The 72,089-nt window shown below is 41.5% G+C and overlaps 2 protein-coding genes across 2 annotated transcripts; one reads left to right on the forward strand and one right to left on the reverse strand.

Annotated features, from left to right (window-relative positions):
* Positions 1-1,991: 1,991 nt before the first annotated feature.
* On the reverse strand, positions 1,992-37,159 carry PANK3 (pantothenate kinase 3). The gene is made up of 7 exons (XM_005558478.4): positions 36,606-37,159; positions 23,836-24,188; positions 20,302-20,555; positions 18,153-18,329; positions 15,342-15,465; positions 12,892-13,017; positions 1,992-11,811 (listed from the first exon to the last, which is right to left on the reverse strand). Exons 1-7 carry the CDS (start codon positions 37,108-37,110, stop codon positions 11,761-11,763), a joined length of 1,590 nt encoding a protein of 529 aa, XP_005558535.3. The 5' UTR covers positions 37,111-37,159; the 3' UTR covers positions 1,992-11,760.
* Positions 37,160-39,559: 2,400 nt separating this feature from the next.
* LOC102123560 (large ribosomal subunit protein eL32-like) lies at positions 39,560-40,064 on the forward strand. The gene has a single exon (XM_045394499.2). The coding sequence runs from the start codon at positions 39,616-39,618 to the stop codon at positions 40,021-40,023; it is 408 nt and encodes a 135-aa protein (XP_045250434.2). The 5' UTR covers positions 39,560-39,615; the 3' UTR covers positions 40,024-40,064.
* The last annotated feature ends 32,025 nt before the right edge of the window (positions 40,065-72,089 follow it).

The following is a 72,089-nucleotide window of genomic DNA, read 5'->3' on the forward strand; positions in this document are numbered from 1 at the left end:
ACCTCTGGGTAACATTAAAAACTATCCAAAAGTACCAATTTTCTATGAAAAGGATGTAAAGTTTCGGGAGCTAGTCAGGTTTTCCAGGTTTACTTAGGGAAAAAGTCAAATCCTAAACTCCACCCACCAAAACCAGACGCATATCTTAAAATGGGAACTTATAAAGTATTGCCATAGAAAATGATCAATAGATTCTAGATGCAGAAATAATAAGGTTTGTTCAATACACAACACACTCATTAAGGACTATATCATAGAAAGTGGACATCCTGCTTTCAAAGGTTATTTTTTTTTTTTGAGACAGTCTCGCTGTCGCCCAGGTTGGAGAGCAGTGGTGCGATCTTGGCTCACTGCAACCTCCACCTCTCAGGTTCAAGCAGTTCTCATGCCTCAGCCTCCCGAGTAGCTGGAACTACAGGTGTGCACCACCACACCCAACTAACTTTTGTAATTTTAGTAAATATGAGGTTTTGCCACATTGGCCAGGTTGGTCTCGAATTCCTGGCCTCAAGTGATCCACCTGCCTCGGTTCCCCAAAGTGCTGGAATTATAAGTGTGAGCTACTGCTCCTGGCCACTTTTAAAATTTATATAGCACTGTGTATTGACTTCAGTACAGACTTTTCCCTCCTTGGAAAGTTTATTTAAATTAAAGACTTAAGTGTGTAGCCTTGAATGTTTGCTCTTTAGGAGCTTATTTCTAAGTGCTTGTGGAAGCAGTACTTCTACATTTGAGTAGCTAAACTACATTTCAAATCTCATCCATACTGCATCATATTCTCCTTTAGTCCAGATCTTAGATTTTTTTCATCCTAGTTCTTGCTAGTTTTTTTTAATAAAGGATATGTACTTCACAGGTCACATGGTAGTCATGTTCATGTTTTCAACCATTCCTATACACTCCAAGAAAAGACACTATGATCTGAAAACTATGCCCGGAGCCATGACAATCATACAATTTGAAAACACAGCCATCAAGTTTCCGACTTAGTGCCTCACGTATTAAGATTTTTTTTTTTTTTTTTTTTTTTTTTTTTTTTTGAGACAGAGTCTTGCTCTGTCGCCCAGGCTGGAGTGCAGTGGCGCGATCTCGGCTCACTGCAAGCTCTGCCTCCCGGGTTCACGCCATTCTCCTGCCTCAGCCTCCCGAGTAGCTGGGACTACAGGCGCCCGCCACCTCGCCCGGCTAGTTTTTTTTTTTTTGTATTTTTTAGTAGAGACGGGGTTTCACCGTGTTAGCCAGGATGGTCTTGATCTCCTGACCTCGTGATCCGCCCGTCTCGGCCTCCCAAAGTGCTGGGATTACAGGCTTGAGCCACCGCGCCTGGCCAATGATTTTTTTAAACAAACTTAACAGGCCGGACGGATACCCCATTCTCCATGATGTGCTTATTTCACATGCACACCTGTATCAAAACATCTCACATACTCCACAAAGCCTGAAATCCCAGCACTTTGGGATGCCAAGGTGGTGGATCACGAGAGCCCAGGAGTTTGAGAACAGCCTGGGCAACATGGCGAAACCCCATTTACACACACACACACACACACACACACACACACACACACACCCCACACACAAAACGAAACAAACACCTAACCAACAAACAAAACCCTAGCCAGGCATGGTGGTGCATGCCTGTAGTCTCAGTTAGTTGGGAGGCTGAGGCTGTAGTGAGCTATGACTGCACCACTACACACCAGCTCAGTCAACAAAGAGACTATCTCAAAAAACAAACAAACAAACCCCAAACCAAAAAGCCAACAACATTCCTTTCTGATGCGGGATAACATGGTCTCGTCGGGGGAAAGTTTTCACATCTTAATAAATGCAAGTCTTAAATTTCATCAATGCCTTCTCTGTGCCACTGGGAATCTAGAGGTGAACAAGACTTTACAAAGTTCTTGCTCTCACGGAATTAACCACAACCGTGCATTTAATCGAAGTGAAAATGTGGGAATATGTAAGGTAAATAATAAAGGGACACATAGTAAACAACTTAGATAATTTATTAAGTAGAAAATAAAAAGTATGATTCTAACATCTATTTAGAATATGAACAAAATTAGAAACGGTTAAACTACAAGAAAAAAGGCAGAGATACTGAAGTTGGCTTAATGGTTATCCAACACAAACAAGCAAAACCCAAGTTACCTTCATGCAAATAAGCATTAAGGAAAAGAATACGGGAATGTTTACAGAATGTGCCATGGCAAACATTTTTCAAATTTACATAAGAAACTGTACATGAATGAACAAATAAATTAGGTAATTTACAAGAAATGTTTTACAGATTACAACAGGCTATAACTTAGTTTATTATGAATAAAATTTGTAGCACATCATACATTTTTACATCACAGATTCAGTGTTAAAAGAATTCAGACATGATAAACCTTAGACTTGACAAGAATAATGTAATAGACAGAATAAGGCAATTTACACTGAAATGGCATGTGGAAGTCAAATTAATCCCCAAATTAAAGGATTCCTTAGACTGGGACATAATAACATCTTCTGAGTACGATTTGGTCAATAACTGGGCATTAAGATAAATGCCATTCAATTTTAGTTAAAAAGTCAGCTTTTAGCTGTAGTTTAAATAAAAAGTAAAAGTACAGTGTACAAAAAAATAATAAAAACCATCTTAATATCACTTACATCCTAATACTATTAATTGTATTCGGGACAAGCAGACTAGGATATTGGTGTTACTTCTATAAAGTTACCTTCTATTTCTAAATGCTGTAAACTAAACTAAAACAGGTTCCACAGAAAAAGGTGGCAAATTCCAAAATGGCTTAATACCTGTGACGACTATTGACTGAGCCAGGTATGACATCGATGAAATTCAGACATACAATATAAAGTTGAGATAATCCCAAATTATTTTACATTATTTATATATACTTTACAAATTATGCAAACATGGAAATGTTTTCTTGGAAAGCTATTGGAACTGTAAGCACTGCGATGTATGAAAGAAAGATGTTTAGAGATACAAAATTTAATAATATCCTACAATTGAATTAGTTGCATATTTATACCATTCAAAATCTTGATTTTAACCTCATTCACTCCTTTGAAAAATACATTCCTCTTTTGTTCTTTTAAACGCAAAATGAGTGGCAGTTGCAGCAAAAACACTGAAATTCTACAAGGAAAAAAATTGATTTACCCCAAACGTATCTTTCAGCAGGAACTGTGGTACCTGAAATCCCAGTATCAGCTAATAGTTCGTTTGTTCGTTCATTCATTCATTCATTCATTCATTCATTCATTCATGTTTGAGACAGAGTCTTACTCTGTTGCCCAGGCTGGAGTACAGCGGCATGATCTGCCCTCTGCCTCCCGATTCAAGTGATTCTCCTGCCTCAGCCTCCCGAGTAGCTGGGACTACAGGTGTGTGCCAACAAGCTGGGGTATTTTTTTTATTTTTAGTAGAGACGTGGTTCTTCCCATATCTATCCCCACTCACAATGATCAGAAATAAGAAACAGCTTTTTAAAAAGGGTCACTAAAAAATCCCAAATATATGTAACACAAACAGTCCGACTTAACAATGGTTTGACTTATGGTTTTTCAACTTTATAATGGGGCAAAAGCAATACATATTCAGTAAAAACTGTACTTCAAATTTCATCTTTTGATATTATCCTGGGCTAACGATATGTGGTATCATACTCTTATTTGAGATATTAAATCTTTCATTATAAAATAGGTTTTGTATTAGATGATTTTGCCCAGCTACAGGCCAACATTAAGTGTTCTGAACACATTTAAGGTAGGCTAGGCTAAGCTGGGATATTCAGTAGGTTAGGCGTATTAAATGTATTTTCAACTAACAGTATTTTCAATTTACAATGGGTCTACTGGAACATAACCCTATCATAAGTCAAGGAACATCTGTATTCCAACATTTATGAATAATTTTTTTTTTTGTACAATGAAAAAGTCATAATGCCCATATAATGCTGAAGTTAACATAGTAAAAATTCCAGATCACCTTTACAGATTTAAAAGTACAAACATTTTAATTTACATATAAAACCTTTCATATTACTTTAAGGTATATCTACCTGGCCATTACAGGCAATGACATATTAAGAGAGAACGCCATTCTACTGGTTTGGTGAGAATCCAATACCTAGTACCTATAAAACATATAACAATAAAAATTATGTAATAACTTAAAATTATATAAGCACTAAATATTAACTCCAAAACATGATACCAAATACCTGAAAAAAAATTAATTTAGTTATCCCAAACACGGCCATGAATGAAGCAACTTTCTCAGGACCCTGAAAACTGACTCATTTTCCATCATAACAAACCAAATAATGTTCAAAGAGGCAAGACCAGTGACCAACACTACTTCTAATACAATACCAAATATGACCTCACATTCACTGGATATACAGGACTAATGCAAATAGTAGTGACTGCTTTAAGAAAACATTTGGGCTGTTTGGAAGTGGAAATTAATTATTCAAAATTTAGATACGTCAGAAAAGCTGGGATGATTCATTTTCACACCACCATTATCGTGAAGGGGCTATCCAAATACTCTTAACAGAAGGAAAGAATTACTCACTTTTTTAGGTCTTCAGTGATTATTACTAGGCTCAGTAGAAACCAGAAGACAATTATTCTCTTAAATATTGACAAGAGGCAGTAATATAAGTAAAACATTATTTTCTGAGATTATCTGATGATTGAAACAAAGTTGGCTGAATTCCTTAGGTATCAGAATAAACATAAATCATTGATACTTCATGGCAGATCACTTTAAGTGAGGTCAGAGTATTATTACAAAAAGACAATATATTTCTAATGTTTTGTTTACACACACCACAAAACAGTTAAATTCAAAATAATGTACACTCATTTTCATTATCCTCTATCAGTTTTCACATGGCTTTAAAAAGTGAAAGAATTTCTAAACTACATTCTCAAATGCAATAGACTAAAATGAATAAAGTGCTCAACAGAAAAAGATACAACGAAATATGAAAAAATTTTGCTTATAATATACAGAGTGGTTATAAAGAACATATGGAAATTACTATCCAGTTAAGCTTTTCATCCAAAAACACAACCTTAAAAATCAAGGCAATATGTAATGGACTACTCTTCGAAGGCAAGAATACTGCTGGAATAAGAGGAAACCCTTTTCACTTTGTGCTACATCATTCTGCTTACAGAAACAATCTTTCAGGAACTGGTATTTACATTATAGCAATCACATGTACACTCAAAGGTAAAAAGAAAAAAAAAAAATCTCAGAAGTTTTTATAGAGTCTAATATTTAGCAAATAATCTGAACCACTTGAAGGGCTTTCAATTACCAAGTGTATTACAGGCAATAGCACTGCCTTTACCCAAACTAAGATACCACCTAATTTCCAACTTATTTAGGGTAGTTGAGCAAGGAACTGCCATGTCAAATTACACGGCAAGTTTACTAATAGACTTAGTCTTTGGAAAAGATGAGCGTAGAACTTAAAAAGCACTAGTTTTAAAAGTCTCTAATTAGGCCGGGCGCGGTGGCTCAAGCCTGTAATCCCAGCACTTTGGGAGGCCGAGACGGGAGGATCACGAGGTCAGGAGATCGAGACCATCCTGGCTAACACGGTGAAACCCCGTCTCTACTAAAAAATACAAAAACTAGCCAGGCGAGGTGGCGGCCGCCTGTAGTCCCAGCTACTCGGGAGGCTGAGGCAGGAGAATGGCGTGAACCCGGGAGGCGGAGCTTGCAGTGAGCTGAGATCCGGCCATTGCACTCCAGCCTGGGCAGCAGAGCGAGACTCCGTCTCAAAAAAAAAAAAAAAAGTCTCTGATTAAAAGGCAATCTTCTCGCAGGGGCAGGGTGGTGGTGATGGGAGATTCTATATCCTGTGTTCTTTGCCTAGCCTCACAGCAAACTGACAGTGCTCCTTGCATTTGAAAAAGTTACCAGATTTTTTAAGAAGGAAAATTAAGCCCAAAAGTTACAAAGATTTTCTGGGTACAGAGGTCTACAATGCATTAAAGTTTCTTTTTAATCCTTAGAAATTGGCCCCTGAAAGTCCGATTTTAGAAATGAAGTCAATGGAATCATTAGATCTGCTTCAGTGAAGTATGTATGTTTGGACTGTTGGGAACTGTGCCCAGTGGACTCATACTATCTCAAATGTGATCTACTGGAAAGATTCAGGTCTCCTAAGAGAACTTGGCATAGTACCATGGTCAGATGGTAATAGACATACATAAGCATGCCATGACCCTAAAGCAACAACACACTTAAACTAGATAATAATTGTTCAGGAAGAACAATCCAACTAGAAAATTGGAGGTCCAGTTGGAGCAACCAGCCTTTGCTACTGCAAACTGAAGAGTGTGGCCACAGTATACCAGAGAATGGGGCCTGGTCCAACTCCAGAGAAGGCCACAAAGACCAAGACAGCCCCACTACAAAGTTCATCCCACCATACTCATCCTTTAATAACAAACAATCATGAGGACAGAACAAAACGCCATCCCTCCAAGACCTATCATATGTAAAGTCCTTCCTGCCCTTTCAACCAGAAACAGAGACTACAGTCAAGAAGATACTAACCACTCCTGCACTAATCTCTAGATTGGCTTCTCAACACCTGCAAATCCTTGAAGATTCTCACTGAGAAACAGAAGACAACATTGATTCCAGAGAGCTACTGAGAGAGCTGGAACATGATGGAAAAGACAGTGGGTTGTTGGTAGCTGGGTATTCTAAAGAGCGCCAGTGTGTTGCTTTTCTTGTACCGTCCTAGCACTCTTATCTCCTGGATGTCCTGGGACACATCCTGAGTCCCCTACAATTGCCGAAGGATCTCATTAGTACTCTTGCTTTCTGTTAATGAGCAAAAACTTATGACTTTCAGGGCAAAATGGAAGGGCTACACTTTATAGGACAGCTGGAAGGATGGTAAAGCCCAGTATCACTGGGCATAGCTCTTCAGACCCCAAGATGATCTCCAGACCAAAGATCTGGATCTCCAGAATACCAACAATGATGCCCAGCTGGGTGAGAGCACTAAAGGTACCCCAAAAGGCAGTAGGCGAGATCTCTCCAATGTACATGGGCACAAAACCTGTGCAGAGTCCACATTACAAGCCAGTAACCAAGTGGCCCAGGATCAGCATTTCAACCAACTCAGCTTTGTTTCAGAATCCCGTAAGGCAACCATTGATAGCCAACAAATTGATGATAAGCATTGAATTGCACCTGCCAAAGTGGTTGACAAAGAGTGCAACAGAAAGGAGTCAATCATATCACCATTGGCAAAGATGGCCACAGACAAGGGCCAGGGGGGAACGAGCAACACCTCAGAGGGAGAGTCTTCTAACCTCTCTTTCAAAGTGTAATTGAGAAAGTCCTGTATGATTGTCTCAGGAGCACTGATGACTCCAATGTTGTAGCCAAACTGAATAGAAGAGGTGGGGTGACCTGGGTCCCCATGGCCCTTATCTAATTCTTTTCAAATATTCAAGAAAAGAGTTAGGAGTGGGATTCCAGAGCCATTTCTTCCAGTCAACAAAACCTTCAAAATGTCCTTGGCAGCAAGTTTTCAGGTCCTCAGTAATGCTCTAAAACTCACGCATCATTACAGCATCTCTGTGTTCTTGCCTTACCACATTTATCTCAGACCCAAACTTAGTTATTTCTTTTTATTACATCTGAACCATCAAAGCTAAATATTTTATTCTATTATGAATAACAGCAACAAAACCACGTTTATCCCAAATAAATGTTACAGGAATCTAATAGATGAGCTGTTTTGAAACTTTATGGGAGTCTGAGGCAATACTGCAGAATTACTACAAGGATCAATGTTTAGTAAACAAAAGCATAATAGCTCCAAAATTTGTAAATCCTTTTACCTGGGAATTTATTCTCTCTTTTGTATTTTTGACAGTGATTACAAAGTTTTTCAGATTTTTATATTGGCAAGTTAACACTGGAGGTCCAATAGTTTAGTGAAGTTGTTTGAGTCTCTTGCTAATCAATGGTTTAGGAAGCAGAGATACTTGGGGATAAAACTGACTTCTATACATTACCAGTAAATCTAGATGTACTTTGTTTAAAGAGCTTAAAAAACTGTTTACATTACACAAAGTAAGTATCACTACGGGTTTTTTTTTTTTTTTTTTTTTACAAACCACAGTTTTACTTAACAGAGTTTTCAGTAGACTCAGAGATGCATGATAAAGACATTTCCCCATGTAGTTTTCGAATTTTACACTCAAGTTCTTACATTTGATTATAGGCATGAGCCACTGCACCCAGCCTCAAGTGTTTCAAATTCAGTTTTCTTCACCTAAAGACATGAATGTATGAATTATAAGAGTGGTTATTTAGGAGGAAAAGCATGTAAAGGTAAGTTTTTAGAATTTAGACTGAAACTTTGAATTCATGTCAGTCAGTAGCCATTTTAAAACCCTACAATGACTTCGTATTCTTTGCTTTAATGCTTCCATTGTAGTGACTAAATATTTGAGCCAAAATTCCATTAGTTCAATTTTAAAAGTTTCTGATTTGTGTATCTGTACAGATAAGAATCTTAATTGAATGATAGTAACTACAAGTTTTATACCTGTGGCAAATACTGTATTAGCATCTATAGATTTAGGGCAATCTTGAAGGAAAAATAGAATGGTCAGAGTCTAAGTTATTTCATCACTTTACTTTGGTTAATGTGGAACTATGATTCATATATTTTGTCCTTTCAAACTGAAATTACCTGCTAAAGTGCACGTAAAGTGAGCAACCATCTCACCACTGTGGCTCTTAGCTTTTCCCATATGTAGTCTAGAATTACTGGAATAATAAGAACACAAAATCATAATGAAGGCTGACAAAGATTATAATTTTTTATTAAGATCTCAAGTAACTCCCTGTAAGCTTACTGTGGTAAATAGATTTGGTTCTAATACCACAATGCCTCAAAGCTCTATGTTCTTAACGGTGCTGTCTTAGTAGAAATAAAACGTGAACCATGTGTGATTTTATCTTTTCTAGTAAGCACATTAAAAAAAACTGGAAACAGACGATTCTTTTTTTTTTTTTTTTTTTTTTGAGATAAGAATCTCACTCTGTTGCCCAGGCTGGAGTGCAGTGGCACAATCTCAGCTCACTGCAGCCTCCGCCTCCTGGGTTCAAGCGATTCTTCTGCCTCAGCCTTCCGAGTAGCTGGGACTACAGGTGTACACCACCACGCCTGGCTAATTTTTGTATTTTTAGTAGAAACAGGGTTTTGCCATGCTGGCCAGGCTGGTCTCGAACTCCTGACCTCAGATGACCCACCCATCTTGGCCTCTCAAAGTGCTGGGATTACAGGTGTGAGCCACCACGCCCAGCTAAGATTCATTTTAATTGTATATTTTTCTTTAACCCAACATTTCCAATGTTAACATTTCAACATGTAATCAATACAAAAAATTAGGAGATATTTAACCTTTTATTGTCCCTAGTCTTCAAAAACCAGTGTATATTTTACACTTAAGAGCACATTTCGGCCGGGCGCGGTGGCTCAAGCCTGTAATCCCAGCACTTTGGGAGGCCGAGACGGGTGGATCACGAGGTCAGGAGATCAAGACCATCCTGGCTAACAAGGTGAAACCCCATCTCAACTAAAAAATACAAAAAATAACTAGCCGGGCGAGGTGTCGGGCGCCTGTAGTCCCAGCTACTCGGGAGGCTGAGGCAGGAGAATGGCGTAAACCCGGGAGGCGGAGCTTGCAGTGAGCTGAGATCCGGCCACTGCATCCCAGCCTGGGCGACAGAGCGAGACTCCCTCTCAAAAAAAAAAAAAAAAGCACATTTCAATTCAGACTAACCACATTTCAAATGCTCAACAGCTACATATGGGTAGTAAGCTGCTGTACTGGACAGTGTGGTTCTAGAACTACCTCTTACAAATGAACACTATCAGTGTCCTTGAAAAACTTTCTTATTTGAGCTAGTTTATTTTATACAAACAAACAATTTCTTATTATTCCTGAAAGATCTCATATTGGCATCCTGCCATTTCACTGTAGTGCCTATCATTTTTCCATTGATACTGATAAAGTTGCCCAAGACACATCTTCCCACATAGAGGAAGTAAGAGGAAAAAAACCCTTTTGGATAGAATCTATTAAAACTCATCCCACTATTCCTATGTACATAAGTAACACTGCGTCTGCTGAGTGGAATTCGCATTCGGAACTTCAAAATTCAGACTCATCTACCTTTCCAAGTTAGACAGCTGGGGAAAGAACTTCCTAAATCTTAAGGATGAGGGTAGAGGGCTCAACCCCACTCCAGATTCAGGCAAGGGGAATAGGAAAGAGTGAGATCAGAGCATGGTGGCCTCTTGCGGGGGTTCCTTTGATGGGGGCTGTGGGGGAGTGGAAGGCATTATTTTAAGGGGATAAGAAGCAAATGGAAGACTTGCTCCAACTCTAGAGTTTTCATAGAGTTAGAGGAGGTGAAGGGATTTATTCCTGCCATGGATCATGGGCGCTTCTATAATCAATTCCTGGTTTTGCACTATTTTTATAAATGGAGATTGGACCTTGGTGACAGCCTCTCTTCCCCTTTTCCTATGTTGCTCAATTTCCTTTCCCTCCTAGGTTCTTACTCATTTCAAACCCTTGCCAGTAACAGTATTTTAGTTATCAGTTCTCACCATTCCCTCTGGTGGTTGAGCCTTTGGATAAAAATCCACATGGCTATGGAGTGAGTTTTGTTGGAAAAGGTGACCTTTCTCTAACTGCACCTCTATTTCTGGCTCCTCAAACGGCGAAGGGTGATAATAAGGCATGGTAGAGGTTTTCCCATTTTTCAGTGACTAGATTGTGAATATTTCCAAATGATTTTTCTATTATTAATGTTACTGTGGTTGTTTTAAAATAAAAGCTCCTAATGTACATATGATCAAAACAAACAAACAAAAAAGAGCACAGTGAACTCAAATCATATTCCATTACAATAGTCCCAGGACTTCATTAGACCGACTCCCAGTAATTAAGCTTCCAATCTTAAAATGTTAAACATTTCAACGTGTACTGACTAATTCCTGTAAAATACAGAAAGTGCAACATCACCAAATGTGCATTTCCCAGGATTCATTTTAGAATTCTCATGAAAATTTAATAATAGTATTTCAGTTAATTATGGCATTTGAGAAAAGACACTTATGGGGAAAGATCACATACATGCTTTGGGTGATATGTTAAAAAAAAAAAAAAAAACCTACAATAATTAGTAGTATTGCCTTAACATTTCTAAAATCACATAAAAATGATCATCTTTGATTGCCATTTCAATAATTTTGGATACAGGGTATGTTATTTTCTGCTCACTAGTAATCAAAACATAAAACAGACTTGTAACAAATATTCAGAGTCGATTATTTTCATAAGCTAAACATTTCCGAGACTTTAAGATTTGTGTTTGAGCATACAGTACTGCAATGTTGGCTACATAAAATTTAAAAATCTTTTTAAGAGGAAGCTCAATAATCAGAGGCTGTATTGCATTTAAGGATTTAACACTGGCTATATACAAAAGGGAAAGCATTTCAATGAGAAATACTTCACGTTACCAAGTTCTCTCCTTTAATATGGCAACATTCAGCAGCTTATGCTACTCTTCTATCCTTTGGTTCCCAGTGACAAACAATGCAGTAATAATGCCTCTGGTTTTAGTTCCTCTTGGACGACATTTATTAGCAGAGAGAGAGACCTGATGCTTTAGCTGAAATTTGGCAGCCCAAGAAGTGCACCAACTGCTCCAAAGTATCCCTGTATAATTTAAAAATAACTGTTATGTAGTGCAGCTTTTAAATTAGCATATAATATTAACCACTTGAGAACACACAACTATGCACAATCTATCTGTTTAATAATATTTGGAAACCTACCAATTTCTGCGTTGTTAGCTATTATAAAAAATCTTCTGAATCTGTATTCTTGATATCTACACAGCTTTGAAATATGTATTTTTATTTATTATTATTATTTTTAGAGACATGGTCTCACTATTTTGCACAGGCTGGCCTTGAATTCCTGGGCTCAAGTGGTCCTCCCATCTCAGCCTCTTTAGCTGGGACTATAGGCTCACACTGAAATATGTATTCTAAAAGTGTGGCCTTTAGACACTAAAGCTTCCAGGACTGTAATAGCAATTCTGCACCCTCTCCCCTTTACTTAATAAACAAACTAACTTCCTCTGGCTGTGCCTGACACTCACACGGCACGCCATGTGGAACTGCACAAGGGCACACCATTCTGATTTGTATTGTGTGAGCAGTGACAATGAGACAGGGAAGCTTTTAAGAGCAGAATAATTTGAATCTGTGTTACTAATTTGTAATGATACAGCCATTTGACTTTGATCACAAAATGATTCAAGTTAAGTTAATCCAAAACATTATGTGGACTGATAATTGCTCAGATCAGAATTTAACTGCATGTAGTAAATGAATACTAAAAAATTTGGGGGTGCTTAGCAGATTATTATAATTCTCTTCCCCACAACTGAAACTGAAGTGAAGGAACCAATATTCTACCTAAGGCTGGGCACGGTGGCTCACACCTCCAAAGGATTGCTTGAGGCCAGGAGTTCCAGACCAGCCTGGGCAACAAAGACAGATTCTGTCTCTACAAAAAATATTAATAAAAATAAATTAGCTGGGCATAGTGGTGCATGCCTGTGGTCCCAGCTACTTGGGAGGCTGAGGTGGGAGGATTGCTGAGCCTAGGAGGAAGAGGCTGCAGTAAGCCATCATCGTGCCACTGAACTCAAGCCTAAGTGACAGAGCAAGACCCTGTCTCTTAAAAAACATGCTATTAAAATTCACAAAAAACATTTTCCTACCATACCTCATGTTCTAGAAACAATGCTTTTAGTTGACCTTTTGACCAATAATCCAGTGCATACGCCAGAAGTTTCATTGAGAGGGTATTGACACGTAAAAAGTTTCCAACAAAGACAACTCTGTTTATTTTCTAAAAGAAAAGAACAAAGAAAAAACTTGTAAAAATAATTAACACATTTTACAATATAAAAGGTTTCAAAATATTTATTTAAAGATGTAAACAACAACTACCCTTTATCAGTATAATACCTACTACATTCCTGGCATATAGCTCTATAATCCTGAGTATTTAAAAATTAGTTCTGCACACATCATCCAAAATCCACAAAACGTATAACACCAAGAGAGAACCCTAAACTATGGACTTTGGGTGATGATGATGTGTGCACAGGGTGATTGACTGTAACACATGATCACTCTACTGTGGGATGTTGAGGATGGAGGGCTGTGTGTATATATATGGAAGGTGGTATATGGGAACTCACTGAGCTTTCCACCTAATTTTACGTGAAACTAACACTGATCTAAAAAATAAAGTCTACTTTTAAAAAAAGGTTCTAGAAAGACTCCTAGCAGATGATTTCAGGTAAGACTTGTTTTTGAAAATGGACAATAAATAGCCCCCTTACAAAGTCATTTGGAGACATATTATTGATGTGATTAAAAAAAAAAAAATCAAAACATGGTAAGTACTATGAAATGCATTTATGATAAGTAGCAAATTTGGCCCATATATTGCACATTATTGATGTGATTTAAAAAAAAATCAAAACATGGTAAGTACTATAAAATGCATTTAGAATAAGTAGCAAACTTGGCCCATATATTGCAATGCATGTTGAACAATGACATGCAACTGTGGATTCTATAGAATTGGAGAGTAATACTGACTGGGGCACTGGCACGTGCATTCCTCTAGGATTCTAGCATTCTTTCTCCATCCCCTGCCTGATTAATCAAATCATTCTCTCTCTGCAAAGATTCCACACTAATTTGGTTTCTTAGATATCTCTATTAGGAAATCTTAGGGGAACTGGTGTTTGAATCACCAGAAAACTTATTTCGACTCTCACAATATACTGACTTTTGAGTAGAAATCTTTGTACATAAGTTGGGATACTATAAACCATGGCCTAAATCATTGTTAACTCAATTGGTCAGTGGAAATTTAGACATAAAGGGCTAAGAATAAAGGTTTCAAATTGTTGTCAGCCCCCAACATGGCCTACTAGTAACTCCATCAACCAACTAACACTTAAGTTTCTTAAGTTATTAAAAAACTGATGAGATCAAGTTCTGGATTTAAATATAGAATAATTCAGAGGATTTGCATAGTTGTTCTCTCTGCTGGAAGCTTTCTCCCCAAAATGTCTACGTGTACAGTTTCCCCCTCACCTCCTTCAAATCTCTGCCTAAGAATCACATTTTCAAGAAAGCTTTCCTTTAGCCACTCAATTACTTGGCAATTTGTCCTCTACCACTCTCTGCCCTATTCCCAATCCTCTTTATCCTGTTTGATGGTCTCTTTTTAAAAAAATAGCATTCATCACCTAATACACACTAAACAATTTACTTAATATGTCACTAGAATGAATGCAAGCTCCACAAAGCCAGATCTTTGTTTTCTTCGTTAATATATTCCAAATACCCAGAACAATGTCTGGCATCTGGTAATCAATAAATATTTACTCAATGAATAAATGAATGAATGAATGAACAAATGAAGGCTTCCTTCAAAAAGCATATTTCCCAATCCATTTAAAGTATTTGATATTTATAAAAATTAAATGGGCAAATATATCTATTATTATATAAGGAAGCTAGAATTAAATATATATATTCTTTTCCAAACAAAGAATCCCAACTATATGGTCAATCTAACAGTATATGCTTTTCACATTTTTCTTGGAACAATAAACACCACTCAAATATCATGAAGAACAGGTCTCAATGCCTTCATAGCCCTGTACAATGCTGCTTGATCCATATGCAACAAGGCAGCACTGTAAAGAAGCCGAGGGCAGTAAGAAAACTTCCAAGAATTTCACTAATCAAATGCAACATTAAGCACTGGTGGTATAGTGGTGAGCATAGCTGCCTTCCAAATGCAACGTAAGACTAAAAAAAAAATGCTTTCACAAAATAGTTACCTCAAAATATCTTATGCTTAGAATTTTCTTTTACATCCTCAAGGGATTTAGGTTGTGTTTTTCTGAAAAAAAATTCTGAATAAATTTCTCCTATTTCAATTTGAATTATCTGCTACTTTCTTTAAAGGTAATATAGCAATTGGGTACATAACATATATACCTAATGAGTCTTGGCGTTTAATGGGCTACATCTCAATCCCAGAGGCCTCCTTAGGGAAAGTGAAGAAGCCCTGCTAGGTGTATATAGGACTCCAATTCACATTTTTGATAATTTGAGTTTTGCAGTTTTTTTTTTTTTTTTTACCTCATTAACAGCACACATTCGTGCCACAGAACCAATGTTATTGGTGATAGTAACTAAAGTAGCTCTTGCCAGATCTTCTTTACTAACAGATTCTCGCTTCTCCTTATAAATCATATTCCCAAAACTGCAGAAAAATGAAAAATAAAGTCAAATCTGCTGAAAACAAGCAACATTTTACATATTAACAGATATATCTATAACTTGGATATTTTTTATAAAATTAGGACCAAAAAGTAGAAACACATAGGGATAAGATCAAAACAACCTAACAAAAAAAATCTATGCAAGAGTAAAGTAATACCTTTCAAAGAATTAAGGTTAAAATGACAAAAAAAAAAAAAAGCATAGTTATTGTAAGAAAGCAAAGATTACCAAAATATCTTCATTTTTAAACCTGATTCAAAACAAATTAACAAAGTCAAAATTACAAAATGTTTCCAAAAGTATCTCAGCTTTAACTTCAAATTCTTTTTCATTCAGTCACAAGAAACATTTATGACATACCAAGCTTTGTGCTGGAGACACAGATAGTCCCTCAAACAGAGAATTAGTCTAGTGCAGCACTGTCCAATAGAAATAAAATACGAGTAATATATAATTTCATATATGTTCTATTAGCCACATTAAAAAGGTAAAAATAAACGTGAAATTAATTTTCATTGTACATTTCATTTAAGCCAATATATCCAAATATCGTCATTTCAACATGTGGCACTCAAATGCCAAGTGCCTGATGTGACTAGAGGCTACCATAATGGACAATGCAGGCCTAGATACAAAAGACAGCAAGAGAAGCGCTAACAGTAACAGGAAAAACAACAAACAAAGGCTAACCTCGGAAATACAAAGAAAAAAGTATCTTTTATTAAGTGGTAAGAGAAAAAAGTTAAGAAGGTATGAGGCAGGGCTTTTCAAAGCAAAGGGACCAGAAAAAGCCAGAGAAAAAGAGAAGGAAAATCTTAGGCAGAGGCAACTAAAGGTTAAAGGCACACAGAAATGAGAAATGAAAACATCTATGAAATCACAAGATATTTGGTCAGAGTGAAGCGTCTATGTGAGGGAGAGGCAAGATATATTATTGAAGAGTGAGACAAAGTCCACTATCAAAGGACACTGGATTCCCTGACAAAGAACTTGGGGCGCACAAGCAACAACGGTTAGGAAGCATAATGAGAGACAAGACTGATAAATAACAGAACAGTAAATTTAAAATATTTAGGAATCAATTTAAAAAGCTATGTATGGACATATTTGGAGAGGCCTTTTTAAATGTGTGAAAGGCACAAAAGTAGCCTTAAACAGATAAGCTAAGTTCTTCAACAGCAAGACTCACTATAAAGATATCATCTGTCCAAGTTAATATATAAACTTACTGAGATTCCAAAAAAACTTTTTGTAATAGAGAAAATGCTTGCCAAGTTCATACAGAATATCAAGCAAAGAAGTGAAACTAGCCCTTCTAGAGATTAAAACATACTTTTTATGCCTCTATAAAGCTGAAAGTATAATGCTGGTACATCAACAGAATGAAAAGCCAGCATATGTAAAAAAGCCATCTCAAATCAGTGAAATAAAGATGGATTATTAGACATTAGGGCCTTCTGAAAAAAAAAAAAAAAACCCTGAAATATGAAAGCATGATCTGTAACTTACAAAATACCCTAAGATAAACTGTAAGTAAATCAAAGATTTAAGTATAAAAATACCACCATTAACATATTAGAAGAAAACAAGGGTTTATTCCTTTATGTATTTGGAATGTAGAAGACTTACTTACTATGAATCAATATCCAGAAGCCATAAAAGAAAAGACTGATAAATTCAACTGTATAACAATCGAGCAGAAAAGTAGAACATGAACAACAACTCACAGAAAATAAAATATGCAAGGCTCTTAACCCCAGTGTTGGTAGGAGAAATGTAAATTAAAAGTACATTAAGGGCCAGGCACAGTGGCTCAGGCCTGTAATCCCAGCACTTTGGAAGGCCGGGGCGGGTGGATCACCTGAGGTCAGGAGTTCAAGACCAGCCTGGCCAACATGGTGAAACCCCGTCTCAACTAAAAATACAAAAAAATTAGCTGGGCGTGGGGGCGGGCGCCTGTAATCCCAGCTACTTCGGGAGGCTGAGGCAGGAGAATCACTTGAACCTGGGAGGCAGAGGTTGCAGTGTGCCAAGATGGTGCCATTGCACTCCAGCCTGGGTGACAAGAGTGAAACTCTGCCTAAAATAAAATAAAATAAAATAAAATGAAATAACATTAAGATACCATTTCTCCACCAGATGGAGAAATGCAAAAGTCAGCACTCTACTGGTGAAACAGGCACTTTCATTTACTGCTAGTGAGAGTGAAAAACAGTACCGCTCCTTTGCATAGTTAACAGTATCTCAAAAATGCATTTGCAATCCAACTTTTGGGAATTTATCCTACACATGTGTAACATAAGGACAACAACATGTAAAGATTTCTAGGCTATATGGATACTTTAGAGTATATATACTATGCCATATAATGGTAAATTACCTTTTGTATATGGGGAGAAAAGTAAGAATATGTATTGGTATGTGCATCGAGAAACAATGGAAGGACACTCAAAAATTAAAAAAGAAAAGTTTCCTACAAGGTGCACTCAGGGTAGACTTCTTAAAATGTATACTTAATTTTTAAATGACATCTATGTTCAAAACTTGGAACCTAAAATGGGTAAGAGAAAGCACCCTTACAACTTTCTGTTATACTGCTTTCCAAAAACGTAAGCAACTTTAATTACTTAAGTTCCGTAACTTAAATAACACAAATGTTAAACTTACCTAGATGCTACAGCCCAACCTGGCAAACCAAATCTTTCGTAATCTCCTCCATAAATATCACGGACCAGCTTGTCAGCTTGTGTGCTATCACCTTTGGATGCCATTTCAAGAGCCTCTTCAAAACTTTCACAGCCAGTCAATAAACTGCATAAACCCAGAAAGGTACCCCCTCCAAGGCTAAAGAAAATAAAGAAACTTGCTAAGTTGCATTTATACATTGTATTCTTTCTCTAAAGTAAAAGGGTGGATCATTCATGTATTCAATAAACACACAGAAAAAACCCATGACTAACGCTAAGTGCTGAAATAACATAATGAAGGCAACAAAAATTGTTTAGTAAAACCAAACTTGTTAGATCAAAGAATAAACCAAAGGAAAAAAAAAATCACTTGGTGGAAATAAGAGGAAAGACCTCTTAAATATCTCCCAAAGTCTTCAGCTAATACCTTACACTCTGTAGTTACCAAAAATAAATTTTTGTGTGTGCATTAAAAAGGAATAAATGTTAAAAATCAGTACCATATTAATTACAAAGAGAAAATCTGTAATTTTTCTTTTGAGACAGGGTCTCACTCTGTCCCCTCAGGCTAGAGTGCAGTGACCATGATCATAGCTTACTGCATCCTTGAACTCCTGGGCTCAAGCAATCTTCCTGTTCCAGCCTCCGCAGCGGCTAGACTACAGATGCACACTACCACACTGGACTAATACATATGTATATATTTTTGCAGAGATGGGGGTCTCACTATGTTTCCCAGGCTGGTCTTGAACTCCTGGTCTCAAGCAATCCTCCACTATGGTCTCCCAAACTGTGAGAATGACAGGCATGAACTACCATGCCCAGCTTTGTAATTTTAAATGGTTTCCAAGAAATGATTTTGGGAAAGGCGTATTTACTTGGTCTGACATGGATGAAATCAATTCAATGTGATCCATTAACATTTAACATGACCTACACATAAATACAATGAGTAAATTTATGTCCAGCTGGCCAACACGTCAATTACAGAAATTTATTTGCTTCTATTATTCTTCTGGATATGCTCACAGAATGAAATCATATCTAATTCCTAAACTCTAAACCTTTGCTCCCTAGTCTCACCTAAATTTCCAGCAAGTTCTACCCCTGAATCACTGTTGGATTTAGTTAACAGACTGAACTTCTTTTAGAGTTAACCAAAGAAGGTAATAGTAGTGTATGATTCTTTGGCATAGAGAATTACAACAGATGTGAACTTTTAACCACTATAAAAATAAAGTACTAATTAAATATAAGTATAATTTAAACAGAATTACTACTTTAAAATTAAAATGAGTTTTTCCACAAATCAATCTAAAGTATCCCAAAATCTTTCTTCCTTAAACAGGAATCTTCACCTCTCTGTAAAAGTTGATAAAATACATAAAAGAATCATGAGTTTTAAATCTTATTTCTCATTCGTATTTCAGGTATCACAGAAAAGTATGTGGGCTATTTGGGAACATTAATGTTATCACAAAAAGAAATCACATTAATTCATCCTATAAGAATAAATTACAATGTTCCCCAATACTGCAGTTTAAATGCTCATCTATTCAGCACGTTGCAAGCTAGAGGTTTACATACATTAATATCTATTAAAAAGTGAAAAAATAGGTAAAGAAGAAAAATGCTTTGGAAAAAAGAACAAAATATAAACATAGTAAAGTTTTAAAATCAATAGAACACTGTTGCCTCCAAGTAAATGCTCTTCCGTTAAATTCTAGAAAAAAACATTACCAGACTCATTCTAGATAAAAATTCACTTTTACTATTATGGAAATTTTGATCCCAACTGATGCTGACTAATAAACATTTAATAATTTCAGTTTGAGTCTTGACATACATATCCTATAAAAATACATTATCTGTTGGCTGGGAGCGGTGGCTCATGCCTGTAATGCCAGCACTTTGGGAGGCTGAGACAGGCAGATTGCTTGAGCTCAGAAGTTCGAGACCAGCCCGGGAAACATGGCACCCTCTTTCACACACACACACACACAAATACATGTTCGCTGTTGTGCAAAAACATGCTCTTTTACTGGTGAAAATGGCATTATTATACTGATTTCATAACTTCTGTGTATAAAACAATGTGAACGCAGCAATACAACCAAAAAGGTCACTACCTTGTCCCAGTCACTCGTTTATAGTTGTCTTTGGAATGGACTGCTAAAATACTGACTCCTGAGCCAATGTTCACTACAAGCAGTGGATAGGGATCATCCAGGTTAAAAGGCATCTTTTGGCATCGCTCAGGTTCTGAGGCATTAGCAAAATAATAGCACTCGGCTTGTCCATTGAAACTGACAGAGTCTATATACAGCAAGCCCTTTACAAGGCAGTCAAGTTCATCCAGTTTGTGCAGGTGGAGGTTTCCAATCTGTTAAAAAAACAACAACAAAACAAAAAAGGATGACGTTCAAAAACACTCGCCTCAACTAAATGATTTTCCTGTATTACTTTACAAAAATTAAAAATAATCTATGACCCCACATTTTCATTTTGTTTCATGTCAAAATCTCTTTAGGGATTTCACCTAGTCCACTGGTCCTCAGTGAGGGTGGTATCACCTCACTGCTAGCTTTCTAAATGATGGGGAGGAAGGAAGAACCAAGCTGACATTTAGTGGGCAGGGACTTGTGATGTTAGACATCTTTAATAGGTGGGACATTTCTGCAAACCAAAGAATTATCCCATCTATGCATTATCTTTGAGTGTTCTGCCAGTCGTTTTTATAGTGGCAGTAGGAAAATTATTTATAATTATCTGAGGCTAGAGAAGAACAAAGTTATTTTACCTGTCAGTGTATATAAATACAAAAGTATTTGTCCCATGGATTTATTTATTTATTTATTTATTTATTTATTTATTTATGTGGGGAAAAGAAAGAGATCAGCCTGTTACTGCGTCTATATAGAAAGAAGTAGACATAAGAGACTCCATTTTGTTCTGTATTTGAGATGCTATTAATCTGTGACCCTACCCCCAACCTTGCCCTTGCAAGAGACATGTGCTGTGGTAACTCAAGGTTTAATGGGTTTTGGGCGTGCAGGGTGTGACTTTGTTCCTAGAAAAGCTAGGTATTGTCCAAGGTTTATCCCCATGTGATAGGATGAAACAATGCTGCTAAAAGGTTTCTCTCTAGGCACAGGATTTTCCTTTAAACTAATTCATGTCACAGAGATCCTTGTTCTTATGTCTTACTGCTGATTTCCTCCCTAAAAACGATCCTATTGTCCTGCCACTCCCTTATCTTTAAGATGGTAAAGATAATTATCTATAAATACTAAGGGAACTCAGAGACCGGTGCCGGCGTGGGTCCTCTGTAAGCTGAGTGCCGGTCCCCTGGGCCCCCGCTTTTCTCTATACTTTGTCTCTGTGTCTTATTTCTTTTCTCAAGTCTCTTGTTCCACCTAACGAGAAACACCCACAGGTGTGGAGGGGCAGGCCACCCCTTCATATTTATTTTTGAGATGGAGTCTAGCTCAGTCACTCAGGCTGTAGTACAGTGGCATGATCTCGGCTCACTGCAACCTCCACCTCGCGGGTCCAAGCGATTCTCCACCTCAGCCTCTCGAGTAGCTGGGATTACAGGTGCCTGCCACCATGCCTGGCTAATTTTTGCATTTTTAGTAGAAATGAGGTTTCACCATATTGACCAGGCTGGTCTCCAGCTCCTGATCTCAGGTGATCTGCCCACCTTGGTTTCCCAAAGTGCTGGGATTACAGACGTGAGCCACTGCACCCAACCCACATAGTTTTAAATATATACTATATTTGCTAGGAAACGAACCACCATATAAAGCAAGGGAATATTGTACTTCTTACTGTTTGGAATTTTACCAAGTGTTTGTTTAGCATGCTGGAGGGTCATGTCAACAACAGCAATGCCATTTATGGTATCTGATTTTCCAATAGAACATACTGTATCAATCTGGCATGTGTAGCTTTGGTATTCATGATCAATCTAGGCATAGGTGCAAGCATATAACTACTTCATGATGTCCTCTGGAATGATCATACTGTTTGTTAATCTATCCACTGACAGGTTAACTTCTGATTAATCACTGATACCTTAATCTCCTGTCTTTATATTATAGTTTGAGTACTAGTTTGAAATTATTAAATTCATCATTTCAGGTTAGTAAAAAGTGTATTATAAGACATTTGTTATAAAATATTGCAGCTTAGATATCAGTTCCTCTGGGAACCTCTTCAACTCTCTAGCTGTTGTTACTCCTCTGTGTTCCCAAGGCACCTCTTTTCATACAGTACTATAGATCGTTACCTCAAATTATAAGGGTCTCGCTTCTATGAGCCATTTAAGTTATTTATATTCCTTTTGAGACAGGGTCTCATTGTCACCCAGGCTGGAGTGCAATGGCTCAATCACAGCTCACTGCAGCCTCAATCTCAAGAGCTCAAGCAATCCTCCCACTTCAGCCTCTTGAGTGGCTGGGACTACAAGCACAGGCCACTATGCCAAGCTAATTTTTTTTTTTTTTAGATGGAGTCTCGCTCTGTCGCCCAGGCTGGAGTGCAGTGGCATGATCTTAGTTCACTGCAAGCTCTGCCTCCCGAGTTCATGCCATTCTCCTGCCTCAGCCTCCTGAGTAGCTGGGACTACAGGTGTGCGCCACCACACCTGGCTAATTTTTTGTATTTTTAGTAGAGACAGGGTTTCACTGTGTTAGCCAGGATGGCCTCCATCTCCTGACCTCATGATCCGCCCTCCTCGCCCTCCCAAAGTGCTGGGATTACAGGCATGAGCCACCGCGCCCGGTCCAAGCTAATTTTTTTATTTTTTGTAGAGACAGGGTCCTGCTATGTTGCCCAGGCTGGTCTCAAACTCCTAGCCTCAAGTGATCCTTCCACATCAGCCTTTATATTCCATTAACAGTATTTTCTTACGATTTTGAGAAATTAAATTATTCACATTTACATTTTCAAGAAAAACAAATTTCAGTGGTATTCCTAAATAGAGCCACGCTTTATTCTAATAGAAAAGACTAGAAGCCTGGCAAACCACTCTTTGAACTGTCATTCTAATGGAAAAGACTAGAAGATGGCAAACTGCTAACAGCACATAACTCAAACCAATACTCATAGTTCTCCTGCCATATCCATTCAAATCACCCCATCTGACACAGGAACATGGCAGGATTGACAGTGTAAAAACAGGAAAAAAAAGGGTAACAGATTTTCATTCAGGTGTCTATTATACTAACCAAAAGACACTGGTTTCCAAACTTAGGGTTTGGGAAGGAGATGGCCCTGGAAGATTAATATTATTTGAATAAGCAATATTCCAAAAACCATGTAAATGTAGGACAATAGTGAAAATAATTCAAGTTTCATTTATATCTGGCTTTGTACACTGCCAAATTCATTAAAGTCCCCAAATTCCCTTTTTATTATAGCTTTGTAGTACAGCCCTAAACAAGTTTTACCAAATATTATGTGCAACAACATGGCTAAATCTGGGCAATTTTTAGTTACCCCAAATAAGTGTTTAAAACGCCCTAAGTGAAAGGCAATCACGGATACATATTTCCCACTGCATGTGCAGGGAGAATTAAAGAACATGCTAGATGGAAACCTACTCTCATATTTAAAAACGAACACGTATCAATTTTCAGTTTTGAGTAAAAGATACCTACTGTGCGAAAATCTTTTTCAAACTTGTAAGCACCACCTCCTGTAGCACATAGCACCGTCTGCAATGTTGAGAAGTTTTTATCTCTTCCCATTTGGATAAAAGTAGGCAGGTCCTGGGTTGGAAACCTGATAAAGTGCAAGTTCCCTCTTCGGCCAAAAAGTGTTAAATCCTTCAGTTCAAGGTGTACATCCCGAATGCCGGTGGATCCATATGCTACATTAGAAGTCAAATATTTCCGAATACTTTTTAAACTCTCAACTTCTTCTTGTTCTTCCTCTGCTGTGATATCAATAGGTTCAAAGTATGAGAGCTTTACTAGAGTTCCCCCAATGTCCATGCCAAACCATGGGAAAGCTATGGGAGGAAGAAAAAAAATTTTTTTTATATATATATATATCCATTTTAGAAACACAAATTAGAAACTAGTTAATTAGTCACAAACTTCATTTACTCTGAGTCATGCATTCATGCAATAATACGTATTGGGTAAGACACATGTTCCATGTGGAACTCACCTTTTTCCCTTCAAAGTTTCATTAATATATTTTCTAAAAACATATAGGGTGCTTAGAGTTGACCCAGGATCTTTTCATTCCTGGCCTGGTAGGCACTCCTTTTCAGTTACTATATACTTACCATGTGCTCCAGGGATGAGAAAAAATTCAGATCATTTTTTTTTCCCCCAATAAATAGGTCATCACTAAGGGCATGAAAATCTTTGTTTCTATAAACATTTTAATACAGTAAAACTGGCCTATAATCACTTCAAGTAACCCAGGAGAAAAGCATCTCCTGAAAAAGCAATTCCTGCCAGGTATGGTGCTTATACCTGAAATCCCAATACTTTGGGAGGCTGAGGTGGGGGGCATTGCTTGAGGACAGGAGTTTGAAACCAGCCTTGGCAATATAACAAGATCCTATCTCTGCAAAAAATTTAAACATTAGCTGGGCGTGGCAGCATGCACCTGTAGTCCCAGTAACGGGAGGCTGAGGCTGCAGTGAGCCATGTTTGCACCACACTACAGATTAGGTAACAGAGTGAGATCCTGTCATAAACAAACCCAAAAAGCAATTCCCTTCAGTAAATAATCATTATCTCCTCTACACCAGGAAACAGGAATGCAAATGAATAAGATAAAATACCTGCCCTGAAGGAGTGCTCAATGTAGCAGGGGAATATAAATAAAACACATTAAGAGGCATAGGTCAATACAGTTAAGGAACTAGAAAAAGGGGGAAGTCTGAGGAAACAGAGGACCTTGCACACTTAGCTAAAGAGCTTAGACTTGAACCTCTTAGACAATGGGAACACTACTGATGTTCTAAGTAAGAGAGTGGCACAGTCTACCTTCAAATTAGAAAGCGAACAAACTTTCTACTTTGGCAGTGTACAGGATGATATAAATGAGCTGCTTAAGATGTGCCTGTAAAGTAAGGCCAGCAATAGAGGCCATCTTAAGTAACACCCTCTTGAAAAAAATGGTATAGACCATTTACAAAAACCGTATCATTTAAAAACAGATTCCTGACCTCTTACCTCAGAGGCACTGGACAATAATCTTGAAGAGTGAGATATGGGATGCTGTTAAAAATTATATACTGCATATATTCGGAAGATTATACTATAGTCAGATCTAAATGGCATTTGAAAATCACTGGCTTTGGTCACCTGATTCCTTCAGGCTATGACATTCAGTTTTACAACGTGATTTCCTTATATTTATTGGCCATAATCCTCACACAGATACAAAGGAGTATTTTACAATTGTTCCCAAGGCTGGAAGGAAAGTCAGTATTATAATATTAAGAATTACAAAATTCAAATTTTTAGAATTAGTTTAAAACACAACTGATTCAGTTCTCCATAGAATTACAGCTAACATTTACTGAGTGCTCAGTAGCTGTCAGATACAGGCTCATTTAATCCTCAATACCCCCACTATGAGATTGCTCTATTAAGTGTATCACTTAGACAAGGAGGCAAAGCAATTACAAACTTGCCTGAGGTCAAACTGTTAAGTGACAGTGAAAAGATTCCATCCTAAAAATATATATTTCTATTCTCTGGGATCTTAACTATTATGACAGAGACTCAAAAAGAGTTTAATACTCAAGATACATGGATTAAAATGTCTGGCAACAAAATATATTTAGCAGTTTTTATGTAAAAGTTGTCATAAATTATTTCTAAAATTCTACTTTCTTACTCATTTTACTTGATATGTGTGTGCCATTACAAGACCAGGAACATATAATTCAATGAGAAAGAAGTCTATACATTTCTCCATTTTATAATTTACACATTTACTAAAATTAGCATAAAAGTTTGAATATAAGGAAGGACTAATCCTCATTATCTTCTTTTGGAGAAACAGTTCGTTCATCTTTATATTTGAAACTCAAATTACAGATCTGGAGCTACATCACAGATAATCTTAAGAAACAGTATTCTGTATTCTGGAAAGGTACTTCCCAGTGTAGGAAAAAAAAGTTTTTTAAAAAAGTAAAATGACATTGGACCGTAATTTGGGAAGCCAGGGAAAGTTGAGCCCAAACACAATACTTTCATCATGTCACCTATAAACAGGTATAAATAACTAAGCAACATAAGCAGAAGAAAGTGACTAAATTTTCTCAGTTTTGTCTAGTGACTAGCAAGAAAGGCGGTCTTTTTTTTTTTTGAGATGGAGTCTTGCTCTGTCGCCCAGACTGGAGTGCAGTGGCATGATCTCAGCTCACTGCAGCCTCCACCTCCTGGATTCATGCAATTCTCCCGCCTCAGCCTCCCAAGTAGCTGGGACTACAGGCGTGCACTGCCACACTCAACTAATTTTTTTTTTAGTAGAGAAGGGGTTTCACCATGTTAGCTAGGATGGTCTTGATCTCCTCACCTTATTTTGTGTGTGTTGTGTGACAGAGACAGCAACATGGCTGTTTATTTCACCTGGGTGCAGGAGGGCTGAGTCCAAAAAGTCAGCAAAGGGTGGTGGGATTATCATTAGTTCTTATAGGTTTTGGGATAGGCCATGGAGTTAGGAGCAATGTTCTGCGGGCAGGAGGTGGATCTCACAAAGTAAATTCTCAAGGGTGGGGAGAATTACAAATAACCTACTTAGGGGTAGGGGAGATTACAAACTACGTTGATCAGTTAGGGTAGGGCAGAAACAAATCACAATGGTGGAATGTCATCAGTTAAGGCTACTTTCACTTCTTTTGTGGATCTTCAGTTGCTTCAGGCCATCTGGATGTGCACGTCACAGGGGATATGATGGCTTAGCTTGGGCTCAGAGGCCTGATAGTCCTGTCTTCTTATATTAATAAGAAAAGCAAAACAAAATAGTGAAGTTTTGGAGCGGCGAAAAATTTTGGGGGTGGTATGGAGAGATAATGGGCGCTGTTTCTCAGGGCTGCTTCGAGCAGGATTAGGAGTGGCGTGAGAACCTACAGTGGGAGAGATTCAACTGAAGAAAGATTTTGTGGTAAGGGGTGATATTATGGGGTTGTTAGAAGGAGCATTTGTCCTATAGAATGGTTGGTGATGGCCTGGATACAGTTTCGGATGAATTGAGAAACTAAATGTAAGACACAAGGTCCGAATAAGACAAGGAGAAAAACAGATATTAAAGGACTAAGATTTGGGAGGACCCAGGACATCCAATTAGAGAGTGCCCAAGGGGGTTCAGCGTAATGACTTGCTTGGTTGGCAAGTTTCTGGGCTCTATCCTTCACAGGGTCCTCCTTTTTAAGTTGGAGGCTGAGCTTGGTGAGGAGTGTTTTTAAAAGACCATTAGTCCATTCTACCTTTCCTGAAGATTGAGGATGGTAAGGGGTATGAAGGCTACATTGAATACCAAGAGCCTGAGAAACTTCTTGGGTGATTTGACTAATAAAGGCCGGTCCATTATCAGACTGTATAGAGGTTGAAAGGTCAAACCGAGGAATTATGCCTGACAAAAGGGAAGAAATGACCGCGGTGGCCTTCTCAGAGCCTGTGGGAAAGGCCTCTACCCATCCAGTGAAAGTGTCTACCCAGACCAAGAGGTACTTTAGTTTCCTGACTCGAGGCATATGAGTAAAGTCAATTTGCCAATCCTGGGCAGGGATAAATCCCCGAGTTTGATGTGTAAGGAAGGAAGGGGGCCTGAACAATCGCTGAGGAATAGTAGAATAGCAGAAGGAACCCTGAGAAGTGATTTCCTTAAGGATAGATTTCCACAATGGAAAGGAAATGAGAGGTTCTAAGAGTCGGGCTAGCGACTTGTAACCTACAAGGAAGAGGTTATGAAATGACGATAGAATAGAATGGGCTTGTGAGGCTAGAAGGGGTTGATCTCCTGACCTTGTGATCTCCTGACCTTGGTGTCCCACAGTGCTGGGATTACAGGCGTGAGCCACCATGCCCGGCTAACGAAGGCCATCTTAAGTAACACATGCTTGAAATGAATGGTAGCAGCGATACTAACACAGGGTAAATTCATACAGGTGTTTGCTTAGACAAACACACTGAAATAAAACAATAGGAGCAGGTCTCTTTATCCCATAAACCAGAGATTCCTTCAGAAATATCCCAATCTGGCCGGGCGTGGGGCTCACGCCTGTAATCACAACACTTTGGGAGGCCAAGGTGGGTGGATCACTCGAGTTCAGGAGTTTGAGACCAGCCTGGCCAACATGGTAAAACCCTGTCTCTACTAAAAATACAAAAATTGGCTAGGCTGGTGGTGCACGCCTGTAATTCTAGCTACTTAGGTGGCTGAGGCAGGAGAATCGTTTGAACCGGGCAGGCAGGTGTTGCAGTGAGCCGAGATTGCGCCACTGTACTCTAGCCTGGGCGACAGAACAAGACTCCATCTCAAAAAAAAAAAAAAAAAAAAAAAAGTCCCAGTCTGTTTAAACATGTTATGAGGACACTTTTCAACGGGCATTAGATAAAACAAAGGCATCCTTCTGATATTAAATAGCCAAAATGAATTCTCCTATTTGACTGACGGTGGACTCTAGAAGAGTTTGTGGGGCAGGGGTGGAAATCACTATTGCCATATCAAGTACATTCTAGGATAAAAAAATTTATACAAGGTGAGATTAAGCTAAAAACCTTTATTTTTCAAAATTCAAAATATATTTTTAGAAAATATCTGCAGGTTTTCTTTCTGTGCTTTGTGTCAAATAAACATAGGTTGTTAAAACAGACATGCAAATATAAAAATGTTACTCAGGGAGCAAACTACAAAGCTAATACATCACCAAGTTTAAAGTTCATGCCATTTTTACTTTCAGCCAAAAGTCTCTGCTCCCAGGTTTATAAATATCTGAATACTGTCATTCTCAAAAGCAAAAATCTCAATTAACACTTACACAAAGAACTTTGAATTATTATACAAAACCATGAATTAAGTTTCAAAGGAACTTTAACATCCAGGAAAAGAGTTCAAGTTTATAGACTAAACATTAGAGAAATAAATTATCTGCTTTTCTGAATCTATGAATAGGTGCCAAAGATTCTGACTCCAAAGGTATATCAACAATCAATTCCAAAATACATACTTTGGCTACTCAGTAACACATACAGTGAAGCATTAAAGACAAACACATAAAAAGTGACAAAATATCTGTAAAGGTTGAATATCCTTAATCCAAAAATCTGAAATCAAAAATCTGAAACCTTTTGAGCACTGACATAAGGCTTCCAAGGAAATGCTCAACAGAACATTTCAAATTTCAGATTACGGATGCTCAATCTGTAAGTATAACGCAAACATTCCAAAACCCAAACGTAACTGAAATCTGAAACACTAAACACTTCAGGTCTCAGGCATTTCAGATGAGGGATAATAAATCTGTATTTTACACACACACACACACACACACACACACACACACACACACACAGAGCTGGCAGTAAAAAGGCTCATTCATAAGTGACTGAAATCCTCTTTTTAAAGTCTGAAGTACGTGAAAATGTTCATGTTTACTGACATTTTCACAAAGAAAGAAAATGGCTATCTAGGTATAATAAATCATTAAATGATGAAAAACAAAATCCTTCCACTGCTTCTTTAAAAGGGTTTTCAGGCATGTTTTTTTGCATGAAAACAACCAAAAGAAAACTTCACTGAACATTATGATGTACTGAAAAGAAAAAAAAAACTTTAAACAAAAAGTAAAACTTCCTAAACAAAGCTATATTTTATCTTATTACATATGTTAAATCTCTCATGTGTGGTTTTTGCTTTTTGTTTTTTTTGAGACAGAGTCTTGCTCTGTCACCCAGGCTGGAGTGCAGTGGCGTGATCTGGCTCACTGCAACCTCCGCCTCCTGGGTTCATGCCATTCTCCTGCCTCAGTCTCCTGAGTAGCTGGGACTAGAGGCGCCTGCCACCATGCCCAGCTAATTTTTTGTATTTTTTAGTGGAGATGAGGTTTCACTGTGTTAGCCAGGATGGTCTCGATCTCCTGACCTTGTGATCCGCCCACCTTGGCCTCCCAAAGTGCTGGGATTACAGGCATGAACCTGGCCCTCATGTGTTTTTAAACTATATTAAATACTTCAGAATACTATAAAACGTGTACACAAGGCATAACTACGAACTCATAAACAAATTATTAAATTTCAAACTTGTGACTCACTTATTACTGTATTAGACTAGAGAAACACAATGTTTTATAAAATATTGTAAATTAAATTGGAAAAACGACACTATTATCTTAAGTTACTGCCAGAAGAGGTAGGTTTTTTAAAAAGTTAACAATGCAAAAAGCCCAAGACTCATTTCGCATATAGTCTACTACAAATGTGTTCATTCCTTAAGTGGTTTTTAAAGAAAGGTAAACTAGAGAAGCTATCCTGCAGATGATGACTTCATAGTAACCATAATATGCAAACCAGAAAATTGCAGGCTCCTTCTATTATTTCTAGCATATATCAGTTATGACAATTTTCTCCTTAAATCAACAAAGTAGGGACTGAAAGAGAACTCAGCCCTGCTGTAACTTCAATTAAGAAAAAAGAAGGCCGGGCGCGGTGGCTCACGCCTGTAATCCCAGCACTTTGGGAGGCCGAGGCGGGCGGATCACAAGGTCAGGAGATCGAGACCACGGTGAAACCCCGTCTCTACTAAAAATTACAAAAAAATTAGCCGGGCGCGGTTGTGGGCGCCTGTAGTCCCAGCTACTCGGGAGGCTGAGGCAGGAGAATGGCGTGAACCCGGGAGGCGGAGCTTGCAGTGAGCTGAGATCGCGCCACTGCACTCCAGCCTGGGCTGGGTGACAGAGCGAGACTCTGTCTCAAAAGAAAAAAAAAAAAGAAAAAAGAAAAGCTGGTGGCTGGTAATGGCCACCTTTTACACTGAAATCCTTTCAACAGACTTCAGAAAGTAATTTCTTTATGCCAGAAAAATAATCACCATTAAAAAGCACGAGATGCAGAACCTCAGCAAGGCAAAAAAAAAAAAAAAAAAAAGGCACAAAGAAGGCAGCACGAACAGAAGAGACACGAATTCTCAATTATGATACATTCCTATCATTTAGTAAGTGGTCTAATTACCAACATATATTTTCCAGTATTTCTACAAAATACTTATGATTGATATATTGTCACCAAAATAAGGGTAGGGCATGAAGCTCAAATTTTACTTATTTGCAATGAAAATATGAGAAAATACACAGATACCAAATACAACCACAGGTCTACCTAATAGTTCCATCAGGTAAGAAAAACACCAGTTTCCCGGCCGGGCGTGGTAGCTCACACCTGTAATCCTAACACTATGGGAGGCCGAGGTGGGCGGATCACTTGAGGTCGGGAGTTTGAGACCAGCCTGGCCAACATGGCGAAACCTCGTCTCTACTAAAAAATACAAAAATTAGCCAGGCATGGTGGCATGTGCCTGTAATCCCAGCTACTTGGGAGGCTGAGGCAGGAGAATCACTTGAACCCGGGAGGTGGAGGTTGCAGTGAGCCGAGATCACACCACTGCATTCCAGCCTGGGCGACAAAAGCGAGACTCCATCTCACAAAAAGAAGAAAAATATCAGTTTTCTAAGAAATCAAGCAAGTATCTACATATTTATAGCTTTGTTGCTTCTGGCCAAGAGACCCTTGAAAAGTAGGTCACCAGTGCATAAGCAGCCTACTTACAGCATATAACATAAACATATATATATATATATATATATATTTTTTTTTTTTCCCCAGAATAAAACATTCCTTGCTAAGGTGGAAAAAAAAAAGAACCAAAATACACATTTAAAAAGCAAAACAAAGCACACATTACACAAATGTAAGCACTTTGATGGTGGCCAATATACAGTCCCAGACAGTGAAAATTATTAGAATCTCTCATGATCTGTTTATTCTGCCTTTAACAAAATAATAGCTCTTATTCTATGTCTCAAGTGGTCTCATGAGAGTTGACATTAGTTCCCCATATGTAGCAAAAATATCTCAAACTACTACAAGGATGAAGTGCTACTTCTTACTAGACGCATTATATATACAAAAGGAGAAATGTTGTCCAATCACCTTTTAAAATACTGAACAGCAGAAGCTATCTAGCCACAAGAGCAGACTGTTAATTTCTAACAAGGTGTGATAAACTTGGTATCCTACTAAGTGTTTGCTAAGGAAACAGGGAACAATCACTAAAAGAACTATTTAATTGCTACTGGTACCATGCAGATTTCAGACTAAAGGGATCCTGGCCAGGAACGTGGCTCATGCCTGCAATCCCAGCAGGAGGGTCGCTTGAGCTCAGGAGTTCAAGACCAGCCTGGTAAGGGCAACATGGCAAAACCCTATCTCTGCCAAAAACACAAAAAAATTAGCTGGGCATGGTGGCAAGCACCTGTAGTTCTAGCTACTGGGGAGGCTGAGGGGGGAGGATGATTGCTTGAGCCTGGGATGCCAAGGTTGCAGTGAGCTGAGATCGCGCCACTGCACTCACTGCACTCCAGCCTGGATGACAGAGTGAGACCTCGTCTCAAAAAAAATAAACAAAAATGGGGGTGTGGAGAGACACTAAACTAAATCAGGACTTAATTGTTCTTTAGGCATAAAGGGAAACCAACGTGAAGAATGCTCAAAACATAGGGTATTTTAAAGAACAAAATTCTAAAGTGAGCATGTACGCTGGTATATTCTAGATAACGCTTCAACTTCTTGGATAAGACATTTCACTATTCTCAATAATCATTCCAAACAAAAATGGTTTTTGTTATGAAATAGACTAAGAAAATAATCACCTTCACACCTTCAGGATTATGATTCCTTAGGATAGCTTCAGGTGTTTTTTTCTTTAGTAAATTAGTTATTTCTAAGGGGAGCTATATTAGAAACTACTACCCCAACTATCTACTGGGAGTGATGACTCTTATATTACAACTGAGTTTACAAACAGGCCAATCAAATGACACAGACACAAACTACAAATACATGCTATACCATTTTCTCTGGTCTTGACAAAAACTTCAAGTACCTTACTACTTGGGGTAATAAAGAACAAACTCAAAACCTACATCACATCACACTTAAATATATGTATCACCTTTTACTATCACTTTGTTAATCCAGTTACGTGCTATACAGGTAATCCAAACACAATCTTAAAAACCTGTACCCTAAGAAATCATGTCAGGCAGGGAAGAGAGTAACACAGGATTGACTTTCTCCTTCCTTCGCCTGGGGTTGAATTAACACATAATTTCAAATGCTAATCTTCCAGTTACACAATTTAGAGGATAAAATCAATTCCTTTTTAAATTTTCTGGTTAATATGTGCATTCGGTATATAACCTGTTAAGATATTGGTAATGTATTTAGAAGCAATATTTTCAAACACTTAGGTGAATAATGTAAGAACACATGCGAAGCCAAGGTCACTTGTTTAGCCAATATAATATACAGCTTCTTCTAGTATGCAGTTAAATGATGCAATGCATATAAAGAAAATGCCATACACACACTATGTGATCAATAAATGTTATAATTATGCCCAAAAAACCCATACAGGTATTCAAAAACAAACAAATATATCTTTTGTTAACCTGAGTGATTTAAAGTTAAAATATTATTATTATTATTATTTTTTGAGATGGAGCCTCATTCTGTCGCCCAGGCTGGAGTGCAATGGCATGATCTCCGCTCACTGCAATCTCTGCCTCCTGGGTTCCAGCAATTCTCCTGCCTCAGCCTCCCAAATAGCTGGGACTACAGGCGCATGCCACCAAGCCCGGCTAATGTTTCTATTTTCAGTAGAGATGGGGTTTCACCATGTGAAACCCCATGTTGGGGCCGGGCGCGGTGGCTCAAGCCTGTAATCCCAGCACTTTGGGAGGCCGAGACGGGCGAATCACGAGTTCAGGAGATCGAGACCATCCTGGCTAACACGGTGAAACCCCGTCTCTACTAAAAATACAAAAAAAAATTAGCCGGGCGAGGTGGCGGGCGCCTGTACTCCCAGCTACTCGGGAGGCTGAGGCAGGAGAATGGCGTGAACCCGGGAGGCGGGGCTTGCAGTGAGCTGAGATCCGGCCACTGCACTCCAGCCTGGGCAACAGAGCCAGACTCCGTCTCAAAAAAAAAAAAAAAAAAAAAAAAGAAACCCCATGTTGGTCAGGCTGGTCTTGAACTCCTGACCTCGTGATGCACCCACCTCGGCCTCCCAAAGTGCTGTGATTACAGGCCTAAGCCACCGTGCCCGGCCTTATTTTTTATTATCCGGGACAGTTCATGGTTGAAACACCTTTCCCACACACAAACGTGATGTTCCTTACTTTTACGACAAACAATAGACAGGAAAGTCACCTTTTGCATATAAAAATGTTAGGCTTCTACATCACAGTAACTGACCAGATTTTCACCATGATTAAATTTTAAGATTAGTGGTCTCACAACGTAACACAATGTTGTAATAATCAACTTATTTGAGAAAAAAAGGGGGTATTCTCTTATTTCTCAACCTAATATGTATTTTTAAGACTTTAGCTGGGACTACAGGCATGTGCCACCATGCCCAGCTAATCTTTTATAATATATATTTTTTGTAGAGATGAAGTCTCGCTACAGTGCCCAGGTTGGTGTCGAACTTCTAGCCCCCAGCGATTCCTCTGCCTCGGCCTCCCCAAGTGCTGGGATTTCAGGTGTGAGCCACCATGACTGGCCCTATTTTATGAACTTCTCATAATAATCTTTATAATCTTTTCTAAAACACCTTTGAAGGGGGTGGTACTTATACCTGATTATTAGTTTGTTCAAATATAAGTAATCAAATCACTATCATGACAAAAGAAAATAATCACCGCCAGAAGAGTTAGAATTTGAGTTGGTCATACACTGTTCATCAAATGGAAATTCTAAGAGAAGCAGAGAAAACGTATGCATGAGGGAAAATGTCCAAGTGTTCTAATTACTGCACCTGTTCAAGATGCATTAGTTTAACTCAGCAAACGTAAATTCGAAGTCTCTCTATATTATCACTATTTTATAGACTTCTTGAACAACTATGACACGATCTATTGTTATTATAAAAAAATTTTAAAAATTTTAATTAACAGATGAAACTACCAGATAAAGTACTTAGACAATGCCCTATGGGTGCAGGAGAAAGAACGCTGTATTATGAGTCAGTCCATTTAGAGTTATGAACCTCATAGCACATGGCTGGGTATATCCTTGGAAAAGTTACTCTGGGGCTAAGTTCAATTTCCTCACCTGTAAAGTTAAGACCAAATTACCTTACAGTTAAATAGGCATTTGTAAGTTTTCACAGTGTTTTGGCTTGTTGCCTCTCAGGTGAGTTTTACAAGAACCCTGATGGACGGGCAGGGAAGGTGTCACCGCCCTGTTTTATAGTTGAGGATTTCTTAACAGTTAAGAGATCACATGGAACACTGCAAAAACAGCAAAAGCATCAACACGATGAGCATGAATCCCCACATTCCTAGTCCTTCTGGGAGGCAATACTTAAGAGTGACAATCACAATGGCTGAGTGATTAAATAAGTCAATTACTGGAATAAAAGGTTTTTAAAAGACTAAACATAAAAGGAAGCAAATGAAAGTCGACCTTTCTAAAAGCATAGCAAGAATTTTCTTTTAAGTACATACATAGAAAGGTCTCTACGGGTATTCACCGTAATATTAACAGTGGTTCGCTCCGGGTGCCGGGAATACGGGTGACTTTATCTTTTTTGTTCATCTGCGTTTTCTAAAACAAACGTGAACTAGTCGATATTCCAAACAAAAACAAGCCAAAGCAATTACACGCTGGCAGACTGCATGCACGTACGTTTGAAAGCTCCAACTGTAACAACAGTGACAACTCCCAGGAACCCACCGGCATTTCAAGGACACCAGCAGGAAGCCCGGAAATCCCTAAAAACAGGTGCTAAAAGCCGCCAGCGCAACCTGACAGCCGCGACCGCAACCTGACAGCCGCGACCGCCTCTTTTCAACCTGAATTCAGGGGGAGCTGGGAGAGGAGACTAGTCTAGTTTGACAAAATCCGAATCAGAAATTCCCTCTGGCACCTCCCAGATCTCGAAGAGAAAGTGGGAGGAAAGGCTAGGGGGCGGCAGGCATTCACCATGCATGAATAGGGGGGGATGGGGAGGACGGAAGCCTCGAACTCGTGGCTGAAATGGTCCCTCCGCCCCCATCCCGGACTAGGCGCCGGCGAGAAGCAACGGGCTTGGAAGCAGGCCGCCCAGCCAAGGGGCTTTCAGACGGGGCCCAAGGATGCCCTCCCAACCCGGCAGACCCCAGCCCCCATCTTACAGGGTTTCTTGGCATCTTTGATCTTCATGGCGTCGGCCCGAGGGGAGAGGGACGGCCTCCGATCCGGAGCACTGAGAGCAGAGACTGCGACTCCGGAGGTGGCTGGGCCTCGCGGCGAGGCCCGGCCGGTTCCTCCCCTCAGGCCGGGCGGGGCCGGCCTAGGGCGGGGCGGCGGCGCCTGAGCAGATGCCCGGCCCAGGGGGCGGCCCCCCACCCCCGCGAGGGGCGACCGGGACCGAGCAAGCTGGGGAAGGCCGCCGGCCTCGCCGCTCCGGGGCCTCCCCGCAGCCGCTCCAAACAAAAGGCCCCGGTCCCGGGAGCCGCCGCCGCCGCCGCCGCCGCCGCCGCCGCACTGAGAAATAGCCCGCCCAGGCCGAACGCCCACGTGATGCGAGCCCCCCTCACTCCACTTCCGCCTGGCTGCTGGGGATTGTAGTTCTCCACGTCGTGAGGCCCCGCTCTCTGGCTGTAGTTGTGCAGGTGGACTACAAAGCCCAGGATGCATCCCGGCCCCACCTCCGAGGCCCCTCAGCTTCCGCAGATCGCCTCAGAGTGGTCCCAGCGAGAAGAGGGCCGGGTCTTAGTCACGCCAGCGAGGAGGCGACCAATGGTGACTGAGATGGGCGGGCTGGGGAAATCGGGCTCAGAGCTCAGCAGGTCGCGGAAAGAGAAGAGGGCATGAACTCTTCGCGGGGATTGTCATGGCTCTTTGACCATTCTCAGACTTCCCTTTGAGGCAGGAAAGCTGGTCGTCAGGCCATGGAAAGCGCTAGAATCAGGGCTCTAGAGCCGTGCTTTAGATAGACCCTTGAGTACATTAGCGAATTAAAGTCATTCACAAAGGAATCCTCTTGCTTAATAGAGACACCTTGAATGTTAGGGTCGGAATGATGACAATAGCAGGCATAGAGGTAACATCTATTGAACGCTTTACGTCCATGGGACTCTGCTAAGCACTTTTTGTGATTTACTTCAATTCAGGGGCCTTGTGAACCACGTGCAATTATTCATTTTATTGTCACTCATATTGAAGATGGGGCACGATCTGAGGAGTTCAATTACTTGCTGAGCATTCTTTTTGCCACCGATCCATATTCCCCTGGGGCCCTCCCGCCCAGCTCCCTCCTTCTAAAGGGAAAACCGACTCCCAGAGAAGAAAATTTAGATGCTCCAGTTCTCACAGTAAAGCCAGGACACCCTTTCCCCTTGCCTCCTAGAGTCTTAGTCCTCCAGCTGGAATGGGAGAAGATGGCATTGGGTATCTTCTCTTGGCCTTCACTTTTGTTGCCCAGTTAGATGGCCAGGAATTCTGTGGTTTTTACAATAGATGGATAGAGGGTTGGCAATAGAGGATTGGGCATTCCAGTCAAAGAAGCCCGCTTGCCAAAGAGCTTTACTCCTCCTTGCAGATAAGCCAAAGGATGTGAAGAAGGACAGGAGAGGACACAAACTACCATTTATTGAGTACATACTGAGAGCTGACACTTTGCAAAGTGCCTTACTTTTAAAATTAAAATTAAAATTTAATCCTCCCAACTACTTTTTGAAATACAATGATTAAAAAACTAAAAAAAACTTGCTGGGCGCAGTGGTGTGTGTCTGCAGTCCCAGCTACTTGGGAGACTAAGGTGGGAGGCCCAGGAATTTGAGGCTGTATGTGATAGAGTTTGTGAATATCAACTGTGTCAGAGACATTTATCAGAGCGCGACTCCAACTTGAAGAGGGACTGAATAAAATAAGGCGGAGATCTACTGGGCTGCATTCCCAGGAGGTTAAGGCATTTTTAGTTGCAGGATGAGAATAGGAGGTTGGCACAAGATATAGGTCACAAAGACCTTGCTGATAAAACAGCAGGCAGTAAAGAACATGGCCAAATCCCACCAAAATCAAGATAGCAATGAAAGGGACTTCTGGTCGTCTTCACTGCTGGTTATATGCTAATTATAATACATTAGCATGCTAAAAGACACTCCCGCCAGCACCCTGACAGTTTACAAATGCCATGGCAACATGGAAGTTACCCTATATGGTCTAAAAAGGGGAGGAACCCTCAGTTCCGGGAATTGTCCACCCCTTTCCTGGAAAACTCGTGAATAACCCACCCCTTGTTTAGCATATAATCAAGAAGTAACAGTAAGTATAAGCAGCTGAGCAGCCCACGCTGCTGCTCTGCCTATGGAGCAGCCATTTTTTTATTCCTTTACTTTCTTAAACATGCTTTCATTTTACTTTCTGGACTCTCCCCAAATTCTTTCTTGCACGAGATCCAAGACCCTTCTCTTGGGATCTCGATGGGGATCCCTTTCTGGTAACAACTGTACTCCAGGCTGCGTGACATAGTGAGACCCATCTCCAAAATAAAATAAAAATTTTAAAAGGTGAAGAAGAATTCACAAAATTCAAATATTGGTCCTATCACTTGTTAACAAATTGGGCAAATTACTTCATCTCTCTAATTACTTTAAAAATTTCTTTTTATTTATTTTTTTAAGATGCAGTCTCACTCTGCTTCCCAGGTTGGAGTGCAGTGGCATGAACAAAGCTCACTGTAACCTCAAACAGCAATCTGTGGGTAGGGCGGTGGCTACACTGTAGTCTCAGCCTGCTGAGTAGCTGGGACTGTAGGCATGTGTTACCATGTCCAACTAAGTTTTTTATTTTCTGTAGAGATGGGGTCTCACTTTGCTGCCCAGGTTGGTCCTGACCTGCTGGCTGGCTTCAAGCAATCCTCTGCCTCAGCCTCCCAAGGTTTTGGGATTACAGGCGTGAGCCACTGTACCTGGCTGTCTCTCTGATTCTTGTTGAAAATAATAATGCCTGCATTTCACGGGTTTGAGATGGGGATTAAGTGAAAAATGCAAATAAGGTAACATCGAGGTCTTAATGTTTGTATTCTTACATGGTCTGAATTCAGTATTGAGAGGTGGGGCTTTTAAGAGATGATTGGGCCCTTCTCTCTTCCTCGGCGCTGCCTACGGAGGTGGCAGCCATCTCCTCCTCGAAGGCATCATGGCCGCCCTCAGACCCCTTGTGAAGCCCAAGATCGTCAAAAAAAGAACCAAGAAGTTCATCCGGCACCAGTCAGACCGATATGTCAAAATTAAGCGTAACTGGCGGAAACCCAGAGGCATTGACAACAGGGTTCATAGAAGATTCAAGGGCCAGATCTTGATGCCCAACATTGGTTATGGGAGCAACAAAAAAACAAAGCACATGCTGCCCAGTGGCTTCCGGAAGTTCCTGGTCCACAACGTCAAGGAGCTGGAAGTGCTGCTGATGTGCAACAAATCTTACTGTGCCGAGATTGCTCACAATGTTTCTTCCAAGAACCGCAAAGCCATCGTGGAAAGAGCTGCCCAGCTGGCCATCAGAGTCACCAACCCCAACGCCAGGCTGCGCAGTGAAGAAAATGAGTAGACAGCTCATGTGCACGTTTTCTGTTTAAATAAATGTAAAAACTGCCAAAAAAAAAAAAAAAAAAAAAGAGATGATTGGATCGTGAGGACCCTCCCCTCATGAATGTATTAATTATTCATGGATTGATGGTTTAAGGGGTTAACGGATTAATGGATTATCACTGGACTAGTGGCTTTATTAAAAGAGGCTGAGGCCAGGTGCAGTGGCTCACACCTGTAATTCTAGCACTATGAGAGTCAAAGACAGGCGGATCGCTTGAGCCCAGGGGTTTGAGGCCAGCCTGGGAAACGTGGTGAGACCAGGCATGATGGCTCATGCCTGTAATCCCATCATTTTGGGAGCCCAGAAGTTTCAGACCAGCTCCAGCAACACAGCGTACCCAGTTTCAAATGTTCTGTTAAAAGCAATAGAAAATGGACTATGACATATGTAACATATTGTCTGGCATATATGTAGTGATCAGTAAGTGATGATTATGTTTATTATTTGAATGTTATTCTTTTTTTTTTTTGAAATGGAGTCTCACTCTGTACCCAAGGCTGGAGTGCAGTGGCGTCATCCTGGCTCACTGCAACCTCTACCTCCTGGGTGTCAGGCCTCTGAGCCCAAGCTAAGCCATCATATCCCCAGTGACCTGCAAGTATACATCCAGATGGCCTGAAGCAACTGAAGATCCACAGAAGTGAAAATAGCCTTAACTGACATTCCACCATTGTGGTTTGTTTCTGCCCCACCCTAACTGACCAAAGTACTTTGTAATCTCACCCACCCTTAAGAAGATTCTTTATAATTTTCCCCACCCTTGAGAATGTACTTTGTGAGATCCACCCCCTGCCCCAAAACATTGCTCTTAACTCCACCGCCTATCCCAAAAGCTATAAGGACCAATGATAATCCACCACCCTTTGCTGACTCTCTTTTCGGACTTAGCCCGCCTGCACCCATGTGAAATAAATAGCCATGTTGCTCACACAAAGCCTGTTTGGTGGTCTCTTCACATGGACGCGTGAAACACTGGGTTCAAGTGATTCTCGTGCCTCAGTCTCCCAAGTAGCCACCATGCCTGGCTAATTTTTGTATTTTTAGCAGAGATGCGGTTTTGCCATGTTGGCCAGGCTGGTCTCGAACTCCTGATCTCAAGTGATCCGCCTGCCTTGACCTTGGATTTTTATTGTTATTGTAAAGTAAAGGAAGAAAGCTTATATATTTAGACATTTTGCCTAAGGTCATTATTTGGGATCAGACCATAGGTCTAATTAAGTAAAAGATAAGGAACCACATGGCACCAATCAGACCAGATTTTGGTTCTAGATTTTATGTTTGATTTACTATTTTGATTCCAGATTTTATGTTTGTTGTTCAGAAATTTTTTTTTTTTTTTTTGAGAGACAAGGTCTCACTCTGTCGCCTGAGCTGAAGTGTAGTGGTGAGATCTCACTCTGTCACCCAAGCTGAAGTGTAGTGGCATGATCATAGCTCACTGCAGTCTCCAACTCCTGGGCTCAAGGGATCCTCCTGCCTCAGCCTTCTGAGTAGCTGGGACCATAGGCAGGCACCAAAACACCCAGCTAATTTTTTTATTTTTAAATTTTTTGTAGAGATGGGTTCTCACTTTGTTGCCCAGGCTGGTCTCAAACTCTTGGCTTCAAGCCATCCTCCCACCTTGACCTCCCAAAATGTTGGGGTTACAGGCATGAGCCACTTTGACTGGCCTTTCTTTCTTTATTTTTATAGAAACAACTTTCTGAGCTACCAGGAATATGACATGGCAAGTCAGAATCCTGAATGGTATACTTAACCTGCTCTTCTTCTTTTATTTCCCGTTATTACTCTGTCCCACACAGAACCCTAGATATTCTAAAATGGTCCTGTTTTCCACAATTTTACTGGATGAGAGTCATGATTTCTGATCTGACATGGCTTCAAAGAATACTCACTATCTAATATGATTTGCCTGCTGCTTCTCTAAATCTTATGGGCACACCAAGTTCTCTGACGTCAAACATATATCTTTTGGTTGTTTCTGGCTTCTCTGTGATGGTATCAGCTTGGGAGTCAAAGGGGAAGTGATACGTATGCCTTGTGATAGGCTGGCCATGGTCTGAAAGGAAGAAGAGCTAGAAATTAGAAGCCATAAAAATTTGGGTAAGTTTTGGGCACAGGCTCTTGCTAGTTTCTGTGGCCACACAGATGAGTGTACACATGGATGACTTAGCTTAAAAGTTAGGCTATACACCTGTGATATGACTAGAGTTAGTCATCTATTTGCTGTTTGTTCAAATATGAGACTACTCTTCAGTCTGTTATGCCAGAAAATCACTGAACTTTGAATAGTGAGAATTCCCCTCTCAGATCAGCCATAGAATTGCTGTGTGACCCAGGGAAAGTCCTTTTTCTCTCTGGGCTTCAAATTACCCATCTGCAAAATGAGATGACTATTGGAGACTTTTTTTTTTTTCTTTTTTTCTTTTTGAGACGGAGTCTCACTCTGTCACCCAGGCTGGAGTGCAGTGGCTCGATCTGGGCTCACTGCAAGCTCTGCCTCCTGGGTTTATGCCATTTTCCTGCCTCAGCCTCCGGAGTAGCTGGGACTATAGGCGCCTGCCACCAAACCCAGCTAATTTTCTGTATTTTCAGTAGAGATGGGGTTTCACCGTGTTAGCCAAGCTGGCCTCTATCTTCTGACCTCGTGATCCGCCCGCCTTGGCCTCCCAAAGTGCTGGGATTACTGGCGTCAGCCACCGCGCCCGGCTTTTTTTTTCTTTTTGGAGATGAAGTCTTCCTCTTGTTCCCCAGGGTGGAGTGCAGTGGCGCGATCTGGGCCCACTGCAAGCTCCTCCTCTCGGGTTCATGCCATTCTCCTGCCTCAGCCTCTGGAGTAGCTGGCATTACAGGCGCCCGCCACCACGCCCGGCTAATTTTTTGTATTTTTAGTAGAGAGGGGGTTTCACCATGTTAGCCAGATTGGTCTCGATTTCCTGACCTCGTGATCCGCCCGCCTCAGCCTCCTAAAGTGCTGGGATTACTGGCGTGAGTCACTGCGCCCGGCTTTTTTTTTGGCGGGGGCGGGGGGATGAAGGCTTCCTCTTGTTCCCCAGGCTGGAGTGCCCTGGCTCAATCTCGGCTCTCTGCAACCTCCGCCTCCCAGGTTCAAGCGATTCTCCTGCCTCAGCCTCCTGAGTAGCTGGGATTACAGGGGCCTGCCACCAAGCCTGGTTAATTTTTGTGTTTTTAGTAGCGACGGGGTTTCACCTTGTTGGCCAGGCTGGTCTCAAATTCTTGACCTCAGGTGATCCGCCCGCCTCGGCCTCCCAAAGTGCTGGGATTACAGGCGTGAGCCATGCTGCCTGGCCCAGAGATTTCTTTCATCTCTACTTTTTGAGTTTCACTAAGAACCTGTTCCCTTTTCAGAACCAATGTGAAATGTGTTCAGCCATGTGTTTCCTAAAGTTTTCACCAGTGTGATTGAAACTGACAGGTCATCTTGTTTTAGTTTGTGGCCACTCTTCCTTCTGCAGCCCCCGTTGGCTTTCAGCTCCAGTCCCTCCTCCTAGCACCATCTGGTTAATTGCATTCTCTCTCTTTTCTAGCATGTCCTCAAAACCCATTCCTGGCAGAGTGAATGCGGGACCTGGGAAAGCATCTAAAGGGGCCAAGAGACTGTCTTCTTGTCTCAATATTTATTGTCTACGAAACACAATAAATCCAACCCATCATGCAAAATGATAGAGGAAACCTGACACGTCTTCATTTTGCCTTTACTGGGCGGGTATCCACAGAGACAGGTGGTGAGTTGTACCTAATGATGACTATAGGTGTCCTGGTGTGAATAAACACACACACACACACACACACACACCCCCTACACATCCTTCAAAGCCCAGATGAACCTTTTAACAATGGATTCTGTCTCTAATTAAATAGAACATACTTCAGTCAGTCATTGGATCCACAAACTCAAATAAGCTAGGGGAGAACATCATGAATATTAGCATCCTCAGTCATCATCCTTGTCATCATCATCACTATCATGATAGTGGAAGCACAATTTAATTCAAAAATACAAATTAAGCTGTAACTATCTTCCAGGCAGTGGAGTACCTGCTGGGGGTGGAGAGAGGTGAAAAAGAGAGAAACAATATTTAAGTTAACAAATCAATAAACAAGAATAGGCTATAAAAAGCAATGTGAAGGAGATAATCAGGTTGATGTGCTAAAGAGTGCCTGGGGCTGTGGAAGATTGGTTGGGGATGGGGGCTTTATTTTAGATTAGATGGGCCAGGGAGGCTTGTCTCAGGAAGTGGCGTTTAAGCAGGGACCCGTGCATATTGCTGGAGAAGAGTGTGCCCGACAGCAATATGACTGGTTCTGAAGGTAGCTTTTTTTTTGAAGAATAGAAGCAGCAATGTGTGAGGAGTAGAGAGTGAGGTGTAAAGTGATAGGAGATTAATCAAAGAGTTGAGCTTGCTGGCCCTTGCGGGCCACCTGAAAATTTTAAGCAAGGAGTGACTTGTCCATGAATTTAGAGGATTATTTTGGCTGCTTTGTGGAGAATGAGTGGATGGGAGAGGATATATGACTTGGAAATGAAAAGACTAACAGACTCCCATCCTTCTCAACCCACAAAGAGTCAGTCACCAAGTCTGAGGGGTTCCCGGAGCACTCCAGGAATTGTACAGGGGCTTGAATCATTATGGGAGCAGCAGAGACGGGGAGAAGTGTTGGATCAATAATTTCATTTAATAGTTGGGTGTGGTGGCATGTGCCTGTAGTCCCAGCTACTCAGAGAAGGTCAAGGCAGGAGGATCATTTGAGTCCAGCCTGGGCAATGTAGTGAGATGCCATTTCTTAAAAAAAAAAAAAAAAGAAAGAAAGAAAGAGAAAAAGACAAAAGTGAGAATTTATGTTATGTCAGGTATTAGTGAAGGATGAATATTAGTAAAGCTGAAAAAGGTTTGAAGAAGGTTAAAAAAAAATGAACTTCATTTAATTAACGTTTATTGAGCTCTGACAATGCACCAAGCACTGTTCCAGGGATTAGGGATATGGAGATGAATGGGACAAGACCCCTGCCCTCCTGGAGCCTACGCTCCAGAGGCAACATAGGCAGTAAACAAGTAGGCAGCAGTATAATATCATTTTAGATCATATAAATGCTATGAAGATGATATAGCAAGATAAGGGGACCAAGAATGATCGGGACTGTTTGAGACGGAGTGGTTGTTGAAGATTAGTTAAATTAGATGGATGGGTATGGGGAGAAGGAGGCAGGAAGGTAGGTTTTAGGGTTTGGGCTTGCGCTTTGGAGGAGACAGGTAGTTGTGTCATTTACTAAGAAGGGAAGCCTGGAGAGTAAATAAGTGGTTGATTCTCCCAGCCACTCCTCACCTCAGGTTGGGGATGCCAGGCATGTTTTGCCATTGGAGTCAGCTGGTTTCAGCAGTTGGTGATTTTCATCTCAGAGGCCCACAGCGTGGGTGTCACAGACTTCTGCTCTGCCTAGGAATGCGTCCTACCAGGCATTCCCTAGGGAGCAGTGAAGAGTCTCTCCCTGGAGTTCTCCTCTGCCTGACGATCCCTGCCTCCTGGCACCTCCACCTCAAAAGCCCAGTCTCATCATTCTCCCACTCCCTCTTCATTTCCCTAAAAGCCCTGTTTCAGCTGCTGGTTCCAGCCACCACCCACTTGCCCAGCACAGAAAGTTAGGAGTCACTCTGGACTCCTCCTGCCCCCTCACAGTGCACATCCCACTAGTCACCGAGTCCTCCTGCTATTACCTTCCTGTCTCTTCCTTTCTGTCCAACCTCACTGCTCTCAGCTGAGCACCAGCCTCTGCGTCTCTCATTTATACTCTTAAAGACCCTTTCTGGTGGTCATGGTGGCTCACGCCTGTAATCCAGCACTTTGGGAGGCCAAGGCTGGTGGATCATTTGAGGTCAGGAGTTCAAGACCAGCCTGGCCTATGTGGTGAAACCCTGTCTCTACTAAAAATACAAAAATTAGCCAGGCGTGGTGGCACGCACCTGTAATTCCAGCTACTCAGGAGGCTGAGGCAGGAGAATTGCTTGAACCCAGGAGGCAGAGGCTGCAGTGAGATGACATTGCACCACTGCACTCCAGCCTGGGCAACAGAGCCAGACTCCATCTCAAACAAACAAACAAACAAACAAAAAAGACCCTTCCTGGCAGGTATGATGGCTCATGCCTATAATCCCAATGACTCGAGAGGCTGAGGCAGCTGAGGCAGGAAGATCAGTTGAAGCCAGGAGTTTGAGACCAGATGGGGCAATATAGCAAGACTCTGTCTCTAAAAAATAAAAAAAGACTCTTCTTGCTTCTTGCCTGGCTTTATCTGACCAACCCTCTTTACCCATGCCAGAGAGAGTTTTCTCAATAGCAAACCAGAATGTATCATTTTCAGGGCTTAGGACCGTGTCTTTTGCCGACATGTTGTCTTCAAGATAAAAATCCCAGCTCCTGAGCCTAGGGTGTAAGACCAGTCATGATTGGCCTCTGTGTATCTCTTTAGCTGCATCTCATGCCTCTACTCACCCCTCATTGTATGTTCCAATCAGACAAAAGCAGCTTCTAGCAAACTAAATGCTTGCTGCTGCCTGATGTCCTAAGCCTTTAACAAGTGGAAGACTCTCTTTTTGAGTTTCATTGAATGCATATTTCTACTTTAAAACCCAACCTAGAAATCCCCTCCTCCAGAAAAGCTTCCTCTCTTCTATGCTACTTCTGGTCCCTGTATGTGCTTCTAGTTTTCTCACTCGCTGCAAAATAATACAGTGATCTGTTTACTTGCCTGTCTCTTTCACTGCCAGATAAGCTCTTTGAAGGCTAGGATTGTGACTTATTCTTTCAGTGTCCCCAAGCCTAGCAGGGGTTCTGCCCCCAAATGGGGACTTACGAATAATTAAATTGGATGGGTGTTGGCCCAGGTCCTTCAGATGCAACCTGGAAAGTCTTATTTTTGTAGAAACTTCTAGAAACAAATAATTAATGACAACACAAACAGTTTAGCACCTCTTGTAGGAATGAATCACAGTATTTTAGAAGGGTGGGACTAGACAGTGTGGCCTAGGAGCCATCATGTACTTCCTCACACGATGTTTAATCAGGGGCAGCTCTAATTACAGGTGGCCCTCTTCCTAGGCTTGGGATGCCTTCTAGTGTATTTATCAAGGCTTCCTTCAGGTTAGAGTAGTTAAAAACTAGGCATTGTAATCAGGCAGAATTAGGTCCCAATCCCTGATTGGTTGTGCAACTTTGGAGTGGTAACTTTGCTTCTCAGTTTTCTCATCTATAAAATGGGGGTAAAAATGGCTCCTTTGCCATTGAGACCTTGTGAAGATGAAATCACTTCATGCGTCTAAAGTGTTTAACTCAGTACTTGGCATTGGGAACAAAAGAGTGGGCTTGATGTTGACTATTAGACAAAAATTCATGATGACATTTAAGCTCATTGTAAATATCACTTCTACCCGCAAACAGATTAGATTACTTTCTCAGATAAGTGCCTGCTTTACTTTCTCAGATAAGTTATTTATGTATTTATGTATGTATTTATTTATTTATTTTGAGACAGTCTTGCTCTGTCATCCAGGCTGTGGTGCGATCTCGGCTCACTGCAACTTCCGCCTCCCGGGTTCAAGCAATTCTTGTGCCTCAGCCTCCTGAATATCTGGGATTACAGGCGTGTACCACCACACCCAGCTAATTTTGTAATTTTTAGTAGAGACGGGGTTTCACCATCTTGGCCAGGCTAGTCTCAAACTCCTGGCCTCAATTGATTTGCCCGCCTCAGCCTCTCAAAGTGCTGGGATTACAGGTGTGAGCCACTATGCCCGGCCCTCATAGAACTTTAATACTTTTATTTATAGCATTCATCATGATGTCATTTAGTCTGACTTCCTCACTCAGCTCAGAAAACTCCCAGAGGGCATGGCTGTCTTTTTTATTGTTTACCATTGTGTCCTTAACTCTTAACCCAGTTCCTGGTACAGAGACAGTTCTGACCGAATATTTGAATAAACAAAAGAATGAATGAGCAAACCTTTCCTAACAGCTACTGCCACTAAAGATCTTAGCATGGGGTGTGTGTGTGTGTGTGTGTGGTGGGGCTATTCAGTGAAGCTAAAAGTGAAAAAGCTGGTAGAAAGCCCATGGTGATAGAGAATGGAGGAAGACTGATTAGGGAGCTCCTCAGGAGTATACGGAAGGACTAAGAGCACATAAGGACAGGACCATAGAATTCCGCATCGCAGGATTTTTGAGGCTGCCACTGCCTTAGGCTGTGAGGCTAGTGCATATAAGAATAGTTTGCACAGTTCTGCTGTGGAAATCAGGGCTTTTACTGAAAGCTTAGCCAACTAGCCAGCAAGAATAGCTTTCTGGAACTTAGAGCCTTGTGAAAATTCCCCAACTGAGGATAATTCCAAAAAAGATTTTCTTCCTGGCTTTGAAAAGTAGGATATACTTTTTAAAACCCCTTCTTCATCTATGATACAGATTATCTGGCAGTTCCTGTGCTGAGGTCCACAGAAGGCAGGAAAGAAGGGGCCAGGAATAAATCAGGTGCTTCATATAAAGACCTCAGCTAAGGAATAAGAAGAGTAAGAAAACAGCACGTCTTCAAATAACATAGTTTCCTTCAACACCGTTTCATTATAATGTTGATGAGAAAAAAAAAATCTCTTCCCATCTGGGGCCACTGTCCGTGTGGAGTCTGCACATTCTCCCCATGTCTATATGGATTTTCTCCAGGTACTCCGGCTTCCTCCCACTAGGACACCATCCCAAAGATGCACACCTGAGGTTAATTGGTGTGTCTGAGAGGTCCCAGTGTGAGTGAATGTGGGTGGGTGTGTGTGAGTACGCTCTGCAATGGGATGATGTTCTGTCCGGGGCTGGTGCCCACCTTGTGCCCTGAGCTGTCAGGATAGGCCCCAGCCACCCAGGACCTTGAACTGGATTAATTGGGTAAATAATTCTCTTATCTCTTTTTATTAATCTTTCCTGAATGTCTGTATAGCTCACATTTGTTTCAATGTTTAACTTTTAGAAGTGTTTTGAGTCTTTATGCAGAAGTTTAGTGATGATTTTGTTACCAGAAATATGACATAGGAATTTAACTCTTGTTTGTATTAATTAGCCTATGGCCAAATTTGTTTCCTTATACATCTTTTTTCCTGAAGTCACCGTTTCCAAGATTTTATTGACAATGTTAAGTGAGGACTTACTGTACAGTGTGGGGGTCAGATTGCAGCAATGCTATTCAAAGTGTGGTACACAGATGGCTGCTGATCCCCAAACTGCTTTTGGCTTCCAACGAGATATGGAGCAGGAGGTAAGTCAACTGCATAACTAATCATACTGTTTTTAGTTCAGCTGCTATTTTCTTCGCAGCAAGACTTTCTCCATGAAGGTAGCATGGCATTGATCTACATTTTGACAGGTTGTCACTGCTCTAGGCTTGGACCGTTAACAAATAGTTCACTGTAAAGCTGCTGTGAGCAGCTCTGGTCTGGAACATGGGCTTTGGAATCAGTCAGAGTGGGCTCTACCACTTAGGCAAGTTCCTTCAGCTGCCTGAGTTCCCTAGTAGGACACAAGGAAGAGTGTGGATTCTATTCCAAAAGCAATTCAAATCCACTGGGAGGTTTCAAGCCAGATCATAAACTTTCTTGTGAACTATGTTAAAGAGTTTGGACTTTGTTCAAGGAAAAGGGACCCACCAAAGATTTAAAAGCAGGGGAATGTCAGGATTAGAATTGTATTTTAGGAACTCTACTCTGGCTGTGGTAAAGATAACAGCTTAGGTGGGACAGGAGGCAAAGAGACCAGCTAAGGGAAGGCATTCTGGTGGTGGAATGAGAGAATAAGCTCAAGAATGAGTGAATTCATCGCATTCACTAGGTAAGAAGCTTCCCTGTGGCAGCTTCACCACCTTTTGCTTTGGATGTTCTTCAGCACAAACTTTCAGTTTTTGTGTAAGTCCATTTTTAATTCACATTTAACTGGCAAAAATGACTAGCTAATGTAAAATCAAGCTAGATTCTCTGTCCACTCTAGAGAAGTTGAGACTTTGTGTGGAAGGCTGATCTCGCTCGTGGTACAGAAGTCTGTCTCTTTTACCTTGTTTACTTTTTGCCTGTTTACCTTCACACCCACTAATCCTCAAGGTTAGCAGATGAGTAAGTTTCCAATAGCAGCTGAACTGGAGTGATTTCTCTCTGGAACCAAACAAATAGCTAGATTCTGTTTGGAATTTCTACTTCCAGAGTTATCCAGCCACAGAGCCTGTTGCACAAGGCAAACTGGCGCTTGCCCAGCCTGCCTAATAGAATTCTTAGTACTCTTACCTAGAAGTCCTATTAATTATTTGAGGCCATGCCACTCAACACCAGCTCAACCAATATCAATGACCAAGTAACAATGAAGACAGCTATATGTTGAGCACTTACTGTGTACCAGGCACTGAGTTAAGGAATTTACATGCATTTTCTGATTTTTTTTTCCTTGTCACGCAGAATGTTTTCATTTCTGCCAATAGATTCCTTATGATTTGAGATACATTTAAAATATTTTTATATTATACTTTAAGTTCTAGGATACATGTACATAATGTGCAGGTTTGTTACATATGTATACATGTGCCATGTTGGTGTGCTGCACCCATTAACTCATCATTTACATTAGGTATATCTCCTAATGCTATCCCTCCCCTGACCCTGACCCCATGACAGGTCCCAGTGTGTGATGTTCCCCACCCTGTGTCCAAGTGTTCTCATTGTTCAATTCCCACCTATGGGTGAGAACATGCAGTGTTTGGTTTTCTGTCCTTGCAATAGTTTGCTGAGAATGATGGTTTCCAGCTTCATCCATGTCCCTACAAAGGACATGAACTCATCCTGTTTTATGGCTGCATAGTATTCCATGGTGTATATGTGTCACATTTTCTTAATCCAGTCTGTCATTGATGGACATTTGGGTTGATTCCAAGTCTTTGCTATTGTGAATAGTGCCACAATAAACATACATGTGCATGTGTCTTTATAGTAGCATGATTTATAATCCTTTGGGTATATACCCAGTAATGGGATGGCTGGGTGAAATGGTATTTCTAGTTCTAGATCCTTGAGGAATCACCACACTGTCTTCCATAATGGTTGAACTAGTTTACAGTCCCACCAACAGTGTAAAAGTGTTCCTATTTCTCCACATCCTCTCCAGCACCTGTTGTTTCCTGACTTTTTAATGATTGCCATTCTAACTGGTGTGAGATGGTATCTCGTTGTAGTTTTGATTTGCATTTCTCTGATGGCCAGTGATGATGAGCATTTTTTCATGTGTCTGTTGGCTGCATAAATGTCTTCTTTTGAAAAGTGTCTGTTCATATCCTTTGCCCACTTTTTGATGGGGTTGTTTGATTTTTTCTTGTAAATTTGTTTAAGTTCTTTGTAGATTCTATATATCAGCCCTTTCTCAGAGGGGTAGATTGCAACAATCTTCTCCCATTCTGTAGGTTGCCTGTTCACTCTAATGGTAGTTTCTTTTGCTGTGCAGAAGCTCTTTAGTTTAATTAGATCCCCTTTGTCTATTTTGGCTTTTATTGCCATTGCTTTTGGTGTTTTAGTCATGAAGTCCTTGCCCATGCCTATGTCCTGAATGGTATTGCCTAGGTTTTCTTCAAGGGTTTTCATGGTTTTAGGCCTAAAGTTTAAGTCTTTAATCCATCTTGAATTAATTTTTGTATAAGGTGTAAGGAAGGGATCCAGTTTCAGCTTTCTACTTATGGCTAGCCAGTTTTCCTGGCACCATTTGTTAAATAGGGAATCCTTTCCCCATTTCTTGTTTGTCAGGTTTATCAAAAATCAGATGGTTGTAGATGTATGGTATTATTTCTGAAGCCTCTGTTCTGTTCCATTGGTCTATATCTCTGTTTTGGTACCAGTACCATGCTGTTTTGGTTACTGTAGCCTTGTAGCATAGTTTGAAGTCAGGTAGCGTGATGCCTCCAGCTTTGTTCTTTTTGCTTAGGATTGTCTTGGCAATGCAGGCTCTTTTTTGTTTCCATATAAATTTTAAAATAGTTTTTTCCAATTTTGTGAAGAAAGTCATTGGTAGCTTAATGGGGATGGCATTGAATCTATAAATTACCTTGGGCAGTATGGCCATTTTCACGATATTGATTCTTCCTATCCATGAGCATGGAATGTTCTTCCATTTGTTTGTGTCCTCTTTTATTTCACTGAGCAGTGGTTTGTAGTTCTCCTTGAAGAGGTCCTTCACATCCCTTGTAAGTTGGATTCCTAGATATTTTATTCTCTTTGTAGCAATTGTGAATGGGAGTTCACTCATGATTTGACTCTGTCTGTTATTGGTGTTTAGGAATACTCGTGATTTTTGCATGTTTATTTTGTGTCTTAAAACTTTGCTGAAGTTGCTTATCACCTTAAGGAGATTTTGGGCAGAGATGATGGGGTTTTCTAAATATACAATCATGTTATCTGCAAACGGGGACAATTTGACTTCCTCTTTTCCTAATTGAATACACTTTGTTTCTTTCTCTTGCCTGATTGCCCTGGCCAGAACTTCCAACACTATGTTGAATAGGAGTGGTAAAGGGGGCATCCCTGTCTTGTGCCAGTTTTCAAAGGGAATGCTTCCAGTTTTTGCCCATTCAGTATGATATTGGCTGTGGGTTGGTCATAAATAGCTCTTATTATTTTGAGATACGTTCCATCAATACCTAGTTCATTGAGAGTTTTTTAGCATGAAGGGCTGTTGAATTTTGTCAAAGGCCTTTTCTGCATCTACTGAGATAATCATGTGGTTTTTGTCTTTGTTTTTGTTGATGTGTTGGATTATGTTTTTTGATTTGCGTATATTGAACCAGCCTTGCAACCCAGGGATAAAGGTGACTTGATCGTGGTGGGTAAGTTTTCTGATGCACTGCTGGATTCAGTTTGTCAGTATCTGTTGAGGATTTTTGCATTGATATTCATCAGGGATATTGTTCTAAAATTCTTTTTTTATTGTGGTGTCTCTTCCAGGCTTTGGTACCAGGATGATACTGGCCTCATAAAATGAGTTAGGAAGGATTCCCTCTTTTTCTATTGATTGGAAGAGTTTCAGAAAGACTGGTACCAGCTCCTCTTTGTACCTCTGTTAGAATTCGGCTGTGAATCCGTCTGGTCCTGGACTTTTGTTTGGTTGGTAGGCTATTAATTATTTTCTCAATTTCAGAGCCTGTTATTGGTCTATTCAGAGATTCATCTTCTTCCTGGTTTAGTCTTGGGAGGGTGTATGTGTCCAGGAATTTATCCATTTCTTCTAGATTTTCTAGTTTATTTGTGTAGAGGTGTTTATAGTATTCTCTGGTGGTAGTTTGTATTTCTGTGGGATCAGTGGTGATATCCCCTTTATCATTTTTTATTGCATCTATTTGATTCTTCTCTCTTTTCTTCTTTATTAGTCTTGCTAGTGGTCTATCAATTTTATTGATCTTTTAAAAAAAAAAAACAGCTCCTGGATTCATTGATTTTTTGAAGGGCTTTTTGTGTCTCTATCTCCTTCAGTTCTGCTCTAATCTTAGTTATTTCTTGCCTTCTGCTAGCTTTTGAATTTGTTTGCTCTTGCTTCTCTAGTTCTTTTAATTGTGATGTTAGGGTGTCAATTTTAGATCTTTCCTGCTTTCTCTTATGGGCACTTAGTGGTATAAATTTCCCTCTACATAGTGCTTTAAATATATCCCAGAGATTCTGGTATGTTGTGTCTTTGTTCTCATTGGTTTCAAAGAACATCTTTATTTCTGCCTTCATTTCGTTATTTGCCTAGTAGTCGTTCAGGAGCAGGTTGTTCAGTTTGTACAGAGTTGTGCAGTTTTGAGTGAGTTTCTTAGTCCTGAGTTCTAATTTGATTGCAGTGTGGTCCGAGAGACAGTTTCTTGTGATTTCTGTTCTTTTACATTTGCTGAAGAGTGCTTTACTTCCAACTATGTGGTCAATTTTGGAATAAGTGTGAATGTGGTGCTGAGAAGAATGTATATTCTATTGATTTGGGGTGGAGAGTTATGTAGATGTCTGTTAGGTCTGCTTGATGCAGAGCTGAGTTCAAGTCCTGATATCCTTGTTAACCTTCTGTCTTGTTGATCTGTCTAACATTGACAGTGGGGTGTTGAAGTCTCCCATTATTATTGTGTGGGAGTCTAAGTCTCTTTGTAGGTCTGTAAGGACTTGCTTTGTGAATCTGGGTGCCCCTGTATTGGGTGCATATGTATTTAGCATAGTTAGCTCTTCTTATTGAATTGATCCCTTTACCATTATGTAATGGCCTTCTTTGTCTCTTTTGATATTTGTTGATTTAAAATCTGTTTTATCAGAGACTAGGATTGCAACCCCTGCTTTTTTTTCTTTTTTGCTTTCCTTTGCTTGGTAGATCTTCTTCCATCCCTTTATTTTGAACCTATGTGTGTCTCTGCAGGTAAGATGGGTCTCCTGAATACAGCACACTGATGGGTCTTGACTCTTTATCCAATTCGCCAGTCTGTGTCTTTTAATTGGGGCATTTAGTCCATTTACATTTAAGGTTAATATTGTTATGTGTGAATTTGATCCTGTCATCATGATGTTAGCTGGTTATTTTGCCCATTAGTTGATACAGCTTCTTCCTAGCATCAATGGTCTTTACAATTTGGCATGTTTTTGCAGTGGCTGATACCAGTTCTTCCTTTCCATGTTTAGTGCTTCCTTCAGCAGCTCTTGTAAGGCAGGCCTGTGACAAAATCTCTCAGCATTTGCTTGTCTGTAAAGGATTTTATTTCTCCTTCACTTATGAAGCTTAGTTTGGCCGGATATGAAATTCTGGGTTGAAAATTCTTTTATTTAAGAATGTTGGCCGGGCGCGGTGGCTCAAGCCTGTAATCCCAGCACTTTGGGAGGCCGAGACGGGCAGATCACGAGGTCAGGAGTTCGAGACCATCCTGGCTAACACGGTGAAACCCCGTCTCTACTAAAAAATACAAAAAACTAGCCGGGCGAGGTGGCGGGCCCCTGTAGTCCCGGCTACTCAGGAGGCTGAGGCAGGAGAATGGCGTAAAAACCCGGGAGGCAGAGCTTGCAGTGAGCTGAGATCCGGCCACTGCACTCCAGCCTGGGCGACACAGCGAGACTCCATCTCAAAAAAAAAAAAAAAAAGAATGTTGAATATTGGCCCCTACTCTTTTCTGGCTTGTAGAATTTCTGCCAACAGATCCGCTGCTAGTCTGATTGGCCGCCCTTTGTGGGTAACCAGACCTTTCTCTCTGGCTGCCCTTAACATTTTTTCCTTCATTTCAACCTTGGTGAATCTGACAATTATGTGTCTTAGGGTTGCTCTTCTCTAGGAGTATCTTTGTGGTGTTGTCTTATTTCCTGAATTTGAATGTTGGCCTGCCTTGCTAGGTTTCAGATGTTCTCCTGGATAATACCCTGAAGAGTGTTTTCCAACTTGGTTCCATTCTCCCCGTCACTTTCAGGTACACCAATCAAATGTAGATTTGGTCATTTCATATAGTCGCATACTTCTTGGAGGCTTTGTTCATTTCTTTTTACTCTTTTTCTCTAAACTTCTCACTTCATTAATCTTCAATCACTGATACCCTTTCTTCCACCTGCTCGCGTCAGGTACTGAAGCTTGTGCATGCGTCACGTAGTTCTCATGCCATGGTTTTCAGCTCCATCAGGTCATGTAAGGTCTTCTCTACACTGTTTATTCTAGTTAGCCATTCATCTAATCTTTTTTCAAGATTTTTAGCTTCCTTGCAACGGGTTCGAACATCTTCCTTTAGCTTGGAGAAGTTTGTTATTAATGACCTTCGGAAGCCTACTTCTGTCAGCTCGTCAAAGTCATTTTCCGTCCAGCTTTTTTACGTTGCTGGCGAGGAGCTGTGAGTTTTTGGAGGAGAAGAGGTGCTCTGGTTTTTAGAATTTTCAGCTTTTTTGCTCTGGTTTCTCCCCATCTTTGTGGTTTTATCTACCTTTGGTCTTTGATGTTGGTGACCTACAGATGGGGTTTTGGTGTGGATGTCCTTTTTGTTGATGTTGATGCTATTCCTTTCTGTTTGTTAGTTTTCCTTCTAACAGGCCCCTCAGCTGCAGGTCTGTTGGAGTTTGTTGGAGGTCCACTCCAGACCCTGTTTGCCTGGGTATCACTAGTAGAGGCTGCCAAACAGCAAATATTGCTGCCTGAAGCTTCATCCCTGAAAGGCACCCGGCTGTCTGAGGTGTCAGTCGGCCCCTACTGGGAGGTGTTAGGCTACATGGGGGACAGGGACCCACTTGAGGAGGCAGTATGTCTGTTCTCCGAGCTCAAATACCATGCAGGAAGAACCACTGCTCTCTTCAGAGCTGTCAGATAGGGACGTTTAAGTCTGCAGAAGTATCTGCTGCCTTTTGTTCAGCTATGCCCTGTCCCCAGAGGTGGAGTCTACAAAGGCAGCAGGCCTCACTGAGCTGCGATGGGCTCCACCCAGTTCGATCTTCCTGACTGCTTTGTTTACCTACTCAAGCCTCAGCAATGGCAGATGCGAGGCCTCTCAGGGTGATGTCAGACTGCTGCGCTAGCAGTGAGCAAGGCTCTATGGGCGTTGGATCTGCCGAGCCAGGCATGGGATATAATCTCCTGGTGTGCCGCTTGCTAAGACCATTGGAAAAGTGCACCATTTGGGCGAGAGTTTCCTGTTTTCGAGGTACCGGCTGTCAAGGCTTCCCTTGGCTAAGAAAGGGAAATCCCATGACCCCTTGTGCTTCCTGGATGAGGCAATGCCGCGCCCTACTTCGGCTCACCCTCCATGGGCTGCACCCACTCTCCAACCAGTCCCAGTGAGATGAACCAGGCACCTCAGTTGGAAATGCAGAAATCACCTGTCTTCTCCATCAATCACGCTGGGATCTGCAGACCGGAGCTGTTTCTATTTGGCCATCTTGGAATGGAATCCGGAGGTCATATTTTAAAACTGCTACAGTCTGTCTCTGACCACACATTTTATATTTCTCCTACATATAAACTGCCATTGTCCCATCTTGGGACATTCCCAAACATCTCTTTATTTTCAATATTTTTTCTAATATCTTCATGACATTCAGTCTCGAACATCTCATGCCATCAGGTTTAGGCTCGAAGTCCAGAACTTGTGTCCTATATCACTTCTATGTACGGGTGAGGTATCTTGAGTGTGACTCCTTAGTCATGGCCCTTAAAGAATGATTCTTCTTGATCTGAAGTCCTGTGAACTAAGACAACAGGTTATTTGTCATCCATATCCAATGTACAATGGTAGGATAAACATAGAAAATTGCAGTCAACATTTCCAGTGAAGAGAGCTTGCACTTTAGGTCTTCCCCAGAAGCCATGCTCCCTTAAAAGAAAAAAAAAAGAAAAAAAAAAAAAGAACATTTGCATTCAAAAAGGAGAAAATAGCTTACATCTGTAATCCCATCACTTTGGGAGACTGAGGCGGGTGGATCACCGAGCTCAGGAGCTCAAGACCAGCGTGGGAAACATGGCAAAACCCTGTGTCTACTAAAAATGCAAGAAAATTAGCCAGGCATGGTGGCACATGCCTGTAATCCCAGCTATTCGGGAGGCTGAGGCAAGAGAATCATTTGAACCTGGGAGGTGGAGGTGGTAGTGAGCTAAGATCGTGCCACTAAACTCCAGCCTGGGAAACAGGGTGAGAGTGAGACTCTGTGTCAAAAAAACAAAACAAAAAAAAAAAAAAAAAAAAAAAAAAAGAGAGAAAACAGGAGGTGCACAGCAGTTGCTGGTTTGTGGCAATTATGAAATCCAGTCAGGCACATGTTGCTGGTTCCTTGATCATGGTCCAGTTCTACTCAGTGATTCTCTACGGCTCTGCCTTCTGGGCTCTTGGTTCCACTTTCTGAATTTAATCTTCCTTTTTCTAAAATGTAATCTATATTTCCCCCTGGGTGGTTTTCTCAGCCTCCTTTCTTTTTTTTTTTTTTTTTTTTTTTGAGACGGAGTCTCGCTGTGTCTCCCAGGCTGGAGTGCAGTGGCGTGATCTCCGCTCACTGCAAGCTCCGCCTCCCGGGTTCACGCCATTCTCCCGCCTCAGCCTCCCAAGTAGCTGAGACTACAGGCGCCCGCCACCACGCCCGGCTAGTTTTTTGTATTTTTAGTAGAGACGGGGTTTCACCATGTTAGCCAGGATAGTCTCGATCTCCTGACCTCGTGATCCACCCGCCTCGGCCTCCCAAAGTGCTGGGATTACAGGCTTGAGCCACCGCGCCCGGCCCTCAGCCTCCTTTCTGCTCATAGAAGTTTTGAGATCCAAAGCTCTCTTTTCACTTTGTACTGTCTCCTTCCCTTTTAGTCCAAGCAGCTTCTAAAACACTTTGAGAATTTTTTATGATTCTTACTGGGGTTTCCTCCATTGGGAAAAAAGCTGTGACCTCACACCTTTTTGGCTCATATGAGTCCTTTCTGCCTTAGATTCGTTTTGAGGCTGCTGTGGGACAATGCCCTTAATATTCTTAGAAATCCAATTGTTTAATAAAGAGAAACAGTAAGCACCCCTTAAGCTTCTTAGAAGGATTTTGTCAGTTTCAAAGGTTATTGAGTTAAACCTTTCTGTGCTCTTAACAAGAGATGCTGTGCCCACCCTTTGCTGGGAAGCTATTTCTTAATTTGAGAATAGTTTGCCCTCGAGAGGCTGGGAGTGAGAAGCAATTTCATTTTCAAACCCCAAAAATCTGGGCTTTTTTTTTTTTTTTTTTTGAGACAGGGTCTCACTCTGTCACCCAGGCTGGAGTGTAGTGGTACAATCCTGAGTCACTGTGACCTCCATCTCCTGGGCTCAAACAGTCCTACCACCTCAGCCTCCCAAGTAGCTGGAACCATAGACACGTCTTGCCTCGCCTGGCTAATTTTTTTTGTATTTTTTATGGAGACCAGATATAGTCACGTGGCCCAGGCTGGTCTCGAACTCCTGGGCTCAAGAGATCTGCCCACCTCAGCCTCCCAAAGTGCTTGAGCCATCTTACCCGGCCTCTTTTTTATGCCCTCTAAATTTTGCTTGAAATCCAAACAGTTTCATTTTTTAAGCTGCTTTTTTTTTCTTTCTCATCCTCTGACTCTCATAAGTTGCTTTTTCTCATTCGCCTGGTATTATAGGCAGCTTGGCTAGATCATCATATTTGTTAGGTACATTTCCTGCTTTCCTACATCACAACTGACAACCATGCCTCTACCTTCCACCATATCTGAGGGTCCCCTTTCCCCTCTTTCCAGTAGCATTTCCCTCACTTCCCTGTAAGGTGTCTGCAAGACCCATTAGGCTTCACTAACATGATCATCAAGGTCCCTCAGCTTCTACCTGCTGCTAAAGCACAAGGATGATGCTACATATTTAGGTTTTTGTTATAGTAGCAACTCACTTCTAATATCAATTAATATCGGGTTCCAGTTATCTGTTGCCACGTAACAAATCACCCCAACCTTAGCTCCTTAAAATAACAACAGTAATTTGATTCTTTTTTATATATACTTCATGTTCTAGGGTACACGTGCACAATGTGCAGGTTTGTTACATATGCATACATGTGCCATGTTGGTATGCTGCACCCATTAACTCATCACTTACATTAGGTATATCTCCAAATGCTATCCCTCCCCACTCCTCCCAGTAATTTGATTCTTATTGCTTCTGGTCCTCAGGCTTGGCAAGGTTGTTTAACCAGTTCTCACTCAGGGTCTCCCATGAAGTTGCAGTTGTCTGGCTGTGGCCAGCGTCATCTTAAAGGTTAGTGCATGCTAACTAGTTGAATTTTTCCTCTGGGAATTTGTAACTGAGCTATTGACAGACTAACCTGGTTAATAAGGGGAGCTATGCTGAGAGGCCATGTGGACTTTTGGAGTTAAAATAGGGCTGCATTTGTTATACTGAGCCATGCGTAAGATGGCTACCCACAGGAAATCATCTGTTAGGAGAAAAAACTGAGATGCAGCAATGACAGAGACCACAGGGCACTCTGATTCCTGGTGGCTTTGTAAGCCCATACGTCCTGGCTGTGTTTGGTTTCCATCATACCTCTGCATTCCTGCCATAAACTCCCATTTTGACCTGAGTTAGCCTGAGGAGGTTTCTGTTCCTGGCATGCAACATATTGCCTTCCATGGAGCCCTAGAAGGACATTTTGAGGATCTTCATTATTCTCAAGGAGTGGTGGGGAGGAACAAGCATGGACTTCAGGGCCATTAAGTCATACATTCATTTATTAATCCATTATTAATTCAAGAAAGTCTTTATTGAACTTCAGTTAAGTAATAACTTACACTAGGCACTGGACACATAGAGGTGAACAAAATGGACAAGGTCCCTGTCCTCATGGAGTTTACAGTCTAATGACAATCACCCAAAGCCAATTTCAAATTCCTCCTCTGCCAGTTACTAGCTGGGTGAAATTCCCACTGAATTGAGAATTTCATTTTCCCATCTGGGAAAAATGGGCATCACTTTGTGGAGTTGGGATGAAGATTAAATTATGCGTGCGTGTGTGTGTGTGTGTGTGTGTGTGTGTGTGTGTAGATCATGTGGCACATGGAAAGCCCTTACATGTTTGAGTTTTATTTCCTGTTCCTGTTCTCTTAAATCAGGGTTGGCATCTTGGGCAGGGTAATTCTTTGTTTTAGGGCCTGTCCTGTGCATTGTAGGACATTTAGTGGCATCCTTGACTTCTACCCACCAGGTGCTAGTAGCTCTACCCCCAGCACAAGTTATGATAAGCAAAAATGTCTCCACATATTGCCAAATGTGCCCTGGGGTGGAAGGCAAAATTGCTCCCACTTGCAAACCACTGCTTTAGAGAAAATGCCAGACATTTATGCCTAAAGCTGCAGACCCCAACATCCACCTTTGCACTTCACTTCCCAATTCGTATTGCAGGGCGAGGTGTCAGAGCCCCAGCATTGAGAAGTAGTCAACTCGTGGGTTGGTAAAAAGAATTTACCAACCACAGTATATGCTTGGAAAAGGAAGGTTTATTAGAAAGAATGCTGCAGAAGGGTGCAGCGAGGCACCTCAGTGATTTTTCCTTAGGGGTATTTATGGACCTTAAAGTGGGAGCTTAAGGGTAATTTGGACCATATTAGCCACATACGTCATGATAAATGATTACATTTGTAGACATTTTAGTGCCTTAATGTCAGCAAGGGCTGCACAATGAGTTTCAGCATGGCATTCCAGAGATGCATAGAAATTCTAGTTTTACTTATAAGTTTTTTTGGCGGGGAAAGAAATCTGGAACCGGATGCTTGCTTAAGATACTAGAGAAGTCTAATTACTTCTAATTTTCCCCAGGTAAGGAATTTTGCCTTCAGATGGCCTATTTGATAGTCACCAGGTGGTCTTTGCTGCCTTTTAAATTCCTCGGGTTAGGAGTGTTTGTCTCGGGGCCTGTTCAGTGGTCACCAGGTGATTTTATTCTCCTCACATATGATTCCTTTTCCCTAGGTTTTTGCCTCCTAAACCAGCTGACATGAGGAGGAAAGTAGATGCCAATGCCAATTTTGTAGCGCTAGCATTGCAGAAAGGAAAATCTGCATAGCCTCCTCCCTCCTTCCATCTCTGAGGCCGAGCCCAGTCCTGCCCTCTTAACTACCTCCAGTGATTTCAGCAGAGAGGGACTGTTGATCCACCCTGGCGTAAAAAACAACAGGCTTGGCCAGATCTGATAGGGCAGAGAAACCCGAGCCTTTCCCCTGTGCCTTTCACATGGGCCCCAGCTGGGGAGTGAGGGTCATGGCTTTGGTGGCTCTTAGCTGCAACACGCTGGTTATTGCCTGAGGGAGAGGGGGAAGGGGTTCTGTTTCCAGAGGCTGTTCTAGAATTTCACAATACGGGAGCCATGGGCAGAGCAATCTGATTTTGGTAGAAACTGAATTGGCTTGGTAAGCACATAATTGACCCGTAGATTGTGTTATATGACTATAAAAAAATCTTAGTTTTCTTAAAAAAAAAAAAGGTCTTTATTTACACTTTATATAAAATAGAGGGAAAAAATGTTTATGTTAAAGATTATGGCTGGGCGCAGTGGCTCATGCCTGTAATCCCAGCACTTTGGGAGGCTGAGGAAGGTGGATCACCTGAGGTCAGGAGTTCAAGACCAGCCTGGCCAACGTGGGGAAACCCCATCTCTACTAAAAATATAAAAGTTAGCCAGGGGTGGTGGTGCGTGCCTGTAATCCTAGATACTCGGGAGGCTGAGGCAGGAGAATCATTTGACCTGGGAGGCAGAGGTTGCAGTGAGCTGAGATCAGGCCACTGCACTCCAGCCTGGGTGATGGAGCGAGACTCCGTCTCAAAATAAATAATAAATAAATAAATAAATAAAGATTATAGTGGTAATAATGATTTCATCTGAGGTTGGGACATTTTTTCAGCATTATTCTATGATCAGACCCTGTGGGGTAGTACTGGCATGGTTCTTTGACACTCTATTTTACCACTTTCTCCTTTGTTCATTTATTGACCATCTTGCTATTTCTTGAACACCAATCTCCTTCAGGGCCTTTGCACTTGATGTTCCCTTTTCCTAGAACATACCCTGTCTTAGTCTGGTCGGGTTGCCATAACAAAATACCACAGACTGGGTGGCTTAAATGACACCAACTTATATCTCAGTTTCTGGAGGCTGGAGGTCCAAGATCAAGGTGCTGGCAGAGTAGGATTCACTCTGAGGCCTCTTCTCTTGGCTTGTAGGGAGAGGAAGGTGAAGTGATGGGACACTCTAGTGTTTCTTCTTATGCAGATGCTGGTCCTGTTGAATCAGGGACCCACCCTTGTGACCTCATTTAACCTTAATTAATTTTTTTAGAGGCCCCATCTCCAAATACAGCCACGCTGGGAGTTAGGGCTTCAGCACATGAAGTTTGTGGGGACACAAACATTCCTTTCATAACACTCCATGTTAGACCCTCAACTATCTTTGTCCCTACCTTGATTCAGCTCTTGGCCACCTACAGTACATCTTCTCCTGTTTTCCTGTCACTCTCTTTCTCCTCTGCTTTTACTGCCTGGCGCTACCTATAATTATTTTATATTTTTAAAAATTATGCTTATTGTCTATCCCTACCTCCTAGGTTCATATTAAGGATTATACGAGCTAGCCTAAATAAACTATTCATTCAACAGCTGTCCATTAACTGCCTTCAATGTGCAAGTCACTACCGTAGGTTCTAGAGTTACAATGGTGAAAAAAAAGGCAAACGTCTTCTCTGACTTCACATAGGTTATAATATTATGGGAACATTCATTGAACACTTACCAAGTGCCAGATATGGTACTGAGAGTTCACTTAGACTATTTTGTTTGGTCATCAAAAAAAAAAAAAAAATCCTATGAGGGAGGTCCTATTGTACTCAATTTACAGAAGGGACAATTAAGGGCCTGAATTGATGAGCCACTTTTTCAAGTTCATCACTAGTTCAAGGTCTAACCAGAGCTGGATCTTGCAGTCTGACTTCAGAGCTGATGCTCTTGACTGGCCCGCTAAACTGCAAGTAGAAGGCACGGTACAGCACAGAGCACATTTGAGGAAATGAAACAAAGTCATATATGGCTGTAACCTCAACGTTGGAAGACATTTGGCACTGATTATTCTCATTCACCATGAGTATTCTGCACCCACAGATGCATATAAAACTTGTATGTACAAGATAGATATTTTGAGGGATTATTAAGAATATTATTAAAAATCATTGCTGTGGGATTCCTTTACTTTAGAGTGTGCAATAAAAAAACACAATGGGGCTTCAGAGGTGGACAGACCTGGTTTCAAATCCTTATTTTACCCCTTAATGTCTTTGGAACCTTGGGCAGCTTCTGAGACTCAGTGTTCTTATCTGTGAAATGGGGATAATAATACCTAGTTCACAGAGTTCTAAACTATCCCTGCAAATAAAGGAAACTTAATAAAAACTAGCTACCATTTATTATGTTATCATTTTCACAGTGCATTCAAACTATTATTTGGGTTTTAAAAATACTGACTTTACAGAAACATCTGTATTACATAAAGTGAGGCCAATCTGGAAGAGTGAGTTGCATAAATTGATCACTTAGAAGCAGCTTCTTTTCCATCAGTTATCCTGAGCACCTCTAGGTAATCCCATCAGTCCCCAATTCCCTTTCCCTGAAAGTATCTTTGGGACTGGTGCCCTGCCAAGGTTCTGGGGGGTCAGAGGAATCCAGGTCCCTTGGCCTAGTATGTGACTCTTTTCTTTTTGCTTTCTGTTTCGACAGGAGGGAGTCTGCGCCAGTGTTAGTAGGTTGGATAAGAAAGTAGTGAGAAGAGGGAAAAAAGAAAGATGTGAACTCATGTCCACGCCATCCCAGTTCTCACTGGAGCTACAGAAACTAACTCCTTTTGCTCAGGACCAAAAAAAAAAAAAAAAAAAAAAAAACATTAGAATCTCACCATCATTGGGCTTGTCAGACTGCATGGTACCCTGCCTTTTTTTCTTTCTTTTCTTTAACTTTTAAGCTCAGGGGTACATGTGTAGATTTGTTATGTATGTGTCATAAGTACCCTACTTTTGTCTATGGGTGTGTAGAAAGCAACTGTGGGTTTCATCTGCCCAATATCCATTCTTACTTCTTGGAATAGTAATTTGATTTTTTTTTTTCGTGGGGGGGGCGTGGGGAACAAACCTTCTCCTACTTTCAGGCAGGTAAGTGTGTGACCAGGCCAGGCAATCAGCATGTCCTGTTTCTCTAGTCACAGTGATTCAAAAATGGCAATGTGAGCCAAAGTTGGGCCAAGAAGGCTCAATTTTGATGCTTTTACTAGTCTTTTTTTCCCCCGGGGATGCTAAACTATGGGGATGAAAGCTGCTTCTCCTGCTTTAACCCTCTGGAGAGAGCTTACCTTGGAGTGGAGCCAATGAGACAATAGTAAAACCAACCAGATGAGAGACCCATGCTCATAATACCATTTGAATTCTTCCATCTTGTTTTCAGTTATTTGAGCCAGTAAACCCAGTTCCTCTGGGTTTTGTTGGTGGTATTCTTTTGTGTTTGTTAAGTCAGTTTGATTTTGGTTTATGACACTTGGAATCAAAAGAGTTCTGAGTCATAGATCTGACTTTCTGAAAGTGGAGTGTGTGGAGGAGGCAGCCAAGACGGGAGGGGGTCTGAAAGCCATGCCATAGCAGGAATTCTTAGGGTGCCTAGCAGTGTTAGGCCTGAGGGAGAGGAGATTTCCTGTCTAAAGGGACTGTCACTGGGCAGCCTGTCTAGTCTGGTAGTGTGCTCCCAGGGAGGCAGAAGTAGACCAAGGAACCAGGCACAGTGGCTCACGCCTGTAATTCCAGCACTTTGGGAGGCCAAGGCGAGTGGATCACTTGAGGTTAGGAGTTTAAGACGGGGCTGGCCAACATGGTAAAACCCTGTCTCTACTAAAAATACAAAAACTAGCCGAGTGTGGTGGCGGGTGCCTGTAGTCCCAGCTACTCAGGAGGCTGAGGCAAGGGAATCACTTGAATCCTGGAGGCAGAGGTTGCAGTGAGCTGAGATTGCCCCACTGCACTCCAGCCTGGGTGACAGAGCAAGACTCTATCTCAAACAAATAAAAAAATAAAAAAGACCAAGGAGAGGAGGTTAAAGAGGAGCAGATTCTAAGGGTGTTACTTCCAATAGTAATTGCTAGAGTAAAGATGGGATTTCCAAGTCTGGGAGGTTACTAGAGCTGTCTGAGGGGAGCTGGACTGATCTAGCCAGAAATGTGACAAACCTGGGAGGGGCACATTTGGACTGACTTTGAGCTCCCTTTCTATTTTGGGAGTTTCTGGTGGAATGCAAAAATGTTTGACAATATCACTAAGCCTGGAATATGTGTAAATAAGCCAATATTTCACTAATACAAGGTCCCTTTGTAAGGACTGTGTCTTGTTCCCTCCTCCAGCTTCAGTGGTAGCACAGGGCAGGAGGAAGCCGGGTAGTGTGGCAAAGGCCCGAGGGTCTAATCCTGAGTTGTCATTTGCTAGATGAGTGCCCCTGGGCAAGGCACTTCCTCTCGGTGAGGTTGAATGTCCTCTCTGTAACATGGAGCCCCTGTTACCCACATTTAGGGTGGACCCAGGCACTGGCCGCAAGGTATGTAAAGCACTTGCCAGATGCATGGGCCCTGCTCTGTAAATGACAGTTGTTGTTATAGGTGTTTCACACCTACTTATGCAGTGGATGGGCAGAGTTGTCAGGGAAGCACTGAGGAGACAACTCCTGACAACTAGTTTCAGAGAGGAGCTGTGGTGAGGGCAGCTTGGTGCTGCTCTTGCTGCAGGACCCAGTGTCCTGGTTCTTGCTGTGTTTGTGATTTTTGTCCTTGGGAATTCTAGTTTTTCTTTCCTGATTAAGTTGGACCCAGTTAAGCTTCCCTAAAAAGCAGAGTCTGATGCAGGGACTCATGTTCCAGTGATGCACTGGGTCGGTGCTCTGAGGGGGAGGGGAGGGAGCAGGATCAACTACCTAATTTGTGAGGTCTAGAGTAAAATGAAAATGAGGGACCCCTTCAAGAAAGAAAAGAGGGAAAAAGAGTGTCTTTTTCTTCCTCTCAGAAGCACGGGGCCCTTCTGAACAGCTGACCCTATGTGACTGCATGGGTCTGATGCTCGTGAATCCTGCCCTGGGATGAGAGAAGGGGATAGGGCAGGGAGAAAAAGCTAAGCAAGAATGCTGTCTCACCCAAAGACTAGCTTCAGTCTGATCCCATGGGGAAACTGAGTGCAACATACACCACAGTGTTAGTCTCTACTCTAGGCAAGGGGCTGGCCTCTGGTACTTCCAGACCCCGCAGTCATTGACTATGGTCTCATAGGCTGTGTAGGGTACAACTTCCCTAGAGCTCCTACTTGGCTGAGGGCAATTCTCCAGTGAAGGGAGCAGTTATCAGGTGTTATCAGCTAACACAGAAGCTAACACAGCTAACACAGAGGCTGGGAGTAAGTACCCAGGTCCAGGAAAGGGCATCTGAATTGGGCACCAAAAGCAACCGCTATAATCCACTTCTTGCATCAATTCAAATCGACTTGCTTCTCACGTGAATTTTCCCCATGCCTTCCCAGGATTCCTGGTTGGTCACAATTCCGGGAAACCCCAGGGAGGGCGAGTGGGAGAAATCACAGCACTCATTTCTGCAGTTGTTTCCCCTGGCATCACAGATACTCATCATCTTTTTCCCACCCCTCTGACTGGCACATCTGCTGGTCTGAGTGGCTCTCCTGGTGGATGTGAGTTCCTGGTTACCATGCCATTGTCAGGCCGTGGTTGCTGTCTCTATTCACAGCTATACCAGGGCATAGGCACACACAAGACACCATGGAGCACCTGAGGGCCAGGCATGTTTCTTCCTGCTCCCATGATGTAGCAGCAGTCCTACCTCTTCCTTCTCATCAGGGACATTTACCTCTGCCAATGTGGCAGTTCCTTTCTGTGTCTGCTTGTGTCTGGCCCGAGGAACCCAAAGTGACCAGGCAGCTATAACTTGAAGTTTAGTGGAATTCTTACTGTTCTCCTTGGTGGAAACATTTCCCCACTGTGTAAACAGGACTTCTAGACATACAGAGAGTACAATTTCAAAAACAGAAATCATAAATTCCCCGAGTGAATCCCTGAGAGTGGTGTCATTCTTTGTCTGAAGACCCATATTTCCTGCTTGTGGGGGACATGACACCATACAGTGGCCACTGTTTTAAGGTATACGCCATGCCCCATACACACAGGGTTTAAATCTCTAAGCTGGTGTTTCAGTTGCACCTTCAAGTGGCCATTCCATTACTCCATCGGGCTGGCAGCTTCTGGATGGTGTGGCACATAGTAGGACCTCATGGGCCTACCATGGCACCTGCTTTGCTTTAAGTCTGCTCGTTAAGCAATATTATTCAGGACCCCATGTGGGTAGATCAGACAGCCTATGAGCCCTTAGACGGTTGTACTGGCTGAGACAGTGTGGGAAGGAAAGGCAAACCCATTCTTGGAGTTCTGTAACGGCATCTCCTGCAGAAAACAACCACCATTGAGCTTCTCATGACACTGTTGGCTCCTTGCCCACACATTTCCTATCTCCTTGGTCAATGGAGAGCCCTCCTGGCCTTCCCAGGGACATGGTCAGCTGGTGGGTTTTTCTGTCTCGTTCAGGAGGCCCATTCTAGCGTGCCCATTTCTCTGAGCCTTTTCATCCTTCCCTCCACTTTGCAGTGGTAGTTCTGGCATCTCTACTTTGTTCAGTGTGGGTCATTACTTTTTCCATATTTTAAGAGTCATCTGGGCAGCGCATCTGAAACATCCCCTGGGGCCCTTGCCAGGGTGTTAGATCCTGTGACACTGGAGAGAGTCCCTGCACATCAGCAAACTCTACCTTACCCAGTTAATATTTCAGCCCCCTTGAGGCATCCCCCAGAATCCTCCACAGTCACTCCCACCCCGCCCCGCCACTGCAAGTTTGGGCTTGTACATGTTGGTCAGGTCTGATATATAATCCTTTTCTTTCCAGAGGAGGCCCAGTGTTTCCTGTGTTGATCCGGGCAGACACTTTTCACCTGGGTTATCAGTTTGGTGGCTAGGAGAAGAGGTGGGGCCAATCCGGAGGGAGGGCAGCATTGTTTTGTAAGGCACCGACCCTATTTAAGGCCTCTGCATGGTATTTCAGTAAGATGCATGGAGGTGGGGGTTTTATCATCCAGCAGGGGTTACAGGGACACTTCTGCAGTTTCAAAGAGTTCAGGAGTACCTGGAGATTCAAAGTTCTTAAGTTTATACCTTTAAATAGCTCCTCCGTAGGTTCAGGGCCTCCTCTTTCGGTATTAGAGCCTTGTGTTTGATATAAAAACACATGCTTTGCTGGTAATTGGCATTTGTTGAAGTCCTGCCACTCTTATAATGCAATCTTGCACTTGTTCTTCAACTGTGCCCACCCTCCAGCTGCAGGGGATGAGGGTCTCCTTAAATGCTGCCAAGTGGGCCGCTGACTCTTAGACTTTGCTTTAAGTTGTTGTCCAATGTGTCCATCATTTTTCTCTTCGACAAACCAGCACTGCTTAGCAAGCCACTGAGTTCCACACTGTATTTGTTCACAGTCCCCCTGCCCCTGCCCTCTCAAATGCCAGAGAGGCCGTATCAGCTCATGCACCCCTTCCAACGTTACCTGACCCTGTTCACCAAGAGCAAAAGTCTTAGGCCCCCACGCACTGTGACACACCAGGGACTCTCAACAGTGCCAACAATGATGAGTGCTTACTGCCATCTTGTCAGAGAGGGACCTAACCACAGAGTTTGCTTCTCAGCCACTCCTGGTACCAATCGTCTTGTGTTGGTTTTCCTAAAAGCAAAGCCTGAGATGGGGATTGTTGTTAAAGTGGTTTTTTGTTTTTTTTGTTTTTTTGCAAAAAAAAAAGCGGGGAGAATGAAGGAAACAAGATAAGACTGGTGAAAACTAAGCTTTTCAGAATGTGGCTTCAGTGGGAATCTGGTTTTAGCCTGGTTTCCCTGTGACTCTCTGGAGCACAAATGGTGCCACAGAGATGGTCCCAACTTGAGGTAAGCTAGCCTGCCTTTTCTGTCTCCCAATGCCAAGCAGTCCTTGGCCCCGTCTCCTGCCAAGGAGCACAGATTGTATTGTTCCTTTCTTCTTCAAATCTGTCATAGGAGAAAGGAGATCCTCCGCCTCAGGGTACAGAAGCTCCAAGAAGAGATTTGGCCTTTGGCCCAATTTCTCTGGAAAACGCTTTCAGGTTTGAAGACATTTTAATTCATTGTGACACCACGTCACTGATATGCTGGGATGGTTGTTGGCATGGGGACAGTGAAGCGGCCTGGCAAATGTGGCTGTGGAGCCAGGTTTGCCCTGTGGGATCAGTCCTATAGTTAGATAATCACAGACACCACAGGGAATGTGTTTTTTTCTCTCGATTCCTGGGATATTCAGTACATCTTCAGTAATTATTGACTGAGTTAGAGAATCAACATGAAACCTGAAGAACTTTGGGTATAAGAACCAATTTTATGCTTTTCAACCAGATGTTCTGGGTAGGCAGGAGAGGCAGGGATAGCAGGGAAGGAAGAGTGTATAGTGTTCAGAGCCTGCTCCTGCCGGCCTGGGTTGAAATCCCAGTGATGATTCTTAGCAGCAGCATGACCTTGGGCAAGTGACGACTTCTCTGAGCCTTGGTTCCCTCTTCTGTTAAATGCGGATGACAGCTACATCTACTTCATAGAGTTGATATGAGGATGAAATGAGATAACACATGAAGTATACTTAGGGATCATGCTAGGCATCTAGTGACTCCTGAGTAAATACTATATTATTATTATTATTATTATTATTTTTTGAGACAGAGTTTCGTTCTTGTTGCCCAGGCTGGAGTGCAATGGTGCTGTCTTGGCTCACTGCAACCTCTACCTCCTGGTTCAAGCTGGGACTACAGGCACTCACCAAGCCTGGCTAATTTTTGTATTTTTAGTAGAGACGGGGTTTCACCACATTGGCCAGGCTGGTCTCGAACTCCTGACCTCAGATGATTCACCCGCCTCAACCTCCCAAAGTGCTGGGATTACAGGCCTGAGCCACCACACCCGGCCATATTTTTCATGAGACAGGGTCTTGCTATGTGGCCCAGGCTGATCTCAAACTCCTAGTTCAAGCAATCCTGCCTCTACCTCCTGAGAATTCTGATATTGATAATGAAGTGTTATCTGAATTTCTGGGGGCAGTGGGGATTCTGGAGGCAGTATGAAAGAGTGGAAGAAGCCAGTACCTTGAAGTCAGAGAGAATTGGCTTATATTTCTGACTCTACTACTTTCTGGCTGTGTGACTATGGACAACTTACTTTCCTTCTCTGAGCCAAGGTGTTCTCATCTGCCAAGAAAGAGTCTTACACCGGTATTGCAGAATTTTGGTGAGTGAAGCATCTAGCCCGGGTTATAGCTCACAATTGGCACTCAAATAATGCCAATTATCTTTCTTCTTCTCATTTTACAACTACATATTTAGCCCACGCCTCTGTCTACTCACATGTGGCTTGAGGCCAAAGCTGGCAATTAGCCTTTTAAGTTTCTCAAGGATAGGAAGGTAGGGCCCCGCAATGAATGAGAGCATTCATTAAATGCTAACTTTAGAAGGCAAAGTCCTCCTGCATTCCAGGAAGCTATGTATTAATTGGAATAGAAATATGCAGGATGAAATAAACAAAGACAAGAGGCTTGGAACTGCCATCTTAACAGCAGGAGGTGTAACCAGTCCTTAGGAATGTCTGCTTCTCCTAATCCTTAATTTTGACGACGATGAAAGGAGGGAAGATAACACCAGCTCGTACTTATTGAGCACTTATTCTTTTCTAGGCAAGGGGCTACCACTTGAGGGGCCATATTTCTTTTAATATTCTTAAATGAGGGAGATATAACCATCCCTATTTTACAGGTAAGGAAAGTGAGTCACAGAGAAGGAAACTTCCAGAGTCACTAGCTAGTAAGAGGCATGCTGGGATTAGGATAGAAGATGGCCTGAGTAGAGAGCCCCAGATCATAAGCAGCACCCCACTATATCACATGCACTTTCCTAGAGTCAAAACGCGAAGCAAATGTCCTGTGAGAGGGCTTGTTAGAGAAATATGGAATCTGTTACCACTTTTATAAAAAGGTGTTTACCTATCAGCTATACATCTCTCCTAAAGGGAATAATTTTTGAAAATCTTTCATACTATTCTTAAGAGGTTCTTTTTTTTTTTTTTTTTTTTTTTTTTTTTTTTAGACAAAGTCTCACTCTATTGCCCAGCAATTCTCCTGCTTTAGCCTCCTGAGTAGCTGGGATTACAGGTGCCCGCTACCATGCCTGGCTAATTTTTGTATTTTTAGTAGAGATGGGGTTTCACCATGTTGGCCAGGCTGGTCTTGAACTCCTGACCTCAAGTGATCCGCTTGCCTCAGCCTCCCAAAGTGCTGGGATTACAGGCCCTAAGAGTTTTTTTAATGAGTGAAAAAATATCTATTTCATATGGTTAATAGACTTGA

The sequence above is a fragment of the Macaca fascicularis genome, chromosome 6, assembly GCF_037993035.2.
Source record: "Macaca fascicularis isolate 582-1 chromosome 6, T2T-MFA8v1.1".
NCBI lineage: Eukaryota > Metazoa > Chordata > Mammalia > Primates > Cercopithecidae > Macaca > Macaca fascicularis.

Bases quoted from the DNA above. Each gene is read 5' to 3' on its own strand.
- PANK3 (XM_005558478.4), bottom strand. From the start codon at position 37,110: ATGCATCCTGGGCTTTGTAGTCCACCTGCACAACTACAGCCAGAGAGC. The intron at 20,556-23,835 runs GTAGGTATCTTT...TTTTTTTAACAG, and splicing joins TTGAAAAAGATTTTCGCACA to ATTGGAAACCTCCACCTGCA. The intron at 15,466-18,152 runs GTAAGTTTAACA...ATTTTTCTGCAG, and splicing joins GGTTGGGCTGTAGCATCTAG to TTTTGGGAATATGATTTATA.
- LOC102123560 (XM_045394499.2), top strand. From the start codon at position 39,616: ATGGCCGCCCTCAGACCCCTTGTGAAGCCCAAGATCGTCAAAAAAAGA.